Source organism: Biomphalaria glabrata, chromosome 4, assembly GCF_947242115.1.
Source record: "Biomphalaria glabrata chromosome 4, xgBioGlab47.1, whole genome shotgun sequence".
NCBI classification, from domain to species: domain Eukaryota; kingdom Metazoa; phylum Mollusca; class Gastropoda; family Planorbidae; genus Biomphalaria; species Biomphalaria glabrata.
Window position 1 is genome coordinate 8,184,446 of NC_074714.1, and position 56,054 is coordinate 8,240,499.

Consider the following 56,054-nt stretch of genomic DNA (forward strand, 5'->3'; position numbering starts at 1 on the left):
AGTGTAACATATAATGTTTTAAAATTTAAAAGATAAATAAAAAATAGTATAAATAACAAATAATCTTGTTGGTATCAAACTATAAAATCAATTATCAGTAAACAAGATCCTAATTGTTTATTTATTGATTGATTCATGTATTGTCTTTGACAATGAATGATTGAGCAAAGTTTCAACTTTATCCGAGTATAGGTTTTGTAGAAATAACGAGTTCAAACTTTTTACCTGACAGACAGACAGACAGAGTGAGTTGATAAAAGATTTTGTAATAAGGTAAACGAAAGAGTAGAGAGGACAAAGCAGCAAAGACAATTTACACTTCAGACATGGGGATCAGTGGTTCTCATCAACCAATCCTTTCCTCTCTAGATGTTACCTGGCTTACAGTGTCCAGTAGGCTACAATGTTTCTCAAAATGTGGCTAGACATGGGGTGCAGTGGTTCTCATCAACCTATCCTTTCCTCTCTAGATGTTACCTGGCTTACAGTGTCCAGTAGGCTACAATGTTTCTCAAAATGTGGCTAGACATGGGGTGCAGTGGTTCTCATCAACCTATCCTTTCCTCTCTAGATGTTACCTGGCTTACAGTGTCCAGTAGGCTACAATGTTTCTCAAAATGTGGCTAGACATGGGGTGCAGTGGTTCTCATCAACCTATCCTTTCCTCTCTAGATGTTACCTGGCTTACAGTGTCCAGTAGGCTACAATGTTTCTCAAAATGTGGCTAGACATGGGGTGCAGTGGTTCTCATCAACCTATCCTTTCCTCTCTAGATGCTACCTGGCTTACAGTGTCCAGTAGACTACAATGTTTCTCAAGATGTGGCTAGACATAAAAAGGGACTGGGATAGTTCGCGAACTGAATACACTATTTATACACGGTTCACGAGTCTCACAAGGCCTTTTGTTTTGTGTTTTATAACGTTTTGGGTGTTCAGAGTTGAAGATCACTACTTCCTGGTTCCAGACCTCCCGCTGATCATGAAGGTGAAGGTGGCAGGCAGGGTTTCAATCCTGGACCTCTAAGGCAACAATCAGGAGCAAATATCTCTCGACCAGGCAGCCGTCCTGTCAAGTATATTACTACTACAAGGTTTTAAACACGCAAATACTTATATCTAAGATTTTACTAGTGCCCTATTCTTAACTAGCTTCTTAATGTAGTATCGGTTGACTAGGATGACTTCGCTTTGTTCTTATTTATATTTGCCATTCACATTCTTGTAATAAATTGATGTATTGAATGGTAATGGGAAATTAGTCACGATCTGTAACTTTCTTCTAGTTCAATGTTTTTACAGTAAAAACTTACTTGCTTCATCTCTGAATAGCACAAGCCAGTCTGTGTCTTGAGTCCAAATCATGGAAAAGTTGTAGAACTTGTCTCTGAATGTGATGCAAGTCTTATGTCTGATGCTGAAGGTGGCGCTGCCACACTCGCTCGTGCAGAGTGAAGCACATAAAGCTAAACTGATATCTACACAAATGAATAGCAAATTAAAATGTATTACAATGTAGTGAAGAATTGACTAACCATTTCGATGTACTAACACAGAAAAAAAATATATTGTAAAAATTTCCTAGGCGCTAAATGTTTAGTTGTTATTTTATTAGTACTACTACTACAGCTAATAATAATAAGAAGAAGAAGAAAAGAAAAAAAAAACTAAGAAATCTCATGCTTGGAGATTAAGCAACTATTGTAGTTAAGTAAAATAGCAATATACCCTGTTGTTATATCAGTCGAAGAGATCATGATGAATGACATCACTGACAAATTCGAGGCTCTAAACATCCCTAAGAAGATTCCCGTTGCCTGTCAGAGGGCGGTATTGCTCCAGACTTGCACCATCTTCAGGAAATTGACATTGTTAAGGGGATTACAAGACAGTCAATATGGCGACGATGCTCGCATAATTTCGCAGGTTATAACATTTTTACAAGTTATATAATTTGTTGTTGTTTTTTTCAGATCTTTGCAAAACTAAGTATAGTTTTAGAACAAACCGAAGCTTCATACGTATTAAACGAATTTAATTTAATTTCCTAGTATGCACTTTTTTATTTTTTGATTTGAAGACTTTTTTTTTCGAGGAGGTACCCTCAAACCCACTTCACATAAATCAGCGTTTCTTAACCTGCAGGGTACAACATGCTGACAAAAGGGTTGCGAAGGTGAAGGGTAGAGGGTAGAGGTCATGCACTGGAATTGATTCCCAAAGTTCATTTAAAGAACACATTTCTATTTATCTACGCAGACACGATTTATCCATCTGACGTAGAAACTACCTAAATTCTTAAGAGCGCCGAACAATTGTTCTGTTGAAGTCTTCTGTAGGACCAGAATAAAGTAGCTCCAAGATGTCTTGATTAACTGAAGGATGATACTACGACGATTTCACCAAATAGAAAAGTAGGCTTACTTACGCTACTGTACTTTACGTCAGTGTTTCTCATACTGTGGTCCGCCGATCCCCAAGGACCAAGTTGAAGCTTTAAACAATCATTTATTTTACCTAACAAAACATGAATCAATTAGAAACTTAACCAATTAGTCAATTAATTATTGGTATTTAATTATTTTGTTTGATATTGATTAAGTGAAATAACGTCTACACGCTTATGCGATATAAGTGTAAGTGTGGAGTTCTTCCCTTTAGATAGGACTTAGAGCTTGTTGTTTTGTGTTTTTTTTTTTTTTTTTAAGAAGGCTTTTTTTTAGCTTGTTCTTACTGTGTTTAATCTGTTTACTAGGGTTACGGTTTTGAATAAATCGCACCCCCCCCCAATTATCTTAAGTTCTTGTTCCGCTATTTTGGTATCCAGCTCAGGCAGTTCTTCATACACTTGGTCTTCTAGAAGGTTGTTCTGGGGCCTGTAGGTCTCTTGCAAGGAAATCAGTTTACTGCTCAACTAATATTTGTGGTCAACAAGACTTCAAGAAAGTTTGTCGAAACCTAGCTCCGTGTGTGGAACTCATATATCGCCAAATTGAAATCATTAACAACAGGCTAAAGTCGATATGGCTCTGGGTAAATTCAACATAGCCTAAAAGTGAAACGATGTAGTGGCTAGCCTATAACTTGCTGTCATAACTGTAATGTTATGACATAACATTTTTAATGTACTATCATAGCTTGGTTCACAATAAAAACGTATTTGTTCTAATTTATAGTTAAAAATTATATACTCTTTATAATCGTGACTTACTTGTATAAGTAATTCTTTTGAGTTGTGTCCCTTGGGAAAGTTTATGTCCCTTTGTCACTTTGAAACGTGCTTGTTGGATTGTATCAGTGCAGACCAAATCAAGTAAGAACAGCGCAACACAAGGGATCAGTATTGACTGAATATACATTTTGATGTTCTTGGTGTAGGCATAATATAGAAAATATGTGTGACCACCTTTGAGAGACAACTTTTGTGGCTGCCAAGGTATTGGGTAAATCAATGTAAATGTAAGAAACATAAGTACGTAATGAATAATCAATTTTTTTTACCCTCACAGAAGGCGAGGGGATATTAAAGCGCTTGGGTCCGAACCGGGATCCCGGGTTCGAATCCTGTTGAAGATTGGGATTTTTTATTTCGGGAGCCTCTGAGTCCTCCCAGCTTTAATGGGTACCTGACATTAGTTGGGGAAAGTAATCGCGGTAGGTCGTTGTGCAGGCCACATGACACCCTCGCTAACCGTAGGCCACAGAAACATATGACCTTTACATCATCTGCCCTATAGATCGCAAGGTCTTAAAGGGAAACTTTAACTTTACTTTCACGCCGGTTTTAAGCGAAATGACTTAGAATATTAATATACAAACATGTTTGCAACAAATCAAAACAAAATATTATATCTAGAACTAATTATCGTAGTCTATTTTTTGTTTGAATCATGAAATTGACTTTTTTTTTTGGTTGGATTTTCGAAAGATGAAATTATTTATTTATAAGCGCCCATGAAAGTATAAGCTCCAGAGGCGTAGTGAGAAAAAACGTGCGCTAAGGTCAAGGTAGTCAAATTCAATCATGAAAACAGTGAGTACATATGAATTAACGCGAGTTGAATTCTCTTATAGAATTAAACTAAGCATAACGACAATACATAAGACAAATCAAATCATGCAATAAGTAATTATTTCTAAATGAAAATGTTTGTTAGTTAAAATAAGTTTATAAAAATTGAACATTTCCAGACAATCATATTTGTTGTTGTTTTTTGTTTTTTTTTGCGCCCCTCTGCTGTGCCCCCCCCCCTTTGCCTATTTTCACTACGCCTCTGAGTATAACGCTAATTATTTTCAATTACAATATATATATATTGTATTGATTTTTTTTCAATTCAATGTAAATCAAAATATTAATGGTTTAAAAAAAACTAATGAAACATAAGAATATCATAATTTAACATTGTAAGGTCTTTACATTGATTAATTTAAAATGAAATAGATATTACATTTTTTGAATCTGGTATATACCTAACTCATCAATTTCACTATATTAATTATAGAAGTAAATCACCTGGGTGGTCTCAGAAAGTACCCAACTTGAATTTGACATCGAGGTCATGAAACAAATATTATATAATATTAGTGCATAACATTTAAGAACAAATAAGATACGCTAATAGATAGAAGGGAAGTAATCCAAAAAATCTGCAGAACCGAAACACCAAAATGATTTGAGTTCAAGATTGTTATCTATTAAATACTCATGCCACAAGGTAAGTAACATTTGGTAATGTAAGTAATCAATTTTGGCCAATGTGATTGCAGGGAAAATGAGTTGAAGAATGTTTACAAAAATCTGTGGACATTGTTTACAGTTTATGTCACAATGGAGCTATTTATAATTGCCTCACTGTGTAGATAATATCGGCATTATTCAACCATGTCAATCCCATAATCAAACTTATTGACATAATCTAAATGAAACAGTGCCATTAATTTCTGTATCGGTCGTAGTGTATAGGTATTACTAATGACTATGGTGAGACATGAAGTATATGTGAACAGGAGAAATTCATTTTATGAAACTATATAATTTTAATGTCTCAAAGTAGAACTACTAAAGAATCTGCAAATATTATATTCCAATTATAAAAACACTACATAAATGTATTTAAGTAATAAATCCACAGAAATAGATTCAACACAAGACATGACTTATGGACTCATACGTTCTCTGTTTGTCTCCCTTCTCTACCCTAAATCTTTAAATAGATTCCAGAATGATCGCGATCATCGTTATACGTATTTTTCGTTTGTTTCTAGCTTATTTTCTTAGATGGCTGCTCCCTGTTTACAGTTCCCTAGAGCTACTAGAGCATGGAATGGGTTGCCTGAGCTAGCCAGGAAAACCAGTGACTTGGCAGAATTTAGGTCATTGGTTAATATGCATGACTAAATGCATGACGCGTAGGACGCAATCATCTTCGTTTTTGAAGTAACGTCTGTATTATATAAGATAAGATATTTATCTCTACACCTGATTTTCACATGTAAAAATGTAACTAATCAAATTGACCTTGGCGCGTCTTATGACGTGCTAACTGTGATTCATTCCTGTTCTTCTTTGCATAGAGCTGTTTCAATTTTGAATGCCTTAATTTAATAATGATTTGAAGTTGCAGTGTGATGTATCAAACTGGCCAATAGTTGAGAAAATGTTTGAGATGTATAGGCCTACAGTTATTGAAAACAAAAAATATTTCATTATTATTTTAGACTCGACGTTTTCTTCAGTCTATTATTTTATTCTAACGTCAGGATCAGACTCCATGTAAAAGTGTTGCTTAAGCAAGTAAGTCTGTTATGAGAATATCAGAGCATCGCTCATTACAATATCTGTCTGTATACAAATTTTTATAATGTAACCTATTTAAGGTAATGAGCACAACAATTAACTTAATTGATGCACTCTCTCTCTCTCTCTCTCTCTCTCTCTCTCTCTCTCCCATTTTATCCTAATCATGATTAACTCTTTCTCTCCTAACTGAGGATGCCAGCGTTGATTCCACCAGAATGTGTTAAATAATTACGGAGAGAAAGAGTTAATACACTCTTAGAACAATATGAAAAAAACAATAGACACAAGATTAAAAGATGAGGCATACTGGAGAGAGAGGGGGGGAGGGGGGTACTCAATAGAAAACAATCTTGACCAATATTTGTTTTCCTGTAAGTTTTTTTTTTTTAACTTACCACAAGAATATTACATTATTAATTGGATTTGATATTCTGTGAGCAAATAAGATGGTGTTCGGTGGCCGAGTGCTTCAGTGCTTGGCTTCCTGACCTGGGGTCCTGTGTTTGAATCTCGGTGAAGACTGGGATTTTGAATTTCGGAATTTTTATTCTAGCCAACTCTAATGGGTACCTGACTTTAGCTGGCCACATGATGACCTTAACATCATCTGCCCCATAGATCGCAAGGTCCGAAAGGGGAACTTTACATGGTGTGTGTAGCCAAATCTCCAAGATACAGACATTCTAGATTTCCAAGTTATGGAGAAAACAGCTGATGACTTTTGAGTTAGACAGATAAAAGAATTGAGTGTAAAGACTAAAGAGTTGGATTGGGAAATTGGCTTGAGATAATGTCGAGGGTTAAAAGCGAAGTCAAGAAGAATAAGCGAATGATAGGATAAAATATTAAAAGCTACTTTGGAATTCAACGATTTAAAGTAGATCGTCAAGGGCGTATCTTGTAATGAAGCAGTCTTGTACACGGGTAGCTTGTGACAGAAGTATTAGAGGGTGAAAATGTGGATTTATCTTTGTCTCAGTTTGTTCATAGTCACGTGCCAAGTGCTCAAGGACCACAAAGTGGACTATCATTGTGTATCCGGTCTGTATCCCAGACCTCCGTTGTGTGGATGAGAAAAACATTGAAAAAAAAAAATCCATAAATTCTCACTTTACTTTGATGGCGTTGGGGTTAAACAAAGGATTAAAGATCGGAGCGAAGCTTGGTGTGATTCTAACATTGTGTGTGAATGCGAGTGGTGTGCGGAAGTGATGTCAGAGAGGAGAAAGCCAGAACAAGCGAAATAGCAAAAATACTTTTAAAAAAAATAAAAGTTTATCTAAGTGAAAGAACGTCACCTGTGAAACCATATATCTCAATACTATAAGATCTAGTTCCCTTTTCAATATTAACCTAGATTAATTAATTACCACTATTTTATTAACTAATGTGTTGTTGTTGTTGTTTTTTTGGGGGGTGGGGTTTGTATTAATTTATGTTTTGTTTGGAACATTATATGAGTATGCAGTGTCCCAATCTTATGAATGGGAAATGGGAGAAGTAGTAGTTGTCATGCGCATCTTGTAGGGTATTTTCGTTTGAGCACCATAAGGTCTTATTAGTTCTGTTCCTAAGGATGCGTTATATTAGTGTCATTGTTCTCTTGTTGTGCCTTAGATGAGTCTCTTTGTGTTCTCTTGGTGTGCCTTGAGATTGAGTTATCTGTGTGGTGTTCTTCCCCAGTATTGGGGACGCAGGCTTGGGACTCTGCTGGAATCAAGTCTGAGTTGTAGGCTTGGTAGTTGACTATTGCCCGTTGGCGTTGGGTTGGCGTTGTGAGGCCTGATTGAATATGGCACTGAGATTAAGGTGTGCTATAGTCCTTTGAATGTAATGTGTAATTGCTATTGATATTTATTCCTAATGTATGCCTCATAATATCATATATATCATTAACTCATTAAACCTTTGTTGTTATATGCAATATTGTTATTCACTAGTATACGTTAATATTTGGTTTATTCGTTCCTAGATATTTATTGCATAAATTGATTACTAGACAGTTAGGGGTGCCCAGGCAGACGAGCCTAGGGTAAATTATAACCCCGGCATAAAGTTAATAAACACTGTTCAGGTAGGGAGCCCGGCGAAGTACATCATACCCTAGATGAGCGCGAGGACAAAACCCACCTGACAGTAGTAACCCGTTAAACATTTGCACCAGACAAACAGATTCATGACGAATGTACATTCTAGCTTTGTAAAAATGGTTCTTTTATTGACATTGCGTTAACAATTTCATATCAAGATTTTTAAATGCTAATAAAATACAATTTCACTGCAATTTCACTGCTGTGTCATTACTTACTTTCTAGAGCAGCGGTTCTCAACCTTTTAAGCTCGGCGACCCCTTTTTACAATTCCTTACTTTGCCGCGACCCCCCACCCTCACACACACAGCAATAGAAGAATCCATATTTTCGATGGCAAATCGTCAATCGACCCCCAAAGGGGTCGCGATCCACAGGTTGAGAACCCCTGTTCTAGAATCTCAAGTCTTAATAGTGACATATAATAACATATAGTGAGAAAATTTTTATCTCCCCCTTCATCTACACTCACTCGCTATCAGCTGTTTAACTAAATGAAAGTAAAAATCCTTGTTTCACGAGTTGTCGGCCCTTATTAAGACCAGAAATAATATTGTAGTTTTTAGCCCCTTGAGATTGACAGACTTTAAGTCTCTACTCACAGCCAAAACATTTCTTTACTTACTTTTTTAGGATTGTTGGTATTATTAAATAGATTTTTGTATAATTACTATTATTATTATTAATTTACAATGTATTTGAACTTCTTCAGAACCGTCAGGATCGATATTCATTAATAGAAAGGGAAACAAAATCAATTATAGTTTTCTTAGAAGTGTCTACTGATAAATGTTCTGAAGATATAACAGGTCTTCAGCAGTAACCTTTAACCTTATTGCTCTTGATTGTTTAAAAATACTTCACTTTTACAAAAAATATGTTTTGTTTTAATTGAAGCTTCATTTGAATATAAGTCTACTATTATGTTCCATATCTTTATCAAGGAATTCTACTTTCATGACAAGCTAATAGCGCCATTGAGACAGTATTGGTGACATACACAGGACATCACAACTACATAATAACAAGGTATCACGGTTTCTACCCAAGGTTTTAGACTTAGGCGGAACTTTATTGAGAGTCTATTGTCTTCTCCACAATGTGAACATGAACATCTTTCTCTTAGATCTGTTCAAGACTTGTGTAAAGCGCTCTGGTACGCACCATCTACTACTAGTGTGTGTTTCAAGAAAAGATTTACACATTATTTCAACACACATCTCATGGTCATCAACATTTACTCTTAATTACAACTAAATAAGTATTTTTTTATCCTGTCATTATTAAGGAAGTCATCTGTACAAACTCATAAGGAAATCATCTGTACAAACTCATTATTGCTAGCTTGACGGCCAAATGTTTCAAGTTTATGCACTCTAATTTCTAGGCTAGTTAAAACTTGACAAATACAGCCATGACATCAGCAAGGGCGTAATCTGTAGAGGAAAACATAATACACTTGAAAAGTTCGAACACATTTTCATGGACCTATTAAATTTAATGACAATAACAATTGTGCACAACTTAGAATCTACGAAATTCTAAGAATAAAATGTATTTCATTTTCTTTTTGTTAATAAACATATGAAATGCTATGAAGAGGGGCTGCTTTTGTTCTCTGCTCTTCTCCTGTAGCTGCCGAAGGGAGAAAATCATATCTGTTGTAGATCTACCTGCCCTAAAGCCACACTGCGACTCTGGATAAACACGATCTGCCAGAATCTGTAATCGCTTTAGTAATACTCTAGCAAAAGCCTTTCCGACTATGCTAAGCAGTGAGATGCCTCTGTAATTGTTACAATCAGAGCGGTCGCCTTTATTTTTATAAATTGTAACAATGTTGGAGTCTTTCAATTCCTGGGGGACCATTCCTTGTTCCCAGCACAAGCTTAGCAGTTCATGGAGTGGTTTGATTAGGGCCTGTTTTCCAGCCTGAATTACTTCAGCAGGAATGCCATCTCCTCCGGGTGTTTTCCCATGTGCAAGCATGTCAATGGCAATGCTCAGCTCCTTTACTGAGGGCGTTTCGTCTAATTCCGTCAAAACTGGAAGTGATGGGAAGTTGGAAACAGCTTTTGGTGAGATGGCGTTTTCAATCTGGTAGAGTTCTGCATAGTGTTCAACCCATCGTTCCATTTGCAGCGCACGATCGCTGATGATTGAGCCATCTTTTGACTTGAGCGGAGCACACTTGCTGGTGTGAGGTCCAAAGGCTTTTCTCATGCCCTCATATAGTCCTCTTATGTTACCACAGTCGGCACAAGATTGAATATCTTCGCATAGCTCCTGCCAGTATTTGTTAGCACATTGTCTCGCTACTCTTTGGGCATTGTTACGTGCAGCTCTGAGCCTTTTTAAGTTGCTTGGGGTGGGATCCTTCTTGTAGATTATCATGGCTGCTCTCTTGTTCGTAGTGGCAGTTTCCATTTCTGGTAGACTAGCTTCAAACCAGTCTTCGCTTTTCTTGGTTTTGTTTCCAAAGACCAGTGATGATGTTTAGTAGATTTCATAGCATTTATTGATTTGACCAAGGCCTTTGACCTTGTTAGCAGAAGCGGTCTGTTTGCTGTACTAGAGAGAATCGGCTGCCCAAATAAGTTAAGAAAACTAGTGTCAGCGTTTCACGAAAATATGCAGGGCACCGTTCAGTTTGAAAGTTCTTCCTCCAGGCCATTCTCCATTAAGAGCGGTGTCAAACAAGGATGTGTACTGGCCCCTACACTATTTGGCATCTTCTTCTCAGTCGTACTATCCAGTGCTTTTAAATCCCTGGAAGACGGAATATACATCCATAGCAGATCCGATGGAAGGCTCTTTAACCTGGCACGTCTTAAAGCCAAAACGAAAAGGCGTCGTATCTTGATAAGGGAGCTGCTGTTTGCCGATGACGCGGCACTCGTATCTCACTCACAAGGAGGTCTACAGAAGCTAGTGAACGCCTTAGCAGCTGCTTGTCAAGAGTTTAGCCTTACCATAAGTCTCTCCAAGACCGAAATCCTGGCACAAGATGTCGCAGAAATACCTATAATACAAATTGGGAACCACACCCTTTCAGTGGTGCAGGAATTTACCTACTTGGGTTCAACAATTGTCAGTAACCTAGACTTAGACATCGAGCTGACAAAAAGGATAGGAAAAGCTACCACAGCATTGGCAAAACTCTCCAAGCGCGTCTGGGAAAATGGTAAATTGACCACAGCGACCAAAATCCTAGTCTACAACGCCTGTGTTGTGAGCACTCTCCTTTATGGCAGTGAGAGCTGGTCAACATACATGTACCAAGAGCACAGATTGAATAGTTTCGACTTGCGCTGCCTGAGACGCATAATGGGCATCTCTTGGAGGGACGATGTCTCCAATCAGGAAGTTTTAAGATTGGCCAATATGAACAGCATGTATGCTCTCCTGACACAAAGAAGATTACGCTGGCTCGGACATGTCACCCGCATGCCAGATGGCAGAATCCCGAAAGATATCTTATATGCTGAGCTTGTGGAAGGAGTCAGACCCAAGGGCCGCCCAAGACTAACATATAGAGATGTCTGCAAGCGAGACATGAGAGCCTCAGGCATCAGCGAAAGTATGTGGGAAAACATAGCCAAAGACCGGAGTGCATGGAGACAGACTGTGCATGCTGGGACAACCCTTGCTGAGAACAAAAGAATTGAAGCGGCTTTAATCAAGAGGGATAAAAAGAAAGCTGCCCTGTCTGCTAGCCCTAAATCAGAGGCATACACATGTACGAATTGTGGCAAAGTCTGCCGTTCTAGAATTGGCTTGATTAGCCACACCAGATTCTGCCCCATCTCAAGATTAAGCCAAAACCAGTGACTCATTTGGGCGCATCCAATGCCTTTCGAGACAAAAGGAGCCATATATATAATAAACATATCTCTCTCTCTGTCTTTCTCTGTTTCCCTCTCTGTCTCTCTCTCTCTCTCTCTCTCTCTCTCTCTCTCTCTCTCTAGATGCGTGAATATTACCTCTTAAACTAATTTGAATCATGCCTTTAGCTCTAGAGGCAATGAAGATGGGGTAGCTACCAGCAGGCACTTTCCAGTTTTCTAAACAATCATCCGAAGCCTGATCAACTGCCAAAAAGTAGGTAGTTTCCAATGAGCATGTCCCATGGCCACCAAATATGATAAATCTTCTTGCATGACCACCTTGAGCATACCTGGTTAATATTTAAAAAGTTAAACTTTGAATGATATGATTTTACTTAAAATCTTATATCAACTCACTCTGCCTGTTATTTCTCCCACACCCAATCTTGGCTCAATGTGAAATTTAGCACAATTATTTTTAGTACCTGACAATACAAGAATTAATTAAAAACAAGATTGTCACACAAACTCGGAAGCCGCCCACAGTCGAATTCATCCATGGACCAGTAATATTCAAGCTTATTTTGATCGTGAAAATCGTTTAGCGTTATTATATATTCTTATAACTTTTTCTTTCTAAATCTTCCGCTATTAAAACAAATGTTCATATATGATAATAATAATAATAATAATAATAATCTTTATTGTCCGTGTGGAAATTTGTCTTACAATTTGTGCATTACACCTAACAAAAAACATTATAACTATAAGAAACCAAAATGTGCATTCACATCAGACTCAATCATAATTTACATGTGACAAAGTTTATATCAGATTGTTCCTATTTAATGATTTGATTGCCTTGTGAATGATATATATATATATATATATATATATATATATATATATATTGATATATATATATATATATATATATATATTGTAAGCCCTTTGTTGCCTCATATTATGGAATGTTGTTATAATGTTGCTTCAGACGTGGTTGGGTTCACAATTGAAGTTCATGTTACTTATACTTTTGTGCTGTTCTTAGGTGATTAGTTAACGCAGCCCTGCTTTCAAGCGAGATGTATTTCAAATCGCAATTCAAGAATATTTATAAGAGTCTTATTATTGATGAAATGTTGTTCTGTTTGCTTTTAAATGAAATATAACGCCAAATTTATTTTTTTTTGAAATTTTTATACAGTACTATCATATATATATATATTGTAGGCTACATTCCATAAACCGCTCTTACCCTTGTAGACTGAAGTAATTTACAGATGAGTCTGTCATTATGTTCGACCAGGAAGAGTTGGAGATTAAAGCCTGTTTAAACCAAGTCTCTCTGGAAGTAGAGGCTCCTTGAAACTCTATGTAGTTGACCTCTGACCCATTGACATAAACAGAAAGCTTTACCTGAAGAAAAAAACGGATGTTTGTGTTTGCCTAAAATTATTTACTCAAAAGTTTGTATAACAGATCGTAACGCGTTTAATCAAAGGCATAACTTATTCTACTTTGGAATTTATACGATTGTTTACACAACTGTATTTAGCTTAATAATCAAAGTGTTGCCCTCAACTGTATAGCAATATATGAGTCTAGCTAATCTTCACACAAAATTAACTCAAGATCACACAAACCAAGTTTTCAACTTTTGTCATAATTTCTCAAAATGTTTCAGATATAAACTAAGTCTCATCGTTTCCTCTACTGGTTATTAAACAGGAGTTAAGAATCTACTTTTTTATGGTCAAAAGCTAACATTTTAGGACCTAGACCAAAATATATATGATCCAGACCTAACTTTGTATGTTCCAGAGCCCACTTGTTTTCAAGACCTAAATTTTTATGATAATAAATTCAGAGTCTAATAATTACAAAATTAAATATGTAAACTTTTATGATCCAGACCTAACTTTTTATGATCACGACTTTTTATGTTCAAAACCTCAATTGTTAGTTATTAAGATCTAAGTTTTTTTATGATTAAGGCTTAACTTTTTATGATTAAGGCTTAACTTTTTATGATTAAGGCTTAACTTTTTATGATTAAGGCTTAAATTTTTATGATTAAGGCTTAACTTTTTATGATTAAGGCTTAACTTTTTATGATGAAGAACTCACTTGTCATTAAGACCTAACTTTTAATGACAAACGTTAGATTCTAATGAATACAAAATAAATCCAAAAGATGACCTTTTTGACCGCGGTCCAGCTGTCCAGAATAGAACTCCTGAAGTGTTTCTTGCATCCCCCTAAATTGTCCAGTCTGTAACATCCGTTTAATGAGCTACTGGTCAGTGGGTTGTCATCGTGTTGACCATTGTTTGTCCACGTGTGGTACATGGAGACGTTGATGTGGTTCTGGGCTCTGAAAACCAGTGTCCAGCCACCGTACTGAACTGAAAATGTTTACTTAAAGTTTATTACAAAAGCATTATTAGTACAAAGCCTATATCTACTCACTTAGTCTGTCAGTCTGGTAAAAAGTTTGTACATGTTATTTCTTCCACACCCAATCTCAGATTAAGTTGAAATTTTGTAAAATTATTTTTTTTTACTTGACAAAACAAATTCATACATGTCTTTAACGAATTAGTTAATTATCAACTGGTAATTAATTATTTTGTTTGGGTAGAAAATTAGGCCTAGGTTGTAGCTTTATGGTTTAAAACTAATAATAGAAAGCTAAAAAAAACAACTTCTATTTTCTTAAGCACTTCACTGGCACAGCGGTTAGTGTATTGGCTTTTTAAAATTGATTTATAAAATGAATTTGAAATTCGATCACGGTAACATTCACTCAGATACCCCCATCTTTCTCTCACTTTCTCCCTTTCCCAACTGGTCCATCGAGATAGCTAAAAGCGTGCAATAACGCTAAACAAAAACAATTGGTACCAATAATGTCTTATCGCACATATTTATTATTGTTTGCCTAGATCTATTACACATTTATAAACATGACTGATCTGAACTAATTGATACAATTACACTTAATATAAGGTTGTTTCTTTTATGCTATTCTGGTTTTAACTAATGTATTTTATGTCTTCCTTATTCAGTTTATATAATGGTGCTGGAAGGGAGAAAGAAGCTACGTTTTATATAGATTTACAGGAGAGTGCTTGTAGGCCGCGTAATAGCTGAAGATGATACAATTTCTGTTGATGTTTTCATTTCAATATATTAAGGGATTAAAAGTTTGATTGGACAAAGGTGTGTCGTGCAATGATCTCCCAGTGTTTCTCAAAATGTTGAGACGTCTTCAGAGTCCGGTACAGTGTTTCTCAAAATGTGACGTGGTCTACAGAGTCCAGTACAGTGTTTCTCAAAATGTGACGTGGTCTACAGAGTCCAGTACAGTGTTTCTCAAAATGTTGATTAACGTTAAAAATGTACATTGGAATTGTTCGCCAACTATGCGGTTTCGCCACAGAATGTAGATACACAAAGCTTTATATTCACCACTATTCACCGCTTTGCTAGTGCCCTCGTCTTTAACCATCTTCTAAATGTAGTATAGGTTAAGAAGAATGACGTCAATCGTTTTTTTGTTATTGTTGTTGTTGTTGTTGTTGTTTTTTTGTTTATTTTGTTTTGATTTATGTGAGACTTGACTTCATTTCAATAGATCAACTTCATCCTAGTTTTTTTTTTTTTATATATAAAAACTTACTTGCTTCATCTCTGAATAACACAAGCCAGTCTGGGTCTTGAGTCCAAATCATGGAAAAGTTGTAGAACTTGTCTCTGAATGTGATGCAAGTCTTATGTCTGACGCTGAAGGTGGCGCTGCCGCATTCGCTTGTGCAGATTGAAGCACATAAAGCTAAACTGATATCTACAAAATAGTGAGAGAAAAAATACGAGTTGTAAATGTATCGGAATACTACGAGGGTATTAGACTTGTGGCCATTTCATTTTAGTAACACATCAAACACTTTTTTATCGGTCGAAAAATTCTTAAAGCGCAACATGTTTAGCTTTTCTTTTAGTACTACTACTAGAAATAATAAAATTAAGGTGACTATGAAAGTTGCTTTAAAAAATATGCTCACATTGTTATATCAGCCGATGGGGATAGTGACAACTAACCTTGAAGATATCTTCGACGCCCTGAATATCCTTAGAAGGATACTCCTTACCTGTCAGAAGGCGGTACTGCAGCAGACCTGCGACTTCATTAGAAAATTCATCAGTAGACATTAATAAGTGAACGTGTTAAGTGCCTTGCGATCCATAGGCCAAAGATGTAAAAGTCATTTGTTTCTATGACCAACGGTTGATGAGGGTATCAGGTTCGGTTCGGTAGCCAAGCGTTGTACCTTTCAGCCACCACTCTTACATAGTAGGACTGCAATGATTTTTCTCCCTTTAATTAAGACTCCAGGTCATTTTATTGCCAGAGACTTCTTCTTTGTTCTCATCTTTACAAAGCTTTTATCAGCTCTGTCTGTCTTTTTTTTTTTTTTTTTAGATACAAAGTTTGAATACTTTATTTCTCTAACTTCCCATTCAAGAATCAAGTTGAATCTTTGCATAATTATTTACTGTTAATAACAAAACATGAATGAATAAAAACAATTAACCAGTTAATTAAACAGTGGTAATTAATTAATTTTATTGGATATCAAAAAGGAAATAAACCTTACAGTAATAATAAGGCTAGTCTTCGAGTCCGAAAATTAATGAGGAATACAGTAGCTCCCATGGTTATGCATCCTTAGCTGTGACCTACATATTTTGCTACAAGTGAAGACATAACCATTGTCCGCCAGTGGTCGATTTAGATTTTCTTTTCGCCGTCTATGCCTGTCCTCGGCAGTGGATTTTTTCTTTTGGTCCCAAGGGCGTCCTTACAGTATTAATGGAATAATACCTTACAGTATTTAGGGAATAATACCTTACAGTATTCAGGGAATAATACCTTACAGTATTGAGGGAATAATACCTTACAGTATTAATGGAATAATACCTTACAGTATTTAGGGAATAATACCTTACAGTATTAATGGAATAATACCTTACAGTATTTAGGGAATAATACCTTACAGTATTGAGGGAATAATACCTTACAGTATTCAAGGAATAATACCTTACAGTATTTAGGGAATAATACCTTACAGTATTCAGGGAATAATACCTTACAGTATTGAGGGAATAATACCTTACAGTATTCAGGAAATAATACCTTACAGTATTCAGGGAATAATACCTTACAGTATTTAGGGAGTGAAGTTTAAAACACATTTACTGTCGTCGTTAGAACTCCCCCTCCAAACTGAATCTCCAGTTTTTCAAAATACGACCTCTTGCCCCCTTTCTCGTAACGTACAAACTATTTTAAAGCTTATGAAAAAATCGTCATCGTTTTAAATAATTTTGTCATTACTTGTCAACAACACACAACCATGACCTTGCGCTAGAAAGTATTCAATCTAAAAATAGACTTAATCCAATAGCTTCTTTATGTTACGTAACAAACAAAAGTGAATTTCTCTTGTTCTTCTTCCTTCTCATTTTAACGTGGGAGGTTTCACATAGTCATATTATTCGTATAAATATTTTCAGTTCTATAAATAACCTACACTATATAGTGCACTGCTTGGTTCATTTAATTAAATGCATTTGTTCTCATTTAATATATATAAACTCTTTATAATCGTGACTTACTTGTAGAATTAATTCTCTTGAGTTGTGTCCCTTGGGAAAGTTTATGTCCCTTTGTCACCATGAAACGTGTTTGTTGGATTGTATCAGCGCAGACAAAATCAAGTAAGAACAACGCAACACAAGGGATCAGTATTGACTGAATATACATTTTGATGTTCTTGGTGTAGACATAATATAGCAAAATATGTGTAGCCACATTAGACAACTTTTGTGGCTGCCAAGGTATTAGGTAAATCAATGTGAATAAAAAAACACAATTTCTTGAAAAAGAATCGAGTTGTTTACCCTGCAAACTTACATTGCAACCTACACCATAGACCTACACGTCCAAATTCACGCTTGTGAAACTTTTTTTTTCCTATGCTTTGAAAAACAGAAATGACTTGGTTTTAACCTACAAGCAAATTTCCAACAACAAAAACAAAATGATAGAATCAATTTAAAACATTTTTTTTAGATCATGTCATGGTGATTCATTTTCCTTACCTTTTTTGTTAATCTCTTCGATTGTTTGTATAGTTTGAAAATAAAATTGTTTACTTATAGTCTCGCATGAAGTGCAACGTTAATTATTGTGAAAACAAAATGTAGATTATTTCACTTTTTTTTTTTAATTGTTTTAAAATGTATGTATGCTTAATTTTAATTCGGATAAACTTATCATTAAATAAATCGAAAAATATTATAAGAAAATAATAATATAAAATAGGGTAACCCGTTTTACTGTTTATGAAATTGTTACTTTAAACTAAATGATATAGGCCAATTTAATTATAGAAACATAATTATGTGCATAACTACCATATTTATGTCACTTTTCTAAATTTAAAACAACCTAAAGTAAATCATTTAAGTGGACCCTGCCGCGGCAATTTGATTGCATATCTAGCAATGTCTTCGCTTGAGATTTAGAAAACGAGAAAGAGAGAACGCGATTAAAAGAAGGGGTAGAAATATAACAAGTAGCACAACCAAAACACCAAAAAAGATCGGCGTCCGAATTGTAAAATACCTATGTCACCAAGTTAGTAGCTTAGTTTTATTAGTTATCAGTTTTGGGCCAATCTGATTACATGTAAAAGTTTACATGTTCGGGGTTTATGGCACATTGTAACTATTTATAGCATTTCGTCAATATGTCGGTTTTATCTGTATTATTATGTCGAAATTATGTAGGCCATATCATTCCCATAATTCAACGTATTGAGATAACAACAGAAACAATGTTATTAATTGCTGTTACGCTGGTATTGTGCGGTGGTGTAATAAATACAGATCAATATTTCCAGTGGCAAAATGTCGAAGCGCATATGGGGATTTGTGAAAAAGTGATTAACCAAAAGATAAGAAATTGAGTAAAAAAAAAGGTATCCGGTAAGTCCAGAACCAGAGTATAATTTAATGGACCAAGCAAATATTTTCACATATTCATGGACGTTAAAAAAGCTTTGCCTGCTCAGATGTTGCCTAGCATATGTGCTTTTAAAACTCTTTAGGCCTACGTCATTACGATAGTGCATTTTAATATGTAGGCTAATTACAATCAGATGTCATCCCTGTCATGTCGTTCCAATCAGATGTCATCCCTGTCATGTCGTTCCAATCAGATGTCATCCCTATTATGTCGTTCCAATCAGATGTCATCCCTGTCATGTCGTTCCAATCAGATGTCATCCCTGTCATGTCGTTCCAATCAGATGTCATCCCTGTCATGTCGTTCCAATCAGATGTCATCCCTATTATGTCGTTCCAATCAGATGTCATCCCTATTATGTCGTTCCAATCAGATGTCATCCCTGTCATGTCGTTCCAATCAGATGTCATCCCTGTCATGTCGTTCCAATCAGATGTCATCCCTGTCATGTCGTTCCAATCAGATGTCATCCCTGTCATGTCGTTCCAATCAGATGTCATCCCTATTATGTCGTTCCAATCAGATGTCATCCCTGTCATGTCGTTCCAATCAGATGTCATCCCTGTCATGTCGTTCCAATCAGATGTCATCCCTATTATGTCGTTCCAATCAGATGTCATCCCTGTCATGTCGTTCCAATCAGATGTCATCCCTGTCATGTCGTTCCAATCAGATGTCATCCCTGTCATGTCGTTCCAATCAGATGTCATCCCTATTATGTCGTTCCAATCAGATGTCATCCCTGTCATGTCGTTCCAATCAGATGTCATCCCTGTCATGTCGTTCCAATCAGATGTCATCCCTGTCATGTCGTTCCAATCAGATGTCATCCCTATTATGTCGTTCCAATCAGATGTCATCCCTATTATGTCGTTCCAATCAGATGTCATCCCTGTCATGTCGTTCCAATCAGATGTCATCCCTGTCATGTCGTTCCAATCAGATGTCATCCCTGTCATGTCGTTCCAATCAGATGTCATCCCTATTATGTCGTTCCAATCAGATGTCATCCCTGTCATGTCGTTCCAATCAGATGTCATCCCTATTATGTCGTTCCAATCAGATGTCATCCCTGTCATGTCGTTCCAATCAGATGTCATCCCTGTCATGTCGTTCCAATCAGATGTCATCCCTATTATGTCGTTCCAATCAGATGTCATCCCTGTCATGTCGTTCCAATCAGATGTCATCCCTGTCATGTCGTTCCAATCAGATGTCATCCCTGTCATGTCGTTCCAATCAGATGTCATCCCTGTCATGTCGTTCCAATCAGATGTCATCCCTGTCATGTCGTTCCAATCAGATGTCATCCCTGTCATGTCGTTCCAATCAGATGTCATCCCTATCAGATGTCTTGTCATCTACCTATTTATCGTTGATCTGTAAAGGAAGAAGTTCGAATCCATATCATTACAGCCGTCCTGAAGAATTTTCCCACAACGGAACATAATTTCATTGTGATCTGAGAGAGTTGTCGAATGAGCCGTCTCTCTCTCTCTGAGATACTCGGAACATTTGTAAAGGTTTACGGTTGTCTTTTTTTTTTTCTAACCAACCCGGCGCCATCCAAAGTAGGCCTACTAAGTCATACTTTAAGAGCACTAGTATTCTGTCCATCAACAAACAAAACTTTTGCATGGAATAGTGTCGCGATGCTGTGTACAAAATGCGGCGCACGGGTTTTCAAAGAAGTTTTGATTATGGTGAGGCACTAAATCTATTAAGTCAAGGAGTGTGATTTCAAAGCAGATAATTTAAACACTCTCTCCACTACAGGAGTCAGAGATAACCACTAATGCTATAGACCGAAATTCTGCTATATTCAAAATTGATAAATTCGTACTCAATTCTTTTAAGGATTCCATGCAAACAATGTACGAATAGGAGTAATAATACATTTTCACGCACATTGTTTTCACGTCTCTTGGTAGGGAATATGCAGAAGTTTCTATGGCGTGTGTTATAGTCTTGCCAACAAAAACTGAATTTTCAAATGTCTCAAAAAATAAATTCCGTCGCCGTTTCAGACTTTTAAAATTAGTATTAGCATTATCGCAAAAAATCTATAACATTATCAGTCCATGTTTGTGTAAACCATTTGTAATAAATTGGCAGTTTCAGCAGTTCTTCCTGGGAAGGACTCTATTTCAAATATTTTAACTTGCACTCCCAACACCGGCACAATGAATCGTATTATCAGGGGTGTCACAACGTGTGTTGTGGTGCCGGAGATTTCACTTGAATTAAAATAGTTGAATAAATGACGATCTAGGATTCACAATAAAAGATTCTTTGTTAAAACACAACTCTGGAACTTTATTTAAATATAAAACGTAAGTACAGCTTATGTACAAGTTACAGATCAACAAGCATAAATAATATTACAAAGGCTTTAAATCAGAGCTCTTAGAAAACGTGACTGTCTACTAGGACATTCTTTCATCGACTGCCGTTCTTTCTCTCTCGTCAATTCTCTGGCGCTCTCTTTTAAAAAAAATGTCTTTATTTATTTTCAAATCAACCAATAGATTTGCAACATCGTAATTACGTCTCGGGTAAAACCTGAGGCGCTGTCAAAGATCTAGATTTGTGGGGTAATTCCTGAGGCTCAGTCAAGGGTTTATATTTCTATTTACACACAAGCTTTTAAATGTGAAATATACAAATAAATCTATAATGGCATCTGTGACAAGGGGAAATAATTTCACGTCTTTGTTTACGGTTCATTCAAAGGCTCCATAAACACACACACTGGGTATCTGTAACATTAACCTGCTTATTTACTGTGTTCATTACCAAGCTTCACTTTTGGTTCTTGCACTTGAATTTCGGGTCGTACATTTTTCAAAGCAATTTCGATGTGCAGTCCATGGTTCTAAGACAGTGATTATGGGGAAACTGTACAGTAGAGGGGAGGGGGGGGGGGGGGGCAAAAGTTTTCTTCCGCGACTGCCGCTGTGACTTCCCTATCACCTGTGTCAATGTTGAGAGACGTTCTAGAAGCTTCCATTTGCAAAGGGTTCTTATGACGATCTGTATTCCAGAGGTTTGGTTATATCCCTGCACCCACATTTCTCACATCCTAGCCTACTGTTGTTAATTCCACTTTGCCTTCTTTATAAATGGAAACTGTGACTGTAGGTCCCAAGTAAAAGTGGTGGTTTTGTCCCGGACATTTCTTACTCCCTGACAGAAGGGAAAGCCAAGATATTGAATACTGTTAGCTGATTATTAGAAATTAAAATATTAATCAAAGTAAGTCACTGGCGCCAGTGGGGACATTTTATGAAAAGCATGACTGTCCTGCCGGCACATCTGGTCACCTTAGTTATTGAATGACTTACAATAGTTCTAAAGTTCTTTTCATCAAATCAGTGTTTTAAATACTCTAGCACTAACCTTGTAATATAAACCTTTCAAGCTACTAGAGTTTACATCTTCTTAATTTTAATTCATTTTGGTTTAATAAACATTATGAAACTGAATGAACCTGATTTCTGATCAACTGTGTGTTTTTACATAAAACTGTGTAATACTAAATAGCAATGAAAGAAAAACAAAAAAAACTTGTAGAGCTTAGTAAGGATAGTCTTTCACATGGTGAATCAACAATATTAAAAACATAAAGTTGTCTTTTCAATACATGCCTAATGAAAATGAATCATAAAGTCACAAACTTCATCCATCAAAAGTCATACAAGCAAAACACATTTCAATGTGATCATGTAGAAAATATTTCATGGACTTGAAAAAAAAAAAGAGGGACACATCATCACATCCTTATACCAAATCAAAATCAAACAGAAACAGGGACACATCATTACATCCTTATACCAAATCAAAATCAAACAGAAACAGGGACACATCATTACATCCTTATACCAAATCAAAATCAAACAGAAACAGAGACACATTCATTACATCCTTATACCAAATCAAATCAAACAGAAACAGGGACACATCATTACATCCTTATACCAAATCAAAATCAAACAGAAACAGGGACACATTCATTACATCCTTATACCAAATCAAATCAAACAGAAACAGGGACACATCATTACATCCTTATACCAAATCAAAATCAAACAGAAACAGAGACACATTCATTACATCCTTATACCAAATCAAATCAAACAGAAACAGGGACACATCATCACATCCTTATACCAAATCAAAATCAAACAGAAACAGAGACACATTCATTACATCCTTATACCAAATCAAAATCAAACAGAAACAGGGACACATCATTACATCCTTATACCAAATCAAAATCAAACAGAAACAGGGACACATCATTACATCCTTATACCAAATCAAAATCAAACAGAAACAGGGACACATCATTACATCCTTATACCAAATCAAAATCAAACAGGAACAGAGACACATTCATTACATCCTTATACCAAATCAAATCAAACAGAAACAGGGACACATCATTACATCCTTATACCAAATCAAAATCAAACAGAAACAGGGACACATTCATTACATCCTTATACCAAATCAAAATCAAACAGAATAAATTTCATGCAGAAATGATCAACTACAAAACAATAGATGAAACATGGCTTCTAGAAGCCTATGTGCAAGAGACTATGCTAAACAATAGCTGCAATGTCATAATAAAACTCTTACCATAAAGAGCTTTTAGGGTATTTGTATATGAAATAATGTACACAAGTGCATTCTGGGATGATATTTACATTCACGATACTTTCTGTACATTGAATAAAGAGCAAAACGAATAAATAAACATCTGCCATTGGACCATCACTGCCAACTTTGGTAAAAACATCAGTTTATACGAGCCTTAGTTCACTTGGGCTGCTAGCATTTTAAAGAAAGACTTGTGCCACTGCTCATTATGTGAACCAATCAGCTGCTTTTATATATGGCAGTGGTCAGCTTCTCATTTTTCTTGATTAAAACTGATCTGCAAGAGAAATGAAAGATTTTGAATGAAAAAGAGATGTTGAATACAAAATATTTAAAATAAAATGGCAATCCAAATAATTCTGTAGTCTTCCTAGACTGCTTGTTCTATCTATACTAGATTATGCAATCAAAGCTGCATGACAGTCAAGTCTGAAATGTGTCAAGAAAGAAAAGTATAAATGCTCTCAAACGTTCAACATATCCACACACTTTCAAACATTTCAGGAACCCTTAGTACCCCTTGCACCCCCCTCCCCCCAAAATTATTTTCTAAAATAATAAGAGAAAAATAAAATTGTTCATAAAAAAATTATAAATAAATATTATATTAGAAATAACATTAATTTGCATTAATGAGAAGGAGAAGCATAATTGATGCATACACCCTTCAAACTCTTCCCATACCCCTGGGGGTATGCGTACCACACTTTGGGCAACACTGCTCTAGAGCATTACTTTATGAATTGCACTGGCTTTGAACCTCATTAGGCAAGCTATATACATTTTTTTAAAAAGTTGTTGTTAACAGATTTGAGCAAAGGGACTTGTTTTTATGGCCATCAATTCTGAGTGTCCTCATGGTAAGACAATGGTGTCCACAGGATACATTAGATCCAACAAAATTACAGAAATAATTTGAAACTCATTTATTTTTTTATCAAGGTCTAGAGAAGTTTAAACAAGTGAATGTCGAAATGAGAAACAAGCAAATAGATGATTGCACACTTTAGATCTTAGATAAACTATGAATAGTAATTATAGTTTTTAACATTTTAAAACAGAAAATCTAAAATTATCTTTTTAACTTAATCTTTAAATATTAATATTACCCATGTTCTGATTCCAGACATATCACTGGGTTTGTGCCATTGGTTGATAATTTGGTAGCCTGACTGGCAAGGGCACTGATGGAGCCTGATGAGCCTCGTGGAGTATTTCCTTTAGCTGAAGCAGATAGATCAAATAGAAGAATTTGTGAGCTTTGAAATACATGTAAGCTTTAAATAATTAAACTTTTATAAAGCCAACTTTTGATGATTTGACAGGCATGTGCACTGACAAGCTGAAACATTTGGCTGACAAAACAATGATGATCATTTTTAATATGAACAAGCAAAGAACAAACTTAGAATTAAGTTGAATCTACCCAGTGATAAAAGGCCTAAAATGAAGTTGACAAGCAAAAAAAAAAAAAAAGCAAATAATTCAGTTGAATCCAACCAGTTAAAAGAAGAATAAAATTCAGTTTAAAAAAAAAAAAGTAAACACCTATGTTACTTATACATTGTCTGTAAACTTACACCTACAATACAATATTGATTATCCGGATTAATTAGGAACGGGGTCTGTCCGGATACTCGATCAGCAGGAGAGTCACCTGTCAATGACTCTCCTTGGATGTGAAGTTCTATTATGCCATGGCACAAGTTAAAGTTCTTCAGCCAACCAGCGCTGGTACTGAAATCAGTGAGATCACCTCATTCCCTGTTCATTTATAGAGCACCTCTTCAAACAATTGCGTAAATCACATCAAGAGCAGTGTCATCAGTTTCTCTCGTCTTCTTTTTCCTTAAACCTTCACTTGATTCAAGTTTTGACACAAATTTCACTACAGTGTCTCATTTTTTTCTAATGTCCGATATTGTGGATGTGATAACAAGGGTTAGGGTTATAAAGCTTGCTGACAGAAGCTCCACTTTCTCCCTTATCAAGGTGATTTAAGATTTTCAACTTCAATTCCATTGTCAGCATGCTACATCTTTTCTATGTGGATAAGTCCATGTTTCTCGCAGTTCATATAATAACAAACTCCACTGCACTATTTGGACCACTAGAAATTAATTATTGTTAATTTTATAGTTGCGTCCTAAATTTTAATTATGGTAATGTCAGACTTTTATGAGCTGGTGGGTATAAATAAACATATAGAATTTAAAAAAATACATATATCCTTATTTTATTGGATTAATGGATGTTTACGTTTAAACGACTAAACCAAAATAATCACCTCCCAAACAAAGTCCATTGTTATCAACACACATGACGCCAACCACACCAGGAATACGGAATCTGAAATTGACAACAAAAATTTGATGAAGACAAAAAACATTTATGAAAAGCACAAATCAGTTCAAAAAAAAATATATTATATGTAGGTCTGAACAACTGTACATGTCTACAGGAAAATGTTTAATTTTAAAAGATTCTTATTTTTTCGATTTAAAACTAGTCCAGCTTGTTTAATAAATATAATTATAATAATATAGATTTATCAGGATTCCTCAGTTCCAGGAATTAACTAAATGTTCAATATGTTGATGACGATAAAGAATCATTTATTCCATCATGCTGGTGACTGGGAATGAAAAACTTTAAATTAATAATTAGATCTAGATCTATTTAATTGTAATAATTATTATATATATGCAACTTGAAACTGATGATATCTAGTATTAGAGTATTAGTAGTATTACTACTTTAGCCTACTAGATCTAGACTATAATTATATCATATAGTTTATTATATTATAATAAAAACAATAATATATATTATGATAACTTAAATAACTATGATTAAATTGATTACTATTCTAGTCAATCTAGATCTAGTCATTATTGATGACATTATCATGATTATCATTATGTATGAATCACTTCAATCAGTATGATAATGATTGATTATATAGATCTAGATCTAAATTCTAAATGGTTGATGCAAATGACATATTTATTTAGACTTTAGTATTTTAATGTTCACACTAGATTTAATAATAATGTGGTTTATCATTTCATTAAACGATTTTAAGATCATATTATCATTTCATTATTTAAAAAACAAAATAACTTAGATCTAGTTTTACGCATACGTTTCTTCAAGTTGTTTTTCCAAAGCCTTTTCCATCTTCAAAATGTTTTAGATTTCTGAAAAAGAGAGCTAGATCTAGGTCTAGAACTAGAATCTAGATTTGATGATAAATCTTTATAGATATTGATAGATTCTAGATCTAAGTAACAGAAGATAAGTCTAGATAGAACTATATTATATAGATTCTAGACTTGAGTCTCTAGAAGCAAGTCACACGCTAAGTTAGATTAGGATGTAGATCTAGATCTAGTTGTAACGGAAGTAGATTAACAAAAACAAGGAAGAAAAGGGCGAAATGTTTGTTAGAATCTGACCTGGAAGTAGTTACAGGCTGTGGTCTGTTTCGTGGCAGTGGCATTTTTCATTCAACTCCTAACATTCTTGTTGCATCACCGAATGTGAATTATCAATTCTTATTGAAAGTTAGATCTAGATCGATAGGTTTCTATTTCCAATTATTAAATGCCGACCATATATATAAAATTACACTTTTATCTTACTATTAGCTTAGACTCTTATTATATAGATCTATAATAGATATAGATCTATAGAATATAGAATCTATATTGACTATATTGTCTATATAATACTATATTATTATATATTATAATTATTATTAATATTATATAGTATATTATTTATAATTATACTTATACTAGTTAGTATAAATTATTAAATGTAATTAAATATATATTTTATATATTTATTATACTAGATCTACTCTACTATCATTAGTATCATCTAGACTCTAGAATCTATCTAGAGTCTAGAGACCTATGAACTAGCCGTAATCTTATGGTAATCCTGTACAGTGTATATCACCGTCCCGCGTTCATAAAATGTAGTTGGCAGCTTTCGAAATGACACGCCTCCCCCCACCAAAAAAAAAATCTAGCTAAGTTGCTGGTCAACCCTTGACAATAAAAAATGACGTGGGGCGCTCATCTACAGGATTACCAAACTGAGATCCTTAAATAATAAATACAAAGCTTTTATTCTGGAACTAGTCTAGGAATCACTTTAATAATATATTTGCTGTACAATACAATTTAATTATTTTAACATATTTACTGTTGTTGTTCAACTGAATGTATCCATCCTTAAAATACTTTTTGCCATCTTCCGTATTTGGAAACAACCAATCTCTTATGCCCTTACATGCTCTATTTCTCCACTGCTCCTTTTATGGTCTGGAACTAACATGCTGCCATGACCTTTGTCGTGCAAATATTTAACAAATGAAAGCATTAATAATTTGTTGTTCTAATTTTACTTGTACGCTTCCACCACATAAGTGCAGTGGTTTTGAGTAATTCATATTCTCCGTCACCTAATTTTCTTAGCACTATAGTGAAATAATTTGTTGATTTTTATAGGAAGTCTTTTTTTTCATTCTAAAGACAATTAAACTGAGTCATGATATAAAACAGTTTTCATAACATAAAATGTGAATAGTAGCCTTGAATAATCTACTAGAAATCAATCAAATAGAAGTTCACAGTATTCTTATTAGTTTACTTTTAACAATAGCCACAATACCTAGCCCTGGCATAACTCCTAAGTGTGCTCTAAACCGTAGGCTAAAAGTTAACAAAAAAAAAGTACATGACAGCAGCCAAACTTTAAATCACATGTCTTAAAAGATTGAATGATTAATGAGAATGCATTGTATTTAAATAAACATCATGAAACTGAAGTTGTAAAAAAAAAAAAGAATTGATGGTGGAATTGTATTTTCTTACAATAGACAAAATGTAATAGTAACTCATTGGTCTATAATACATATTGTCACATTTTTAACTCATACAAATATCAATAAAAACAAAACACACAAATATTTGTATCAACAACACTATTAGCCCAGTGTGTTTTCCATACAGGTCACTAAGGTCAGACACTATACATGTACACTTTTATGTCTTTCTTCAATACAAAAATATGATACAATTCAACTGTTTGATATAAACATTTGACATGTAAATTAGGAGTAAGTCTGGTGTGAATGTATATTTTGGTTTTCTATAGTTATAATGTTTTATTTGATGTAATGCAAAAATTGTATGACAAAATTCCTTATGGATAATAAAGATTATTATTATTGTTATTAAGAAAACAAACATTTCTTTTAATTAAAAAAAAAAGGGATCTTTCCTATTTTTTTAATTATTTTGTCTTAAAATTTTAATTTGGGTTTTTATTTTTATTGGTTTTTCTTACTAGCCCAGGTAACTTATATTTAAACTCAGCGTTGTGAATAAACTGGACCCAGTCCTTGTTAATGTTTTTTTTTTCACAAAAACAATTGCACCTCTTATTAGTTGGCCTAGTGAAATCAACCTAAACGTCTCAGTATATTTATCCAAACATTAAATTATTTATTTTTTTTATAATTGCAGCACATTAAAAAGTAACTTCAAAGTACATGTCTAGCAGTAGGCAGTAAGTTCTTCACATATTAAAGAAAAAAATGAAAGCTCTAATTCTTGTCGGTGGCTATGGTACAAGGCTGCGACCTTTAACTCTCAGCATCCCTAAACCTTTGGTGGAGTTTGGGAATAAGCCTATGTTGTTCCATCAGTTGGAAGCCCTGGTTGCTGTAAGTACAATGGTACCTTCAATCTCTTTTGATAATAAATCAGTTTGACTATCAGATGAGTGCATGCTCATTAATATAATAAGTTATGTTGAACTGGGTTTGTCTTTCTATTGATGGAATGTTCAGCAGAAGCTCACAACATAATGATGTTGAATCTTTAAAATGTAAGTTTGATAAATAGGTGTCATCAGCATGTAGCTCTGCTTGCTGCTCAAAAACTTTTGTTATTTTAAAGCCTGTTAAAGCTTATAGCATTCTAAGAATGTAAATGGAAACACTAAGAGAAGGAATTCATACATGGAGAAAAGAATCTATCCATATATAAAAATGCTAATTTATGTTTATTTTACTAAACAGTAACAGCCTAGGACTTAATGATTGCTCTCTATTATCCCCTCTTTCACTGTCTTTACTCTGTTTTTTTTTTTTTTTTTTGAGTCCCCTCAGAGTTGCTAAAATTTTATATTTTTGGGGGAAATGTAAATGCAGTTGGTCATTGTGCTTCTGTCTTGACTATTGTTAATCACCAACCACATAACAAGTTTGTATAGATTGTTTTCTTGTAGTTGTTTTTTTATCTTTAAAATATATCTTCATGTGCAACTTTGACCATAAGCTCAGATTTCGTTTAACACTTAATGACTTTGTCATCTGGTAATGTTAAATAAGACATCATATTTTGTCTGCCTTGAACTTAGGCTGGTGTGAAGCACATTGTCCTGGCTGTAAGCTACAGAGCTGAACAGATGGAGAAAGAAATGGAGAGCCTGCAAACACAGGTGGGTCAATACTGAGACGAACTCTAACACAGCAAGTTACAGTCATATACCTTTATTGATATAGATGTTTTGTTGTGCGGTTTTAAGTTACAAACAATCAATAGTGAATGACAATTATAGTTGATGTTTTTATGGTGGTGAAATGGCTAGATTTTAGTAAATAGAGTTTGTTATTTGAATAGTTTATGTCAGTGTAAAACTTTTGGTGCATTGTGGCCTATAGACAATTAGAAACCTGAACATGACTTTTCTTCATTTGGCCAAGCCACATATAATAGACCTTTATATAAGTCAAATGCTATAATTTTCCAGTTTAACTGAGATATTTACCCATGTTTCATGCAGAAATGACATATGAGAAACATAACATAGTCTAAGTGTAAAAATATTTTATTAATGTTCCTAAATTACTTCACCTTTTACAGTACAATGATACATTCATGTCATACTAATATCATTGTTGAGTCATATTATGTATACACGTGACACTATATTTAACAATGCAATAAATTTATATTTTAGATAATTATTTGTAAACTACAATATATAATGTTATTAAATAATTTTAATTCCTAATTATTATCTTCAAATACATTGAAAATTGGGATTTTAAAAATCAGTCTTCATTATTCTAAGTGCTTCATTGCATATAGTTTATTACCACTTTGAATCTTACATTTGAACCATTTCTTTCAGCTTGGTGTCAAAATATCAATATCCCTTGAAAATGAACCTTTGGGCACTGGTGAGTTTAAGACTGTCTTACTAATACACTATAAAATTAAAGAAAAATAAATATGAGACTAAAAAGTTTAGTACAGTAATACAATTTTATATATTTAATAATTTTTCTTTTATACATTTGTCATTTTATATTAGTGAAAATACATTTTTTTTGTTTAATAGCGGGTCCATTAGCCCTGGCCAGAGACATCCTGTCTCAAGATGATGATCCTTTCTTTGTACTAAATAGTGACATCATTTGTGACTTTCCATTCAAAGACATGCTTCTGTTTCACAGACACCATGGAAGAGAAGGAACCATTGTGGTGAGTGCATTTTTTTAAATCTATATATCAGGAAAAGAAGATAAATGAGTTTCTATTTTTTCAAGTCAACACTCTGGCTGGCAAAGGAGGAACTCTCTCCTCAATACTGTGAAGAGAAGATTGCTGGGCTAGCTCAGTCATATTGTAAGATATGGCACACTGTCGAAAGCCATCTTTCAAGGTACATGGGTGAAAGATGGCCGTCAGGAGATGAAAAAGGAGCATGAAAAGGGTCATCCAAAGAAAAGCTGGCTGGACAACATAAAAGAATGGACCGGCCTCTCTCTTGATATCCTGCTAAGAGCAGCTGCTGACCGAAAAAAATGGAAGGCTTTGGTTTATGCAAACTGTCACAGTCTGAGATGGTACCTGTGCTACTTTCATTTGTAATATTTTTGCCCTGCAACATTTCCTGCTAACAATTCGCTGTAATTGTAACTTAATGTGACAGACATTTCTTACCTAATTGATTTCATTCATGGTAGGGAGCAATTACAAAACACTTCCATTGATTTTTAGAACAACCAAAATCCTTTTGAAACTGTTTAATTTGTCTCATAAGGTCTTTGCTCAAGTCTTATGTATGTTATAATAAAATGATTGCTATGTAGTGCTGTCAGTTTGCTACTTGCTGTTTCTTACAGGGATGTCTGTTTGAATGTCCATGGGGAAGAAAGCAACCTTTTTTTAATCCCTTGAAAAACTTCCTGCAGGATGTGTGGCTGGGAATCGAAGTAGGCTTGAGCTTGGCTTGACTATTTATCAAGGGGGCTCGAGATTTGACCCCTGACTTGAGCAAGTTGTGTTTACTTGAGCACCTTAAGGCAGCAGAAAAACCTTCTCCCAGATATCCCTGCCCCCACTGGTCCACAAACGAGATGGGCATAGCTCTCTGAGCATGCTATATTCATAAAAGTAGCGCTATATAAAAACTATTTTTAAAAATGTTCAAGTTTTTTTGTTTTTTTTTTATATGGGATCCACCCCTCACAATGGGATCCACCCCTTACACAGCTAACATGATGTTCTACCAGTATATCTTTTTTAGAGCAAGGAGTCGTCATAAATAGAAATAGTTTCGACCTGTAAAAAAACAAAGAAAAAAATGATGATATAGTTTGTTCTTTCAGGTGACTAAAGTAGATGAGCCTTCAAAATATGGTGTTGTCATCTACAACCCTGAAGATGGTCAAATCCAAAAATTTGTGGAGAAGCCCCAAGAGTATGTCTCTAACAAAATCAATGCTGGCATGTATATATTTAGCCCAAGCATGCTGAAAAGAATCAAGGTTTGTGCCTGTTTGTTCTCATGTTTCTGTTAAAAACTCTGCCAGACCAAAACCTTTATGATGATCAAATAAATTCAATTCAGAGCTGACCAATTCTGTTCTGAATATTTTTGTTGTTTTCTTTTTCAAAGTTTCCACTATTTCCCTTTTTTTTTTTTTTTAAATTTTTCATATTTTAAATCTTTCATTGTTAACAATAGTTTTAATATAACAATATAAATTATAAAGTAACTTTTTTGTTTTTACCTTAGCTTCAACCAACATCGATTGAAAAAGAAGTTTTCCCACAGATGGCAGAAGATAAAAATTTGTATGCAATGGAGCTTCAAGGTAATTATTTCACTTGGACAACATATACATAAGTTGTTGAATAAGGATATTGATGGGTTTTTCAGCCTGAAGAGAAGACTTGACTATCATTTTGTTATTAAAGGGACATGAGAATTTTGCTCATCCTGGACAGAAGGAAGAGTTCCTCATTAGCTTTCTAACTACACAAGAGTTGCAAATATTAATAATAATATCTTTATTATCCTTGAGGAAGTTTGTCTTACATGTTGCATTACACATAACATAAGGTTTGTATGGGGTATCTAGCAGGGGTTAGCACCTCTAGTGGACAGACTTGGTTCACTCTTGGTTTCCATACAATACCCAACTCTCACCTATGGCTTCTAGTAGCTGTAACATGTGCAGCAGCCTCAACCCTGTAAACAGCTTGATTAGCCGGCTAAACCAGGAAGAGGATATCTGACGAGTTCATTCAGTAGTGTGGTTCTGTCAAACCTAGCATGTGAAGTCTGGACTTGGTGGCTTGTGCGAAACATTGCCATAACTAGACGAATTGAACAGAAAAATTTCCACTACTTCCACCACACCTTGACCTTTTATGGTAAATTATGAGATTAAAGCCTTAACAAATTAATGACTAAGAAAAAATATTTAATTGAGAATGAAATGACTGGGAATAAAGTGATCAAAGATGAAATGACAGGGAACCAACAAAACATTACAATGATAGTAGAAAGTAGATTCATACCACAGTTTCACTCAAACATTCCATGTGAAGTTCACATTAAACAATTGGATTTTAATCAATGATTCAAATGCTAAAGGAATAAAAGAGATATTGTCTCTTTTTTTTTTTTTTTGTGATCGGTGACTTGTATATCTGGATAAAATGTTAATTTTATTTTAAGTGTAGCAATCATGATTTTTTTAATTATGATGACAAGGTTTCTGGATGGATGTTGGACAGCCTAAAGATTTCCTGACTGGTATGTGCATGTATTTATCTTCACTGAAAGTTAAACAGCCAGAAAAACTTCATCAAGGACCAGGCATTGTTGGCAATGTTCTTATAGTAAGTTCTTTTTTTTAAGGGTTCTATGTTTCTATAATAATTGAATAGTTACTGAATAAGTTAATTAAAACTTAATAATTGTTAGGTTATTTAATATCAACTACAGGGTATAAATTGTATATATATTTTAAACAAATTATGATGGAATATCACTATGAACAATATAAAGCCTATTTTTATTGGATTCGAAGTTTCATTGATAAGTTTAAAAGAACTACTATTGCAGGATTATAAATAATTTCAAGCTCTAATACTGGAACTACTTTTTTTATAGGATCCATCAGCTAAAATTGGCAACAACTGTCGAATAGGTCCCAACGTGACCATAGGCCCTAATGTTGTCATAGAAGACGGAGTGTGTATCAAAAGATGCACAGTGCTCAAGGAGGCACACATCAAATCTCATTCTTGGCTGGAGTCGTGTATCATCGGCTGGAAGTGTGTTGTGGGAAACTGGGTATGTTTTACATCTTCTATAAATAGTTTTGCGTCTGCTTTTATTTATTCACTCCTATATATGCAAAACAGCTAACAATCAACTTCAATTGACTTAACAACTTCAATTCAAAGTGCATATACCCTATAACTCTTTCTCTCCTAATTGACGATACCATCGTTCATTTGACCTCATTAAATTAAATAATTTTTTAGTTTTATAAACTTGACTTTCTGTTATATAAAAAGAGCATGCATTTCCTTATAATTCTTGACCAAATACAAGATTTTCTGATAACAAGCAACAAAGCTATGGAAGCTTAATAATAACAAGGTAGTGAAATAGTAATGAGCAAAACGAAGAATTTCTTTGAAACATAGAATAATAATTACAGAGACAAAAAGTTAATTGTACTAGATAACAAATTAACACTGTCTAACAAACCAAATAATTGAAATTTTGAGACAAAAATTTAAAATTTGCTTCCAGGTCCAGAAAGTTCTTAAATATCAATTTTCATATTAATTATTAGCCATTAGCTAGAAATTCTGATTCTTTCAGAATTTTAAAGAAAAAGTATTTGTACTAAATCCATTTTTCACTCTTAATTGCAGGTAAGAATGGAGAATGTCTCTGTACTGGGAGAGGACGTGATTGTAAAGGATGAGATTTACATCAATGGGGGCAGAATCCTTCCGCATAAATCTATAGCAGAATCTGTGCCTGACCCACAAATTATCATGTAATCCAGCCATTAGGAATCTTTGTTATTATGTGTTGATATTTTGGTCTACCCAAGTCTGCTGCAGCAAACATCAAGCATATTTGGTTAAGTGCTTTACAAACTTAGAATACTTCATGCATTATTTGTATTAAATTATTATTTGGTTGCCATTGTCAAAAGACATGAGCTTCATCAGGAGATATACATTAATAATTCAATAATGGAACTGAATACTGGGAGCACATGTTGAAAGGCTTTTTTTTAGGTGTGTTTTATGGACTGATGTTGCAAAGTAATTTTTTTTTATCCTACATACAACATAGAATCTCTGTATGTTTATACAAGCTAAGAAATAAACAAATGAACATAAACCAGGGTCTGAAAATGACATTGATTGTAATCACTCATGAGATCACTATTTTGAATGTATTTATCAAACATAAATTAAAATCCACTATTCACCTTCAACAATCTAGCTCTACAAATAAATTGTTTTGGTTTCATTGGATTTCCAGTTTAGGAATCAGTACATGGGTTCAGATGAACAAATTTTATTTCATCTTAATTAGGTTTCTAAGTGTTATTTTGCTTTTTTTTTTTTAAAACAAACATGCTTCATGGGATGCATCTTTAAGGGAAGTGTATGAATGGGTTTTAAATGGGGAGATTTTAGTGCCAACTGCTGAGTTTTTCTTTTGTTTTATCATTTGCTGAATTACTAGTGTACACTATAGAATTAATGAAAGTGTATTAAAACTGTTTGCATTAAATAATCATGTGACTTCTGAATATCATGTGACATTCCATAGCTAATGGTGTGTATTTTGTAATGATACTTTTGTTCAAACTACTTAGTCTATATATTTCTAACTATGCCATTTTGTTGCTGTACAACTTTTGTCTTCATCAATTTCCCCTTAAGACTGTGGAGTTACTGATGTTGCAATAGAACTGTTCACTAACCCACGAATCGCTGTAGAGTGAGTGATGTTGTATAACTTTTATCTTCATCAATTTATCCACAAATCTCTATATTGAAAGTATTGAGTGATGTAGAGTTGTTTCTCTGTGGCCAAAAATTCTTATTAGAATATGTACCCAGCACAACACTTTTATTTTCTTTATTTTGAAGTGAGTGGACTTTGACTCAACCATGTATTTAAACTGAGTAACAATATCTGTTTCTATCAGCATTTAGTTGTGAAAACCATTTACCACCTCAGTGATTCACATATTGTTCCACATTTAACTTAATGAATGAATTGTATGATATACTGGTAACACAAAGAGAAGAATCAATCAGAAATATGAATACATCTGTAAGGTGTCAATAATAACATACTTGCTCTAATAAGAGGTATTCTGATTGGCTCAATGTGTCAGGCTTAAAAGCTGTGGCCTGTTGAAACAATGAGAACCCTAACACTTACCATTGACAATTATAACTAATATAACACATCAACTGAATTTTATATACACTGCCTTGGCCTTTATGTTTTCTTAGTCTCTCACATAACTGGTTAACTTGTTCACTAACAATTGTTTTCTCTAGTAAGTACTAGTAGAATTACCAGGGGACCTAACTCATCTAAAACATTTGTATGAAGTCAGTAGCTTATACTGTATGTATCCTATTACCCATTTTGCTGTGCACTATTTCATTTCTACATTTATTTATCATATCATGGTGTTATATATTTATTTGTGACATTTTCATTTATTTTTAAAATCCTTTTTTTTTACTTCAGTTATATTTATATCTATATGTTACATTTTTCACTGGCTTTTTTTTAATAATGAAGAATCAATTCACCATCAATTCATACATGTGACTTTGAGAGATCTACTATATGTTGAACATAACATTAGAATTACAAAAAGAGTTCAAAGCTTGATGTGGAAGCCTAACTGTGGAACTTTTGTTATTATGTATTTGTTGATGCATTTTATAAAAACACTGAAGCATTTGAACCATGACCTTCATATTGCATGGAATCTTCAGGTCTACATATTGAAATAATATCTTTAATTAATATATCTGTGGGTGATATTTGCTCATTAAATTGTGAAATGGTTTTTATATAAAACAATTTGTTGTTCCCTTTATAAAGCACAATCTGATGCAGGACATGATTCAGAAGTGACAACAAAATCAGATTAATTTTAGAAGGATTTATTGACCTAGTTATATATATTCACATAAACATTTTTTAAAATCAGCATAGAATCAAGAAAAGTCTTGCTCAAAACTGTAATCGGATGCACCAAGTCCTCCAAAGGCAGATTCTAAAGCACTGGACAATTTCCCAGCAACTGCATCTAAGACAATAAAATTGACCATAGGTTAACATTTGTAATCAATACCCTCCCCCCTCAACAAAGTTAATTTACACTTCTTCTGATCAAGCTATGTGCGGAGCAAATTTCTTCTATCTTCTGTCATATCTTTAACCAGTCATTGCAAACGTGCGTAATTCCAAACATCTGGAAAACTTCAGAAATCATACCAGTGCCTAAGAAACCAAAAATAGATTGCTTAAATGATTTCCGCCCAGTAGCACTAACACCTATTGTTATGAAATGTTTTGAAAAATATATTCTTAAACAACTTGTAGCAAAAGTCAATAACAGCCTAGACCCTCACCAATTTGCATACAAAGCAGCTAGAGGAACTGAGGATGCCATTCTATTGCTTTTGGACCAGCTTTATAAGCATCTCGATATACCCAAAACATATGCACGAGTCCTCTTCGTAGATTTCTCCTCGGCTTTCAATACCATACAGCCACATCTAATGATAAACAAACTGAGTAACTTAAATGTAAGCCCTTACTTGCAAGCATGGGTTCTAAACTTTTTAACCCAACGGCCCCAGTATGTTAAAGTCAACAACACCAAATCGTCAACTCGAGTTCTATGTACGGGTGCTCCACAAGGTTGTGTACTTTCTCCTGTGCTATACACTCTTTACACTAATGACATAAGAAGCATCTATGACTCAGTTAAACTCATTAAATTCGCTGATGATACTGCCATAGTCGGTCTTATTTCAGGAGACGAAACTCAGTATCGAAGCTCGATAGAAGAGTTTACAAACTGGTGCACCGACAACTTTCTAGAACTGAATGTAACAAAAACTAAAGAACTTATAATAGATTTTAGAAAGAAAAAACAAACTATACGTGAACTGCAAATAAACACTACATCTATAGAACAAGTAAAGGCATATAAATATCTAGGCATTATCATCAACAACAAGCTTTCATGGGAAGACCACCTTGGAACTCTGACAAAGAAAACAGCCCAGCGACTCTTTTTTCTATACAAACTCAACAGTTTTAAATTAAACAAGAAGATCCTTGAGACATTTTACGGCGCGACAGTACAAAATCTGCTAACATACGGAATAAGTTGTTGGCAAGGCAACGCCTCATCTAAACTGTTGCAACGTCTAGAAAACATCATTAAAAAAGCATCAAAAATTACACTCACAACATTACCACATTTAAAGGAACTTTTTGAACAAACGTGCCTAAGAAAAATCGAAAAAATCTTGGAAGACAACGGCCACCCGCTCCATCAGAACTACGCCAGGTCGTCGCGAAGTGGGCGACTGCTGTCAATCAAAACAAGAACGGAGCGGTACAAAAACTCGTTCGTACCTCACTCGGTCAGACTCTATCACCGCCACTCATTGATCAGGGAACATGAAATGCACCAAGATACCTGTGTGTAGTCGCTGAATGAACTCTTTATGTTGTCTGTTGTATTTATGTGTATTTTTCTGTTGTGTTGTCTTTATATGAGAAACGAGTCCTTGTAATCACAACAAATTTCCGTAAGGATCAATAAAGCAGTCTTAGTCTTAGTCTTAGTCTTCACTTCTTTATCAGTAGAACATGTATTGCTGATGGTGGGTTTTATGTCTTGGATCACCAGAAAAAGGACAGACTGTGAAGGTGACATAAAAATGACCGTAATTTTAAAAACCTTCATGGTGTTAACATTTGGATAGAGAGACTGATTCTTCAATATTCAAGCTAAGGAGTCATACAAGAGCAGCAAATGACAGTGGCAACTCTTAAAGGAAATTAGTATTATTACAAACTTTGATGAATCCATGAAAGACTTCAGTGTGACCAAGCTATTTCTTTCAATTGAGGTCTGTTGTGGTATATGAACTAGTTCCTCATTAAGACCTTATTCATAACCTATTTAAGATTTATTAATACAAGTGAACTATCTATGGCATCCTTCAGTTGCAAAGCAACTATGGATCATCTTATGGAAATGAGATGAATCAGTTCCCCCCTATCCACGCAGCTGATGTATCCAAAGAAATGGTAGTGCCGATACACTTTGGGCTCATATGTGTTGCAGGTTCTGCCTGGATGTAGCACGGGGTGCTGTAAAAATTGCCTAGGGTCACCAACTCCTGATTTTTCCTCAGGATTTACTCCCGAAGACTTTCATTTGATTGGGTATAGCTGCAAGGCAACAGAGGTTTGAATTCAGAGTTTTCCTTCTTCTAGGTGGGTAGCCAGCCATGGCTAACGAGCCCCTCCTGCACGAAGCTTACTGGTTAAGGTGCCAGTTTCTTGCCATTGGCCCTTCTCCTGTTAGTGAGAACAGTTCTGCTGGATTCAATATCTGAGCCACGCGTAAAGGCCAGGAGTTGGACTGGTTGTCAGAGGCTATTTGAGACGCATGCCATTAGGTTGCATTTTATAGTTAGTGGAGTGCTTACATCCATTACCACTTCCAGCAAGTGAACTATATGGCCGTTATATATCCATATATATTTCCTATATGAATGATAAATGTCTACATACCTGCTTTCTTCTTCTTCTTTTTCTCTCGCTTTTCTGCCAACTTTTTACCCTTCTTAGTTGTAAGCCCACCAAACCTTTCTAGCTGTTTCTTGGGAGGAGGTCCTCTGGGCCGTACTTTGTCATTGGTTGGGGTTGTCTGCTCTTTGCCTTTTTTATTTTTACTCTCTCCAACAGTCACTGTGACACCTTTCAGCTGGGGACAAAAAAAAAAAGGAATATAAATGTTTGTTAAAATTAATTCTTATTTAAAATCAAATTGGATAAGATTGGATCATATCAGATTGGATCAAATAGGGTTGGATCTGATTAGGATCACATATGATTGGATACAGATTGAATCCAATTAGATGTGATCCTATGGAATGGTCATTGAAGAACCATTATGGGAATAAAACTCAGGACATCCACATTATTAACCAAACACTTTACAGTTTCCGGAATTTTCAGACTTCCACCCATTTTTGTCCAGAACCCATGAAGAGCTTGTAAGATAACAGATTTAGGAACTGAAAAAATGTTTTGCCACTTAAATCCTTAGATGGATATACATCCTGAAATACCAGCTATCAAGGTTAAAGTTCAAACCCTACTAACTAGCTGCCTTTAATAGAGTTATGGATGTTGGAAGAATTCAAAGTTGTGCATGTCAAATTTCAAACACAGAAGTAGCAGATAACACTCCATTACAAATGAGCAGACAACACTCCCATTACAAATGGTCAGACAACACTTCCATTACAAATTAGCAGACAACACTCCCATTACAAATGAGCAGACTACATTCCCATTACAAATGAGCAGACTACATTCCCATTACAAATGAGCAGACTACATTCCCATTACAAATGGTCAGACAACACTTCCATTACAAATGGTCAGACAACACTTCCATTACAAATTAGCAGACTACATTCCCATTACAAATGAGCAGACTACATTCCCATTACAAATGAGCAGACTACATTCCCATTACAAATGGTCAGACAACACTTCCATTACAAATGGTCAGACAACACTTCCATTACAAATGATACATTAAATAGTAAAAAGCACATTCTCTTCTATTTTGAAAAAAAAAATCTTCCAAAATTAACAATTAAAGATAAAAGTGGGTACTGTGTGTGAGTGAATAGTGTTTTATTACAGACATGATGTTTCAAAGAACTACCTCTGTCTGGTCATCCTCCTCCTCCATTTCCTCTTCATCTCCAGAAACATCTTCATCTGACATCTCATCATTATTATCTTCTTTTTCTTCTACCAAGTCCTCTTCCCTGATGACAGCTTTCAGAGGACCAACAGATGCTATCTGCATACAATGTTCTTTTGTTCCTAGACCTGGGCACAATAGTTAATATAGAACTTAATACTTTTTTTATGTAATTAATTTTTGAAGAGTCTTAATATATTTTTAAAAGCCATAAACCATTTTGTAAACCAAATATTGATGTCATCAGTGGCTTAGGATCCCCCCCCCACCCCTGTGGAGTCCAAGTAGGGAAAAAAGTTATGAATGGCAAGAACCTAACAGTTCTATGACTAACCAAGTTTTGGTAAGCCAATATTGTGACTAGTGAAATTTGCCCTAGTGGAGCGTCACTAAAGAATGGCAACCATGTCCTTCAAAGCTGCATAGTCTATCATCATCTGAACCAACCAACATAAAAAATGAGAACAAAGAAGCATGGTCAAGAGGCCAAGTGCGCTTGAACTTGGCTACCTAGAAGGGGGCTCGAGGTTCGACACCCGACTCGGGCAGAGTTGTGCTTACTGAGAGCCTAAAGGCAGCACGGAAAACCAACTCCTAGATACCCCCTCCCCCAACTGGTCCACAAAAGAGATTGGACCAAAAGCGCTATGAGCATGCTTTAAGCATAAAAGAGTGCGCTATATAAAAGCTATAATAATAATAGTTCTAAAAGCTAGTTTATTTATAGACTAAAGTAGATTTTAATTATATTACTCATGGAACTAATACAGTTAGCCAATGAGCATGAAGAAAAAGAAACAAAATAGTTTGACCAAAATCATTTTCATTCCAACTTATATAATAAAGTCTCAATTATGGATCATCAGCATGAATTTAAAAAAATCTCCCTTTCTCTGAGTCATTCACCAACCATTCTTATATTTCAAATATATATTTGTTCTGCAAGGACTTTGCCTAGAAAATATTATCAACCCACAAGCCCTTACAGTATCTTGTTAAAACTGTGCATTAAAGTGTAAAGCTACCAACCGCTGAGCATTTTGGACTCATCTGCTAAAAGGTCATCAATGTTGAACTCTTTGCCCCATTCTGTAACAATCTTTGCCTCTATGTGACTTGCTGTTTCATTGGTTGGTTCTGGTGGTACAGTGTAGTAAGTGATCTTCCCACTGGACAGGACAATCAAATTATAAGGAATCATAAATCCTTACAGTCAGAGTAACTTATTACAAAACTTATTAGACAAGATAACTACAAAAATAAACAGGGTGTTAGGTGTTGATTATTACAGAATGGAAATGTAATGACCTAAATGTGTACAGCCACGATAACATGCCCCTTACAAGATACACATAAGATAGTTATCTTCCAAACCCAGGGAAAAGAAGAAGAGGTAGACAGAGAAATCAATGGGAAACAACCTCAAGGAATGGACAGGCCCATCATTAAAAGAGTCTAGTCAAGGTGAAAGACAGGGGAAAGGAGAAAGACTGTAGACAGATCATGTGTTGTGCCCAACAGACTAAGGGATAGGTGAATTTTAAAATTAAAACCTGCTACTTTTTTGAGTCGAGGATCCCAGCTACATGCTAGAATTGCTATGTAATTTATGATCTAACTAACATAGTCAAGTGAGACACTGTACTCATCCTTAATCTTTGGAATTGAAGTCATTTCCATTATTATTATTAGTGTTCTAAAGAGAAACCATGTAAAAAGTCTGAAAACAAATCTTGAAGATCTTTGAATGTGAATGCCAATAAGAAAGAATGCAAACATGAAGTGGACAAGCTTCCAGCCCAAATATAAAAGAAAAAAGGAAGGACTGAAAAGAAGGAATAGGTTTTGGACTCCTAAAATGATTGATGATGTGACATAAGTACCAAATGGGAGTACAATGACTAGAACTAAAAATGGTTGACTGCTCTCACAAGTTCCAGTCTTGAAGCATGTGTCGAGCTGCCCTGGTGATATCTGGGATACCTCCCTTCCTCAACTTCCCCATCCTTGTAGCCAACAAGTTCAGGAACTCATTCACATCTTTATAGTCTGGGATATTGTAGTGCAACATCATCTGAGAACAAAACTTTCTTTTTTATCATTTCATGCCTAGAAATGTCAACATTTAAAAATGATCTGTAGGGATACTATCAAACAAAACAAACCAGTAATTGATATAATGTAAAGAAATCAGCAGTAATACTGTTAAGTGTCTACTAAACACTAATATAATCTAACCTGCATTTTCTGACACCGAGATAAAATGGCTTCCACACATGGGATTGGATCATCTAGATCTTCAAGCTAATAGAGATAAAACAAGTATAAGAAAAATGAAAGGACAAAATGATTTCTTGCAAATTTACATGTAAGAAAAGATAGAAGTATATCTAGTTGTTAAAGATTTACAAGCTATGAGCTCAGAAAGGCTTTATCATGTTAAAATATAAACTAAATATTTGGAGAATATGCATACTATTTGCCAACATCATACAATGCTGTAAAAGTCTGAGTCATTAATGTATCAAATTTATATTTGGAACAAAGTCTAGCATTGGGGTTGGAAGTAATGAAATTAGATACAGTGTTAGCAGGTAAATGCTTGGGTTTGAATTAGGCTGATATTATATTATTACGTCTGAATATATTCCATTTTAATCACATTTTGTAATGTCTAGACATGTTGATTTTTTTCAGACGCTAATTAACAAACCCTTTGCAATTAGTGTACGTCACAATATATCATTAGAATAGAATGAAATTTATCAACATACTTTCACAACATTTCTTAAAACAGCAGCTACATCTGAGGAACTGTTACTGAGTACTACACCAGGACTGTCCAGCAATTTGATGTGCTTGTCCAAATGGACAGACTGCATCTGCCTGAATAAAAACATTGCTGGACTGTAAAACGAGCTTAACAAACAAAACAACATCATGATCAAGACTGTAAAATGGTTGAGAAGTAGTCGCTAGGAATAGCATGTCATTACCTGGTGACTCCTGGGATAGCTCCCACTTCACAAGTCTTGGCTCTCTTCAAACTGTTGATCAAACTACTTTTACCAGTGTTGGGGAAACCTTGCAGAGAAAGAAACATAACAGTTGCATTGTGACAGTAGAAAAGATAAAACTAACTTTAACCTTGATTTAACATCAATGTTATGGTTTGCAATTATCCTAAAATCACACGCAGCCATGCTATACCCAAAAATGAACAAATTCTGCTTTGTTTTTAATGTTACCAAATCTGAGGTATCAAATCAGCATGAACATAAAACACCTGACTGCCTATCAAATTGTATTTGCTGATCTCCTAAGGCACTATGGAAACCTACTCCCTATCTCACACAGGTCGCTAAAAGAGACCCAACCAGAGAGTACTAAGCACGCTAAAGCATGAAAGATTTCCTATACAGGATTTTTTTTTTTAAGTGGTAACAAAATTATATCAACACAGAGCTACAGACTTTGATATTCCTTGACATTCCTTGACTCCCTCAGAGCAACATCTTTTTTTAGACACCCACATCAAACATCTTACAGCTTGGAAAATTGCTTAAGTGGGATTGAACTATTTAAAATACATTAAAGGAAATATTTGTAATCATAATGAAATACTCTCTCTTCACAATACACTGGTGTATGTAATACAATGCCAATTAGATTTTATGTCACAATTTAGGCCATGTTGTGCCCCAATGACAATTAGTAGTTTTGGATCTAGATTTGGATTCTGACAAGTTTAAACCTTAAAATGTTAGATAGTATTTTGTATAAATACACATTGTATTTTTTAAATTTCATTTTATTTACTGATGTCATGTATTAGTACCTATTGTACAAAAGATTTATAATATGAAATTATCAAAATTTAATATAAATACAAACATCTAACTATTCATCACAATAGGTAATGCCTTCTAGAGTTTCAAAATATTTGTACACCCAGGCAGGTACAAAAAATTGCACATTTTTTTTCTAATTTTTTTTAAATAAACCATTTACAAGAAAAAAAGATTAATACTTTACCTACAACCCCAACGTTGATGGCTAATTCTGTGGTACGGCAGTAATTTTTTAAAAGTTTCATAAGCACATCAGCACCCAAACAATTACTGGATTTGAGAAGGTCATCACTAGCGCTTGAGTAGTCTACCTTTGTCTGAGTCTATAACAAAGAGAATGTCGAAAATCAAATACATTGATAAAGTTTTGTATACAAAATCTCAATAAGAGTTAAGAACACATTATTTACCAAAATGTTAATAGCAAACTTACCAGCCTGTCCCTCTGTTGCTGCGTTGAGGCTTTAAAAGCAATGGCAGGAAGCTCTTTTCTTAAATATTTCAACCAAGATTCTACGATGTCCTTAGGTACAAGATCTGGAACAAAAAATAAAAATTATGAAATAATTGTGTTGTGCATAGTTTAATTTATGCATGTAACATTTGTTTACAGTGTAATTGTTGTTGTTGGTCCAAACACTATCCATCGTGTATTCTAAGACACTGGTACGACAAAATAGAAAACACCAAACTGTGGGAGATGAGTGGACAGAAAAATATAGAGAAGCAGATCTTAGGAAGTGGAGATGGATTGGTCCCACCCTTAGAAAAGATACCAACAACAGAGCTAGACAGGCCTTAGAATGGAACCGTTCCATTTGAAACGCAAAGGAAAGATGATCATGATGTATTCTATGAACTAATAGTCCCTTACACATTTATGAGTAGCGCACAGTTTAATTCTTTATCAAAATTAATGTTAATTTTAATTCAACAAAACTGAATATTCATCATCATCATTTGATTGAGGGCTTGAGAGGCTCAAATCCTCTCTTGCAAAAGCCCTGGACAGAAACCCTGCTATCTTGCGTGGTGCATAAATGTCGCCATACAGGTCGAGAATTTTTGGTTTCCCAGACCTGTCGAGACGGAGATCAGCGAGTCAAACAGAATATGAGGCACGGTTTCCTCTTCCTCCATCATATTCATTGTAATGACTCACATTCCAATTTTATTTTTTTTAATCAAACTACACCTATCATGGTTATTCCTTTTTTTTTTAATCAATTCTCTTTGAAAAAAAAAAATTAACCTATTTTATTGAGAACCAAGACCAGCTTTTTGTTCCCTGGTGCCAACCTGACCGCTTCTTCCACCTCTAGACAACGGCTTCCTAATGGATCCCTGGCGTCAAGCACTTCTAAAACCACATCTGCTGCATCAATGACCTGTCACAAACATACATTTTTCACTAAGTTTTATTGAAAAAGACAGGTTCTAAAAAAATTCTGTAAAGTATGTGCTAGAGATCATATGAAAAGGATCTTGGTAATAACAAACATTAAGATTCTATCATCCAGGGTTCTTACCTTTTTGAATTCCTTATAGAAAGTTTTCCTTGAGTTTTCTAAAACTTTATTAGCACTCTGTAACTCTTCCTGTTTCTCTCCCTTGTTCTAAGAATAAAAAGAAATAATAACTACAGATAATAGAAAACTATCTACAAATTAAGTTTTAAATAAAATTTTGAATTTTACACAGAAAAGTAATGAAATAAAAAAAAAATATAACAACCTGTTTATCATAATCTTTTTGACGTTTCTCTGCATCTTTGATTATATCTGTGAGATTTCTCTTCTGATTCTGAAGTTTTTCTCTTGCCTTTTTTCTGGCAGCTTTTTGTTTCATTTTTTCCTCTTCTCTCTAAACAAACATTTTAAGCAAACCAAAAAAATAACATTAACATTTTTTTTAAAACATTAGTTGACAATGCAATAAATGTAGTGCATCGAACAAAATTGTCGCAGTAAATTCAACTCTGTTAGTATCATAAGGTGGTTCTAGTAAACATGTTTCATTTCCAGCATGTCAAACCAGAGTTTAAAATCTTCCATAGTTGCCAGACATAAATTTAGTAATATTATGTCCAGTTCTTTTCACTTCAAAAAAAAAAACAAATATACACATTTTGTTAACTTACTTTCTGTTTGTAAGCTTGAGCTTCTTTTAAAACTTCTTCTTTGAAAGGCAAAATGTTGGGTATCCCAGGATCTTTCTTTGATGCTGTTTGGTGAAAACCAAAGAATTTTATGAGTTCTAATTGAAGCCATACAAGTAACAAAAAAAATTTACGTTCAGTATTAAAATATAAAAGTTTGTGACTAACACATGGAAAGGTGGCACTGCAACTGAATTGGGATAAATGTCCCAACTTGGTAATGATCAATGCACCTTGTCACATAAATAATATGAACTGTTTGTATCACTAATAATATGGTTAAATCTACCTCAACTGCCAAAAAAACTACTAAGTGATGGAAAAAGACAAAAAAAAAAAAAAAAAAAAGTCAGCCCCATGCTACAAAACAATGGCCATTTATTTCTAAAAAAAATCAGTTATCTTCAGGCAGCTAAGAAAGACAACAGTTATCGACACATGTCCCATTTTTATCGTGCTATAAATATTGATTACTGCTCTAATGATAAGATATTTATTAGAATTAAACAGTTGCCTGGATATTAAGTGCTGTAAGCAAAGCTCCATAATACCCAGGCAAACTAATCTGTGTCAATGCTTATGACTTACAGTTGAGTGATATGTTTATTTCTACACAGATCTAGATCTAATTCTCCTCTAGATCTAAATTAGATCAGAATTACAAATTCACATAAACATCAAAGTAAATGTGAGGGAATATCATCCTTAGATCAGTGTGACTGAGGTGCGTCTCTAGATAACAACTTGATTTTAACTCAAGATTCTAGATCTATGACTGACAAAATAAATAAAAAAGTCATGTGTTTGGAGTTGACTAAATTATGTATATTGATGTTCCTTCTTCCAAACGGTTTCTCTTGAGGAGCAAAACTTAAATGATTTATTTATCAAGACTTCAATAATTTACAGCTAAAAATGTGTGTAGTGGGCCATTAATATATAACAGGAACAAGAGTATGCTTTGTTAAAAACTGTCGGGCGTCCTTAAAAGTTTGTGATTGGCAATGAGGAATTTCTGTTGGAGGGTAATTTTTTTTTAAAGTATGAAATATCATCGTAATGCTGGCTGTTTCACGGAATAGTAATAATAATAAAAGATTCAGGTCAAGCTGACCAGTGGCCAGCGTGTGGTTAGTTTGTTTGTGCCTATGTGTCATCCATTCTATTAGAAGATACAAGGGCCAAAAAGTGTGTTGCTGGAGGAGAGCCGTTCCATTTTAAAACAGTGTGTCATGTATTGTGTGTGTGTGTAAAAGGGGGGGGGGGGCTTTATAAAGCAGGCAGACTAGAGGGCTACAACTAATAGGCCTAAAAAGTGTTTCTGCTTGCTCCACATCTGGGGGATTAAGGGTCGTTTGATTTAATGATGCAAGAGAAAAGGGGATCTGAAAGAATTTGAGAACCAGAAAAAAAATGTGTTGGGGGCTGAGGAAGCATTGTAATGCTGACCATTTGAATGTTCCTGCAAAACAAAAATAAAAAAAAATATATATATATATACCAACTATTTCAACCCTAGAGCAGGGGTAAAATATAAGACGAATTTCCTTACGGACAATAAATATTATTATTATTAGAGATATGCCAATTTCACAAAACCTTTTCTGGGATTTTTTCTCTCTTCTCTCCTTTTTTTCTTGTTGTGTTCTCTCACCTGGGAAAAGAGAAGAAACATTGACATTAGGAGGTGAACTATTTCCTTTTCTGCGTGCACATTACAAACTAGTGTCTGTATTAGCCACATAACAGGCACAACATCATCTGCCCTATAACAAAAGTTAAATTAATGATGCCTAACATCGTCTGCCCCTTCACGAATAGATCAGATGTTAATGATGCCTATTTTTGTTTAACAAGGAAGGTAGAGTTCAAGGTAGAGTTCATGGTAGAGTTCATGGTAGAGTTCATTTCTTATCCCTTGCTTTGCTGACATAGTATTTCAAAGCATACTTAGAGAGCCAGGCATCTGTGCATAAGCCTGGAAAGTGAGGACTGACCAGGTTATTAGGTCACATTGTGTATATGTGTAAGATAAAAAAAAAAACTTGTTTTTGTAAGACCAGATTTTTCAAATACCTAGAATAGATGTAAAAAAAAAAAAAAAAGTGTAATTTAGAAATGTAATGTAGAAGGTTAAGAAGGCGGACAAAAAGAATAATTACATAAGACAGATTAGATAGATATGTAAACTCTAGAAAAATATGTTCTACGATGTTTTTCTCCAGTGTATTCAGATGCACCCCAGAACTTACATATGTGATATAAATTGTGAAACAACACTATACTCTATACTCACTATACTATATACCAGAAAATTATTGTGACATAGAAAATTGAAATCATTGAAGGTTATTGCTTCCAATCGATACAAGACACTTTTGCAGCAATATGTCATGCAAGCTTTTTTGATCAGGTAAAAAAGGAACATTCTTTCATGGGAGCTACATGAGATCTTAGTTCTGAACTTCTATCATGAAAAGATAATGATTTGAAAATCTACCATGACTGTCTTTAAAATAACAAGCTCTAAGATGTTTAGTGTCATAAAACAGAGACAACTTCCAAGGGATGTTAGAATTCTCAGTAAAGGGAGTCGCTAATGTATGAGATATCATGACCTTATACAGAACACACCAAAGCTGGTAGTAATAAATTATATACAATTTAATAAAAGTTCAAACAGCATTTGAGTGAAGGCTTGAATCCTCTCCTTAATAAAAGTAGTACAGTTCTAACAAAACTTACTCTGAAATATGGTAAAAAAAAGTTCCCCTTTCAGACCTTGTGGTCTATAGGGCAGATGATGTAAAGGTCATCTGTTTCTGTTGCCTACGGTTTATGAGGGTGTGATGTGGCCAGCACAACGACCAACCGCCTTTACTTTTCCCCAACTAACATTAGGTACCCATTAGAGCTGGGTGGACTCAGAGGCGCCCGAAGATCCTGAAGTTAAAAATCCCAGTCTTCACCAGGATTCGAACCCCAGACTTTCATTTACTTTCATATAATGACAACTTTATCACATACCTTTCTCTCCACTTTAACACGGTGCTTAGTTGATTGCCTCTTGCTTTTTGATCCTAGAGAATAACAAAACAAAAGTCTTAAAAGCTGAATTATTCTAAGAGTTAATCACCTACTTGGTATGAATGTCTCTATGAATAGATCTGATCTATCTAGTTATAACATAGATTCTAGTACAAAGTGGTCAAACGGAGCAGATCTATAAATCTAGATATCTACTTAGAGTAAAGTATGAGAACAAGCAAGATATATTTTAAAAAAAAACTTGCCTAAGGATGTAACTCCACTCCTTTTTAGATATTAAACAAAATTAATTAATTTACAACTCTTTAATTGAATAGTTGTTGTAGTTTTATTTATGTGTTGCCTTTGACAATAAATAATTGTGAAAAGTAGAAATAATGTGTTTTGTATCACAGACAGAGTGAGTTGATATTTAATAAGCTTTGTAAAGAATGTCTAGTCTTTCGAGATCTGGATCTCTAACAAAGAGTAGTAGTCTATTCAGTGTCTATTCTCTAGATGCAGATCCAGAAACAATCTAGGTACATCTATATTTTCTTTTCTCTGTACCATATAAAATTAAATGTCTTATAATTTATATTAGAATTGATGCCAATGTCTGCTTCTGATTGAATGCAAGGCGCATGAGAATCCCAACCCTTTTAGGGAGTTCCTAATCGTCTATCATCTGCACAGCCTGATTGTTGATAGAATACTCCTATCACTGAAGATAGCAGCACAAACTAAATTTACTGCTTAATTGGCAGCAGCATAGTTCTTTTGCCACATTGGGAGCAGCATAGAAGATATCCTGAGTCATCATAAGACAAAGCAGGACAACTTATACTTCTGAAAGAATGTCTTAGTACACACTAATCATCCACCAGAAGATGATGCAAAGTGTCCAGAACTACAAGGAGATCATATAAAACTAGAAAAGACAATAGGATGGGCATCATTTCAGTCTTAAGTAATCTATAATGAAAATTAACAATTTATCTTTTTTTTTTTATTTATTCTTATTGTTATATTTGTTGTCATTATCCTTCTTAATTTTATTAATTAAATTTTAACTAATATTCAATTAAAGCAACTAGTCTCTTCTCATTGTTATCTTCTAGTGTGCATGTACTATATTACTATATATATAATATTGTATATGCCAGCGAGACAGACAAAATTAACTTCCTCTAAACTTTAAATGAACAAACAAGACTTTTCACCATAATGATGATCTAGATCTACTACCAGAATCACAAGTAGATCTATCACTAGCATCATCTACTAGATTATTCTAGATCTAGAATCTAGTCTAGTACTTACTGCCTAGTCATACTCATATATTCACTCATATTTTACACATAGTTAAATTGTACTTGTTAACCTCCTTCAGTCATAGGACCACTATGGTTCATCTTGAACACTTTTTCATGTGACTGTGAAGCCCTATTTTGGAGAGACAGTCCCGTCCACATATATCACAGGTTAAAGTGGCTTTTGCTTTGGTGGTAGAGGAGCCAGCCATTTTTTTGGATGGCAGGCTTTTCTTCCAGAGCAGAGTCCCTTGTTTTTTTACTGTCCGTGGCTTTCTTGGTCACCGTCTCTCTTCATCTAGTGTGGTCTAGGGCTATGTCTTCCAAATGGTCAGTATCAATGTTCACTATTTTTAGCTCCAGTTTTACTACATCCACGTAACGGAGGTAAGGGAACCCAGTTTTCTTGAGCCAGACGCGAGTTGCCAATAAAGAATGATTTTCGGGTTGCGATTGTCCTCCATCAGGCGAAGATGTGCAGGCAGCATTGTCTGAGGACTGTAAAGATGCCGAGAAGGCCCGTTCAAGCAAGGATCTCAGTACTGCACATTCTCTCTTGCCATGTGATTTTCAAGATCCTTAGGAGGCAGCGCAAGTGGAATGAGTTTAGTTTTATCTCTTGTTTGCGAAGTTAGTCCACGACTCACTGCTGTACAGTAGTGTACTCAGTATGCATGCATTGTAGACCTACATTTTGTACTAAACCTATATTATCTAGGTAGATCTATATCTCTAGTATTTCAATGACTGTCTAGTCATGTGGTAGACCTATGACTGAACTATTCTTATTCTAAACTTCCTGCAAGGGTTGGTAACACCATGGGCAGTGTTTTAACCAGTGACCATCTAGATAACAGTTCAGCCAGTCTGAGTATTTAATTAGGTTTAGTTTTTCTATTTGTAAATTATGGTTCAGTGTATTACCTATTATTGATATACTTTATTTTTATTCTTCTGCTAAGAATCTTAGTAAGAATAAATACATTTTAAAAGCAGATCTAGACTGTCTCTATAATACTCTATATTGACTGTATTACTGTATATATTATATTTATATCTAGTAGAGACAATAGAGTTTAGATCTAGATTAGAATCTAACTTAACTAACTAGATTTTACTAGATCTAGATCTACAATTGACTAGATTCTAGATAAAGATTGACCTAGTCTAGGACTTCTAGGACCTAGTCCTAGATCTATTCTAGGCCTAGAGGAACACACGTAGTCGTAGGATGTAATCATCTTTTTTTTTCTTTCATTTTTTCATTCTTGTCTTATCATTTATGTCTAGTATTACAGTAGTATTAGTATTAGTATTACTATTAACTAATTAAGTATTACTGTGACTTTAAACTTTAGTATTACTAAGACTAAAGTCTAAGTATGTATTACTATTAGTATTTTTACTTTAACTATTAGATCTCTTATTAGTATTAAAAATTTTAGCATTATTATTATTATTATTATTACACATTTTTTGGAGCAACTAGAATCTAGATCTAGACTAGATCTACTATCATCTACTATCTAGATTAACTACTTTAGACACTTTAGTAGTTTAGTCTTTAGCTAGTCTAGATCTACTACTAGTACTACTATTACTACTAGATCTAGATTCTAGTAGTAACTAGCTAGATCTCATCTAGATCTAGATCTAGTACTACAAATAATTGAAATACTACATCTACTAATCATCTAGTCACTAACGTTCACTACGACACTAGTCTAACTCTAGATCAATCTATGTTCAATTAGAAAGAATACATTTTAAAAATGAATGTCAATGAATGATAATCTAATCTTATACTTACTTATTTTAACCATTCTCTATAGAAATTAGAAGAAAAGATAAATAGAGTCTAGATCTAGATCTAAATTCTAAATCCTACACCTCTCTGGTCCTCACTCTACCGGAAGTTTATACCATGTGTTCGTGTTTACTAGTCTAAGTGATGCGTGATGCTTGGTTTTTTATACCCAAATATTATTTTTTTGTTTACTAGCTATAGATTTAGATCTTAGTTTTCTGTACTTGGCGTATTTTTTTTTTTAGAGTAACAATTAAAAATATATAATTTATATGCTTTATTTAAATCCATAATAAGACGATAATTGTATATAAACACAACAAAAGGTGAATTAGATCTACTAAGGCTACTATAGTAAAGTGGGCGTAGCGGGGGTCCGCAGAGTTCAAATACACCGTATCCCCTCCCTTCCCATGGAAAAATTTGCCACAATGATCTGTTTTCTTATCTTATCTTATATAATACAGACGTTACTTTAAAAAAAAAAGAAAATGATTACGTCCTACGCGTCATCCATTTAATCATGCGTTTTAACCAATGACTTAAATTCTGCCAAGTCAGTGGTTTTCCTGGCTAGCTCAGGCAACCCATTCCTTGCTATAATACGCAGGGGAAGAAGGAGTATTTGTACAAATTTGTCCTAGTATTTTCTTCTTCTCCCTCGGCTCTTGGAACTCTAGGCCAGCAAAAGTGAACAAGAGCTCCCTCTCACCGGCCTGAATGAGAACAGTGTACACTGTTCTGTACCTGACAGGTGGGTCAGACTCGCGGCACTAAGACCCCCGCCATTTTCCTTTTCTATACCAGGCTAACTGTGCGGGACACACCATTTATGTAACGGCCCTTTGAGGAACAGCGCCTGGATTGTGACAAGGTTGTGGGAGCTTTTTTACAACTCCGCACAGTGCAATGAGGATGCTCTCACACCCCCTTAGGCACCCCCCACGGGAGTCTTGTTTTGCTAGCCTTTAGCCTAATCGTTTCCTCTTACGATCGTTTCCACCCGGGGGCAACTATGAGGCAGGGTAACGTAGCATGCCCGGGGTCCTAGCATATGGAACGAGGAATGTGCCTTTTTCTTTGTGTCTTTCTGAGTATTTTATTATATTTTGTTTTTGTATTTGAAGATTATGTTTCAGTTTATTTTTTATGTAGCCTATAATTGTTACTTTACTTTTGAGTCTTCTCTACTGAAGGCTTTCTAAATTTAGTGATTTTACTAAAGGTGTTACTCTAGTCAAATGTGAATATTCGTTAGTTATGAATCGCAATGTTCTATTTTGTAATATTTTCTTGAGTTGATAGGGGTCCCAAACAGAGGGTGCATATTCTATTGTTGGCATAACCAAGGTTGAATAACATTTTAGTTTAATGTTCTATTCGATTTATAGAAATTTCTTTTAATAAACCCCAATGCATTGTTTGATTTTTTGATAGTTTCATCTATGGTTTCATCCATATTGGGATTCCACGACAGTCTTACCAGTCGCTGTGCTCAATATAGGCTATGACATAAATCTACTTCTATTCTATATATGATTCTCTTTAATATGCGTTTTTTTTTTTTTTATTACAGTCCGTCAGCAAATTCTTTATGGGTTCGGAAATCGCATATCATTAAAAAAAAAAACAAAAAAAAAAAACTGGACACGGATGTCGTAAACGGCTCTAACAATTTTCCTAGAAATTTTACAGTTTATGTAGGCCTAGGCCAACATCTTTTAGCTGATTTGCCACACAGAAAAAAAATAGGGAACGAGGACTGGTGTGGTGGTATAATCTGAATTAGTCCCCTTTATAGCCTACTTTACTCTTTGCTGGCACAGAAGGCTTGCGCCCTATGTTCGAATTCAAGTCATTCAATTATTTTTATAAATGCATTCTTTTAAAGTGGTCACGGTAACATTCAAGTAGATACCCCATTCATTATCCCCCACCCCTATCCCAGGTCCAGGCAAGTGATAGGATCATAGCATATTGAGAAAGCTAAAAGCATCAAATAGCGCTAAACAAAATCAATCGTTAAAAATATTTGTTATCTAACACATTTATTAATGTCAGTCTAGATTTCTAGATCTATCACAAATTTAATTACATGGCTGATCCAAACTAATTGATACAATTACACTCGATATAGGCCTTAAGCTTTTTGCTTTTTTTTTTTTAAAGTATTTTTTGTTATTTTTCTAGTTTTTTAACTTCCAATAATTGGGAAACATTTAAACGATCCCCCTAATATACTTTTTTCCTTCGAGATTTGCACTCTTTCTCTTTCCTTCTCTCTCTTTCTCTCTCTGTATCATTCTTTTTTCTCTTTCTCTCCTACTGGAACCTACTTTTTTTTTATCACCCTGATGATCGTAATTTCTTGATTTGTCCGCCATAAAAAAAAAAAACCCGACCCCTTGAGGAACGGTGCGTGGATGCTTAACATGTTTGTTGGGAATTTCTTCCATCCCCACAAGTGCTAATGACTCGGTCTTTAAAAAGGCACACAAATGGATTCTGTTTTGCTTCTCTTTTGGCCTAGACGTTTCCACTAACGACCGTCTCTACACGAGCGAAACGCTGAAAATGAGCAGCATTCCAGGGTGATCCAGATTTAGAATAGATCGAAGATGTGTCTTTTTAATGACATTAAATTAATTTGCAATATAAGGCTTGACCTCAAGTCCAAATATTAACAGTATTTCACGTGGCTGTCTAGCCCTAGCTGCTACCAAGATCTACAGATTTTTCCTAATTCAGCGTAGACATAACATCGGAGATGATTGTGTAAACCACGTAGACTGTATCTAGATCTGGAGACTATATTGATCTATCTAGTCAAGTCTTAAGTCTAATAAAACACTTTTTAAAAAAGGCTAGTAGTTCATTCTAGATAGGGCTAGACCATTATCATTTATTATTACTGGATTTACTAGTATTCACTAACTCTAGGACTAGATCTAGTTGGATCTAGATGAGATCTAACTTAATGATGTAGAACCAAGTCA

At 34.6% G+C, this 56,054-nt stretch overlaps 5 protein-coding genes across 8 annotated transcripts; 2 read left to right on the forward strand and 3 right to left on the reverse strand.

Annotated features, from left to right (window-relative positions):
- Window positions 1–8,232: 8,232 nt before the first annotated feature.
- On the reverse strand, window positions 8,233–17,782 carry LOC106052110 (uncharacterized). Of its 2 annotated transcripts, none has more exons than XM_056025387.1 (6): window positions 17,402–17,782; window positions 15,405–15,569; window positions 13,922–14,127; window positions 12,978–13,138; window positions 11,876–12,069; window positions 8,233–9,328 (listed from the first exon to the last, which is right to left on the reverse strand). In XM_056025387.1, the coding sequence occupies exons 1-6, from the start codon at window positions 17,547–17,549 to the stop codon at window positions 9,285–9,287; spliced, it is 918 nt and encodes a 305-aa protein (XP_055881362.1). In that variant the 5' UTR covers window positions 17,550–17,782; the 3' UTR covers window positions 8,233–9,284. The 2 variants fall into 2 exon arrangements, with proteins under 2 accessions (XP_055881362.1, XP_055881363.1); XM_056025388.1 differs by lacking the exon at window positions 17,402–17,782 and adding an exon at window positions 16,381–16,471.
- Window positions 17,783–20,481: 2,699 nt separating this feature from the next.
- Window positions 20,482–23,464, forward strand: LOC129925770 (putative uncharacterized protein DDB_G0279653). Its single transcript, XM_056026266.1, has 2 exons — window positions 20,482–20,518; window positions 22,620–23,464. Exons 1-2 carry the CDS (start codon window positions 20,482–20,484, stop codon window positions 23,462–23,464), a joined length of 882 nt encoding a protein of 293 aa, XP_055882241.1.
- LOC106052116 (ragulator complex protein LAMTOR5-like) lies at window positions 22,383–26,889 on the reverse strand. The gene is made up of 4 exons (XM_013207374.2): window positions 26,626–26,889; window positions 25,768–25,829; window positions 24,590–24,704; window positions 22,383–23,757 (listed from the first exon to the last, which is right to left on the reverse strand). Exons 1-4 carry the CDS (start codon window positions 26,658–26,660, stop codon window positions 23,700–23,702), a joined length of 270 nt encoding a protein of 89 aa, XP_013062828.1. The 5' UTR covers window positions 26,661–26,889; the 3' UTR covers window positions 22,383–23,699.
- A 12-nt stretch (window positions 26,890–26,901) lies between these two features.
- Window positions 26,902–35,458, forward strand: LOC106052115 (mannose-1-phosphate guanyltransferase beta-like). 3 transcript variants are annotated; one of them, XM_056026042.1, is made up of 10 exons: window positions 26,902–27,046; window positions 29,021–29,220; window positions 29,919–29,999; window positions 30,696–30,744; window positions 30,906–31,048; window positions 32,179–32,337; window positions 32,589–32,667; window positions 33,573–33,700; window positions 33,975–34,157; window positions 34,751–35,458. In XM_056026042.1, the coding sequence occupies exons 2-10, from the start codon at window positions 29,092–29,094 to the stop codon at window positions 34,880–34,882; spliced, it is 1,083 nt and encodes a 360-aa protein (XP_055882017.1). In that variant the 5' UTR covers window positions 26,902–27,046; window positions 29,021–29,091; the 3' UTR covers window positions 34,883–35,458. The 3 variants fall into 3 exon arrangements, with proteins under 3 accessions (XP_055882017.1, XP_013062827.1, XP_055882018.1); XM_013207373.2 differs by having other exon boundaries at window positions 26,928–27,065; XM_056026043.1 differs by having other exon boundaries at window positions 26,939–27,022.
- A 1,564-nt stretch (window positions 35,459–37,022) lies between these two features.
- Window positions 37,023–53,191, reverse strand: LOC106052114 (uncharacterized). The gene is made up of 17 exons (XM_056026040.1): window positions 53,062–53,191; window positions 49,939–49,991; window positions 48,511–48,565; window positions 46,894–46,976; window positions 46,488–46,616; window positions 46,283–46,369; window positions 46,006–46,141; window positions 45,187–45,290; window positions 44,938–45,076; window positions 43,899–43,986; window positions 43,677–43,788; window positions 43,141–43,206; window positions 42,834–42,976; window positions 41,932–42,071; window positions 40,861–41,030; window positions 39,693–39,885; window positions 37,023–37,179 (listed from the first exon to the last, which is right to left on the reverse strand). Exons 1-17 carry the CDS (start codon window positions 53,072–53,074, stop codon window positions 37,088–37,090), a joined length of 1,803 nt encoding a protein of 600 aa, XP_055882015.1. The 5' UTR covers window positions 53,075–53,191; the 3' UTR covers window positions 37,023–37,087.
- Between the last annotated feature and the right edge of the window lie 2,863 nt (window positions 53,192–56,054).

Excerpts from the sequence above, each read along its gene's own strand:
- LOC106052115 (XM_056026042.1), top strand. The coding sequence starts at position 29,092 with ATGAAAGCTCTAATTCTTGTCGGTGGCTATGGTACAAGGCTGCGACCT. Across the intron at positions 30,745-30,905 it reads AAATGAACCTTTGGGCACTG|CGGGTCCATTAGCCCTGGCC; the intron begins GTGAGTTTAAGA and ends TTTGTTTAATAG. Across the intron at positions 33,701-33,974 it reads TTGTTGGCAATGTTCTTATA|GATCCATCAGCTAAAATTGG; the intron begins GTAAGTTCTTTT and ends CTTTTTTTATAG.
- LOC106052110 (XM_056025387.1), bottom strand. The coding sequence starts at position 17,549 with ATGTATATTCAGTCAATACTGATCCCTTGTGTTGCGTTGTTCTTACTT. Across the intron at positions 15,570-17,401 it reads CAAGAGAATTAATTCTACAA|ATATCAGTTTAGCTTTATGT; the intron begins GTAAGTCACGAT and ends ACTATTTTGTAG. Across the intron at positions 14,128-15,404 it reads GTTATTCAGAGATGAAGCAA|TTCAGTACGGTGGCTGGACA; the intron begins GTAAGTTTTTAT and ends AAACATTTTCAG.
- LOC106052116 (XM_013207374.2), bottom strand. The coding sequence starts at position 26,660 with ATGGAAAAGGCTTTGGAAAAACAACTTGAAGAAAC. Across the intron at positions 25,830-26,625 it reads GAAAAACAACTTGAAGAAAC|ATTCCGTATTCCTGGTGTGG; the intron begins GTATGCGTAAAA and ends TGTCAATTTCAG. Across the intron at positions 23,758-24,589 it reads TGTCTGGAATCAGAACATGG|ATCAGTTTTAATCAAGAAAA; the intron begins GTAATATTAATA and ends TTTCTCTTGCAG.
- LOC106052114 (XM_056026040.1), bottom strand. Across the intron at positions 43,987-44,937 it reads CATCAACGTTGGGGTTGTAG|GTTTCCCCAACACTGGTAAA; the intron begins GTAAAGTATTAA and ends TTTCTCTGCAAG. Across the intron at positions 39,886-40,860 it reads AGGAGGATGACCAGACAGAG|CTGAAAGGTGTCACAGTGAC; the intron begins GTAGTTCTTTGA and ends TTTTGTCCCCAG.
- LOC129925770 (XM_056026266.1), top strand. The coding sequence starts at position 20,482 with ATGCGGCGCACGGGTTTTCAAAGAAGTTTTGATTATG. Across the intron at positions 20,519-22,619 it reads TCAAAGAAGTTTTGATTATG|AAACAGGGACACATCATTAC; the intron begins GTGAGGCACTAA and ends AAAATCAAACAG.